Source organism: Buteo buteo, chromosome 17 (assembly GCF_964188355.1).
Source record: "Buteo buteo chromosome 17, bButBut1.hap1.1, whole genome shotgun sequence".
NCBI lineage: Eukaryota > Metazoa > Chordata > Aves > Accipitriformes > Accipitridae > Buteo > Buteo buteo.
In genome coordinates this window covers 18,676,100-18,748,188 of record NC_134187.1, presented here as the reverse complement: position 1 = coordinate 18,748,188, position 72,089 = coordinate 18,676,100, and the positions used below count along the sequence as shown (strand labels likewise).

Genomic DNA, 72,089 nt, shown 5'->3' with positions numbered 1-72,089 from the left:
TGAGGTAATTTCTACTTCTATGCTGGGCCAAAACCCCAGGCAAGCACCTAAGTTATCTCTTCCTTTCCCCATCATCCACAGAGGAAAACCCATCATGGGATGAAGCAGGTGAAGGAGTCCTGCTGCCCTTCTACCACATCTTCAGTCTGGATAAGCTGCAGAGCAGGATCTTAGCACACTCTGCTGCACTGGTCAGCTTACATTTTGGCTAAGACACTTTGCATTATCTGATTTAGGTAGGATAGATTATTTTCTCAGAAAAAAAAAGTTTGAGAAAAACCAAGATTTTTTTCCAGTGTGCCAGTTCTCTTGACCCTTTGCATTAGTGCATTTGAGGTGGGACTGAAATTTTACTTTCCTGTGTACCTAGTGATTTTTCTAACTGCCAAGTTACAGCATCAAACTTGTTCTGACTCTAGTTCAGTCAAAGATTCTACATTCTGTATAAATGAGTATTAATTAAGAATTGAGATACTAATCTGAATTCTCAGTCTTCTTCCTGGTTGAGCTGCTATTTTGAGTTAAATTGTTGCTTGAAAGTATTCAGCATGACCCTTTGTAGGAAAAGATCTATCCTAAGGGGCCTATCTCAGCAAGAGGGATCATAGCTGAAAATCCCAAGTGAAAACATACATCTAATTACTTTTGGAGATCTGGCCCAAGTCTTACTCTGCTCCTTAGCATGTCCTGCTGTATAGCTCTAGGAGTTCTTTGATCACTCTCTTTTCTAACACTCCTTTTGCTTTGAAGAGAGAGCCTTACTGTTTTCCACTTGGTGATAGAGCACATGTAATTAAGGGTTGCAACACTTAAGTCCTTTTGGCTACATCCGCCTTAGCAAATACAATGGGCCAGTGACTGTTCTGCAGCCCCGAGGCCAGCTGCCATGTCATCACTCACATCCACACGGTTAAATTATCTTGTCTGTTCCCTACCACCACCTTCATCCAAAACAGGGAGACTGTGTTCACATTGCCCATTGAAAGCAGCCCCTGGCTTGCGCTAACCCCTGAACTGTGCCCAGGCACTGGCTGGGACTTCTAGCTGGCCATTGCCAAAACTGTATCAGGGACGATGCTAAAAGGTAAACGGTACAGATGGCTAGGTGCCAGGGCATGGACCCATATCCTTGTTCATTTTAGTTCAGTAATGTAGGCATGGTCTTTGTGGATATACCCTTCACAAACAGTCTCAATATGTTAGATTCAGCTTCCGTGTTTTTAGGCTCTCAAGTTAAAAGTATAACTATGCTAGGCTCCCCATGCAGTCAGTGGAAAGACATTTCCAGAGAAGAATTCAGACCTCCTTATACACACAACATACCCATTCATTCACACCAAGACAAACAAACAAACAAAACCCAGCTAAACAAAAAATGTGTGATGTAATGATGGGAAGAGGCAGTAAAAATATTAAGAGACATAAAGAATCTACCACATAAATACAGCGTTTCTGCTTGAAAAAGATGACGGATACTCATGATCCGCTTGGTTTTTGTAGGTCTGAAATGCCTTCAGTGGGTAAGCATTTCTGACTCTGTTCTGGGCAGATCACCACATCATAGTTGCCAGGTGGCTCTAACCTAGAGGAAAGATTACAGCCTTGTTGTCTTCATAAATCACTAGGTATAACATTCCAATGCATTCACCTCATCAGCTGGTACAAGCTGACTATAAAGCTGTCCAAAGAATTTTGGTGCAGGTCATTGGCAAACTCCTCCTAGATACTCGTATGAGTTGACTGGAGGGAACTTGTAAACACTGAAAATAATTCTTGTCCATCAGCAAAATGGCTAATGTCCAGAAAGCCTCTCTTAGAGCCATTTGTGCCTGTGCCTGGTTTGCCAGTGACTGTCTTTGGTTTCACAAATCCATGGCTACTGTCAAACTGGAGTGATTTACAGAGCGAGAACCCTACTGTACGCCTGCTGGCAGGGCTGCAGGGAAGTGCTCTCACCAGAAGCCTCTAAGTTGGTATTTTGCTAGGTTCAGCATAACAAGAAGTATGCTAGAGGGGAAACTGCTTTGGCCAACAATGATACAGTAGCTTATTTCATAATAGAAATCATGTCTCAAATCAAAACGTTTGGGAAATTTTAATTTCCAGCTTAACAAAGAATGAGATTGCTTTGCCTTTTAGTTTTTTCTTCCAAGAGAAGAAGTAACAAGCAAGGAACAAAACCTAAAAAAAAAAAATAGTCTGTGAGCAAAACACATATTTGCTGCTTTTGTTCTTCTTTTTTTTTTCTTACCCAAATTGTAAGTATAATTTTCTACATAGTACTAGTTTAGGCATTTTCTCAGTAACACACTAAAATCAGTTCCATTCATTATTTTGCTATTGCAACTTCAAAATCAAAACCTTGCCTTGAAACCTGACATTTACTATTTTAAAATATAGCTTTTCTGAATGAATCTCAGATTCACTTCTGTTTTTCTCTTTCTTGAATCACCATCTGTATATTGTTTGCACATCAAGCTTGCATCAAATATTGGTACTGTGTATTCTGTTAAAAATGGTAATGATTTTCCCACATAACTCCCAAAATGAAGAAAGCAGTAGTTGGTTTCACTAACCTAGCTGACAATGAAAAGTTAAAACTGTTAAATTTATTACCACTTTTACAACAAAAGCCTGGCCAACTGGAACTATTATCATGTTTATATATGTATAAGTTTGTATACATATTTTATATATATAACTCATTTATAAGTACAAGTAAAATTGATGTATTTTTTCAAAACTGATTAAGCATTAAACAAAAATGACAAATTATTTCAAATAAAGAGGAAACTAAGAAGTCAGGCATAACTGTTTTACGTAAAGGATAATAAACATATGGAATAAGTTAACAGGAAGTGTGACTGCAGCAAAGCACAGAAATTAGTTGAAGAGACAACTCTGCAGACTTTTTCCTCTCTTTTCTCCTTTTTTTCTTTTATTTTCATAGAGGAGAAAGGGATTAAGAAGCTTATTGAAAAAGCAGGGAAGTAGGCTTAAGATATACTAAAAAAAATGCATGCGTGTGAGGCCAGATGGCTTTTTCCTGTTCCTTAAAACATCTTATGTTTTTGACATGGGCCTCCTTTTAAAACTGAACTACAGGCCAGCAAAAACAATTTTTACTAGGGAAATCATCCACATCCTACTTGTAGACACGGTGCCTTGTTCAGCTGAATCCCTGTCTTCAGGTAAGGCAGCCCTGGCCGGCAGCCTGACTCACGCTCGACTTTGCCTTCCCCAGCACCTCCGCTGGGCTCCTGGCACCATTCACAACCTACACCTGAAACACGGAGCTCTGTTGCATAGCAAAGTGCCTCAAAATGCTCCTTGCGCGGGTGCTGTGCTGATTCCCTGAACTCCCACACATCACTGCTCATTTATATCTCCTCTCTGTGTTGGGATTTATCAGCTTGTTCACAGATCCTCCCTGAGATGTCCCTGCTTGTGGCATCTCCCTCCCCAACAGAGTTGATGTGGGGGACTTTCCCATTTTGGTGCTTCATGTAGTAGACTTATTTATTGGATTCAGCGCCGTGTGGAGCTGAAGGTTTCTGAAATGCGTGAACAGACCATCTCCTTTCTCACAGGACTCTTCGCACTTATATTAGTTCAAAATCTTGTGGCAAATCTCAAAACCATGTAGCCAAAGCAGGTTTGCATTGCTCAGAGGGACAGGTTTCGTTGACTAAGCTGAGGTACCTGTTATTGTTTAACACAGTCATTTGTACTTGCTTACACGGGTATTCCTTTAGGGATATATAAATGAAACTGTGTCACAAACTGGTCTGCTGCTATTTTACTAGCTAACATGCTACGCATGTTACAGCTGTCGACCACGGGATCAGCAATCTCCATGGCAAGAGATGTTCCCCATACGCATTGGATTCCCAGCTATGAACAAGTATGTTTGGCTAAATCATATAAAGGAGTTGCAGTCTGAGTCACATTTTTTAAATAGCTGAAAGATTTTATCTTTACCACAGGAGAATTTTCACTTCTGGTAAGTTATGAATAATGATATTAAAATACACATTGGTGTAATCCTTATCCCAGATGAGAAGATCTTGCCCATCACATGGCTGCTTCATTCAAGTCAATCTTCATTCCTCAGGAAATCTTAATATAGACAATGCTGAAAATCTTTTAAAAATATCAAAGTGATTACAGACATCTCCAAACAGATTTGAACAATAACACCAAAAAATTGAAGGGTCCAAATTTTCCGCTGGGGTAAGCTAAGGTATTTTATGTTAAATACAGCAATTGAAAAGTATATTTTAGGGACTACATATGCTCCAAAAAGGGTGGGACACACCAAACAGACCTTTCTGTAAAATAGTTTCTATCCCAAATGACCTTTGAGATTCTCATTTAGAGAGGCGTACTCAGAGTACGAGTCACAAAGTAACAGATGAAATGTCCTTTTTATCTGTGCTAGGTAAGGTAAAGATTTACAACTATAAAATTTGTAAGTATAATCAACAATGATGGCAATGCTGTTTTTCTTTCATTGAGAAATTATAAGTAATTTTATATGGAATGATGTTCTGAATGAAATGTCTCCTTATTTCAGAAAGGTAGTGGTAGCACCTCAATCCTTGCAATAACAAATAAAAAAAGGTTGACCCCACAGCCACACATCTAACTCCCAGCATCACTTAGCCAGTGGCTATGAGAAAATTGAAAATGAAAACTACAGTAGTGCCAAGCAATTGTAAACCCAGTCTGAAGTATTAAATTAGCATTTATTCTGCTGAATACAAAGCAGAGATAAAAAAATAAACCCTGATCTCCAATTCTCTCCAACTTTTACTAGTCTATCCCTCCTTTCGCTCATGCCTGTCACCCTTTTTGTCTTAAAAAGTTTAATTAAAAAAAATTCATAAGCAGATTAACAAACAGCAGTTCCTAACCTGCACTTGAAGTTTGACAAATCCTTTTCAGATCTAAAGAAGAGGTTCTGTTTGTCTGGTATTCCAACCACACACCAGACTAAAAATGATAGATTACTACCTCCCTGCCTCAGGTGAACTTGTTTAATCCAGAGTCCAATATGATTCCTGCTGAAGTGAATAGAAAACTTGCCATTGCCTTCATTATAGCAGGACCTGGCCATTAAATTGCAAAGACAGCTCTTCCTAGTGAACAAGATTATTGATTACTCAGCAGCTTCATTTCTGAGTTGGGAAATAGGAAGTTGATAGAAAAATTTAAATGAAAAAATATTTGTGCATTCAAACCAGTTTACCCTAATTTTAAGGTTAATGGTGACTCCAAGAGCAAACATGCAGCCCTAGAAAGTAAACAGTTGACCACAGAGAAGCAAAATGAGCTAAAATATTATTTACATTATGATACAATTGCTCATTGGAATTTTGGCGGATGAAATCATCCCATAAAGAGGGGAAGGGGAAGGTTTCCCTCCCTTCTCCCAGGACAGAAGACAGGAACCAGGCCTTGCATTTTTATATGACATGATGTGTTTTCATACAGGGACTAAAGACAAAGAAACAGTAAAAAAACAAACAAAAAACCAAACAGAAATAAACCCCCCAAACGAGGCAAGGCTACCTGTAGCCCTCCAGAGCATTCACTAGGTCAGCAGAGTGCTTCTTGAAGCTTTATTTGTCTCCTGGGCCTCATAACTATAGCTGTGGGGTAGGATGAGTAGGTGTTACACATCCACTAGCTGCCATATTTCCAAAGGCCTTATGATGTTTTCTCCATCCCATGAGGTGAATGCTGCAGGATGGAAGTGCCCAAATTGCTCTGCCAAATCAGTCTCATACCAACTGCTTCTCACACCCATGCAAGGAGAAGTTATCTTGTTTGATATCTCGTTCTGGAAAACTGTGAAGTTACACCAGTGCTTAATCTATCAGAAGCATCATTTCACTCATCTTACACACTGCAGTCCCATTTACACATTAGGTGTTAGCCGTTGCGGTTTTGGTCTGTTTTCTTCTGTTCTTTTCACAACTGTAGGACATTGGTAGTCCCTATCTTGTATTTGTGTAGTTGAGTACCTGACTTTGGTAAAGTATTTTGCACTTAGTCTTCAGTGACTTTTACTCACATTTTCCCAGTCTCACTTTCTAGTTTATAGGGATCAGTTTGAATTCTGACACCATCCTGTTCCATGCATGGAGCTATTTCTATTACAGTCACCCTGACAATATAGTACCAGCCTCTAATTTCCATCATCCCCATTACTAATGAAGGTACTAAACAGGACAGATCTTTACTGACGTCCTCTTGATACATCCTTTCAGTTTAATGACAAGCAATAGAAAACTACTATTAAAGGACAGCTTTTCAAGCAGTCATGCACCCACTTCAGAGTAGTTTTAGTCAAGAGTCAGTGGGGTCTAGGGCATAATTTGTAACATCCTTAAGTCAGTGTCTAAAACAGGCCAAATGAATCTCACCATCAAGGTGCCAATTTCTTTCCACTGACTATTCAGATATAGATATCCACTCTGTAGATGTCTAAAACCAGATAAGGTGAATTTCAGCTGTTTGCTCCTTTTCAGTTTTTCATAACCTTATCTGTGTTGTATAAAATGGTCTCAAGCAGCCCCCTATGATTTCATTAGGCCCAAACAACCAACTTATCTAGATACTCTCTCACTTATTTTTCTTTATTGTGGCTTGAATTCTTACCATTTGAGTGCAAATGAGGATCATGTTACCCAGCTGAAACAAAACAGCGTTAAATATTTTTGCATCTTTGCAACTGTCAATCTTGTCCCCTTGAATAGTGGGCCCATTGTTTTCTTCATTTTCCACTTGCTGCTAATGTGCTTATGAAATGTTTCATTGTTACACATTGTATTGCTTGTTAGTTTAACTCCATTCTGTGTCTGGCTTTTTTTTTTTCTGATCTTTTCTAATATTTCAGGAACTAACAATTGCTGCAGTGATTGGTCCTTGCAAAAAGGCTCTAGAGGCCAACCTAGTACACATCAGAAGCTAGACTTTGAAAAGCCTGTAGGATATAAAGGTGACAGTTAGCTGCTACAGATTGGATGGAAAAAAATGATTTAAATAACAGAACATAATTTATTGTAGTTACAAACTGATGACACGTCACGGTCCCAAGCACTGAGAACCTCCAGCTCCTGTGGAGCACCATGGAGGACAGCATCATGAGAACTAATTCCAGAGGTTGCAGTGAGATTGCCATTTGGCAATGGAGATTTTCTTGCAAGAAGTCAAGAGCAAAGACTATTTCAGCTGCTGATATAAGCATTTTCTTAAGCTCCCGGGGCAAGCTGAAGTCTAAGCAACAGTACAGCATAAGTAGCTAATGCCACTGATACCTCTCTCTAAGTGTAAAGTCTTCAGGAACGAGTGTTGTTTTGGCAAGTAGAGACAAATACCAACCTGCATTGGATTGCTGAGAAGTAGAAAGGCAACTATCTAGATAATGATTCTCAAAATAGTAATGGACAAATAATAATGACCTAACACATCTTTTGCTTATAATAAAATCTATAAAAGCTTTTGTATTTGTAAGAATCTTAGCTATAACCAACAAAGAGCAAAATATCAGTTGCTTCAGTTTGAGATTATCTACAACTGTCAAGGTTCTCTCCTGGATAATGTACCAGTGCTCCTCCTAATTAATAACTGCAATTACTCTAAATCTGTCATAAAACTGTAGAGTTTAACTAGACTATAAGGGGACATGTTATAACATTTAAAATATATTTTACGAGATATTTCATGATAAATTGTAACTGTGGGTTTCTCATCATTTCTGCTGTGTTTGCAATCACAGTAAGATCAATATTGCATTTAATTATACACCTGAAAATGCAAATAAACTGGAAGCAGACAAAGGGACTTTGATTCAGGTCAAATCAGAAGTACACTAAGGTCTAGAAGTCAAAACAATAAAGAGAAAGTAATAACAAGCAAAGGGAACAATTAAAAGCACTCATCTTCATCCTTTTGTTAATTGTAGGTTACAAGTGCCCTTCTTCTGGACAGTATTCAGTGACCTTTTCAAGTCACAAAGCCCATCTTCCTCCAGTCAGATTTACCCTAAATATAAAATTCAATCACTTTTTTTTTTACAAGTTTAGATCAGTAAACAAGTGCATTTGTTTCTATTCACAGACTTCCATTAAGCAAAGAGGTTTTCTAAAATAAAAATATTCTCTTGATTTGGGAACCCTCTGAATGCATCATTAGGTGCTAGAAAACACTGTTCCAGCTCTGGGACTATTTACCAATGCAGACCACTTACAGTGACAATAACAGTTGCTGTACATTATACAAGAAACTACCTAAAACAAATGGCATGATCCATTGACTTCAAACTTGATACATGTTAGAAAACCACCACAAAAAATCTTATGCTTCCTATCACAAAAGATAAGGCCAGACTTGAACTGGCATAGGTATAGAAGAAGACTTGTCTTTTTTTAAAAGAAATCCATGCAGTTAAGCACCCTTGGGCAGAGCCATATAAAAAGATCTTGAGCTGCTCACAGCTAGTCCATTCTCTGCTGTTAAATAAAGGGTTCAGTCTGTGAGACAAATAAGCAGTTTCATTAATGTTTAGCTCTCCTGAATGCAAATAAAATAAAAATAAATCAAAAGATAAGTTTAATATTCAATTTGCTTCTCCTGCCTTTCTTGGTAGGTTTCCTTATACTCTTTTTGTTCTGTATGTGCTTACCATGCTCCTGCGCAAGTGCCTTTTACTGGCAGCAGGTACCATTTACTGGTATTTATAACATAACTTGGCTTTCTAACAGTGAAAAATGGACAACTGCCTAAGGAAGCTACCATATCTGATCATCTGCTACTTGATGCCTACCACATGTATCCTATTGATACACACTGAGGAGGTGAATGCACAGTGATTCACAGAGGTCTGACAACAGACATGGGAACAAATCCCAGTCCTGAAGTGATTCAAGGGAATGCTTCAAGAGTTGTGACTGAAGGAGGACTCAGAGATTGCTGGCTGAGGTGTGTCCTGAAGCAAGCAGTATAGTATTCTAGGTGTTATGTTTTTGCATTGAAAACATGCAGGAAAGAGGTGCACAGGTGGGAACCATAGCTGTAGTCCTAGTAATGGGGTGAGTTCTGAAATGACCTTCCTGGGAGTCAGCCTGGCTGTAAAAAAGTCAGCTCCTTCACATGTGAGTGCTACCTCTTGCAGGAAAGGATCACAATATTCTTCTTCATGCATACCTCCAGGAGGCACTCGGAGGCTCTGCAACATTCATTTCAGTGTTCTGTGACAGTGGGGATGCTCACTCACAGTCTATCTCTTCTAGCAAATGAAGGCATGCAAAGCTAGCACAGCCTGGCCACATCCACACTCTTAAACCCTACAGCCTTCCAAATCAGGGTGGCCGTATGCAAGCTTTCTTGCATGTGCAGGGTCTGCTGCCACAGGCTGAAAGGCTGCCAGAGACTCTTCTATCGATTTAGCAGTACAGGCAGTTGCTTTCCAGAGCCAGTACCAATGCACTGGTGCCAGTACAGACATTGCTATACTATCTATCCAACACCAAGTTCCCGATGAAGCCAACAGGGAAAGGTGATTAACATCCTTTAGTGTAAGAGCCTTCTTCTCATGTATTATGTAAATGATGTCAAAAGAGAACAGGTAAGAATTGAGGCCTTCTTTTTACTCTTTTCTAGGAAGAGTCATATACAGTAGATGCAAATTTTCATTAAATACTAAAAATTACTTTTGGTGAGCACAAAATACATAAATCAGATCATGGTCAATTTTGATGAAATGGCAGCAGAGCCCATGCATCTCACAAGGTGATGCCTAATAGAGATGTGTGCTGTCTCCAGTTTGTAGAGAAATCACCAAGGTTATGTTACAAAAAAGCAACATAAAGGGAAGTGATCAGAGGGCAAGAAAATAGTCAGGCAAAAGCAAAAGAAAAAAAGGAAATGTAGTATCCTGTAAAAATCAAAACAAAACAAAAAAAACCTTTCCAAGGAAAGAAAAGAAAGCACAAGGGGAAAGCACAAGAATAAACAAAAAGGAGGGAAGACAGTATGGATTAACAGAAAATGATCAGGAAGGAGAAAACAAATGAGACTACACTTTAAGGAAAGGAAAGAAAAAAAAAATCATAAAAAAGTCTGTATTTAGACTCATGGAAATGATTTTACTTGCACACCTAACAGCTAAATATACAGTATTTCTCTGAAAAACTTTCATGAGTCAGTGTAGAATGAGAACAGAGTGGAAGATGATAACTTAAAATAATGAATGCTGATGTCATTTGAGAAAAATCTTTGCTTTTTCCTCTGCACAAAATTCAGCCACTGGGCTGTTGTGGTTAAATTAAAAATACTTTCCACTAGACTTTTTTTATAGTGAATTATAAACTTTACAAGAAGAATAACCAAAGCCAGTGTCTTTTATGCAAGACTGGATGATGTGTGTTGCTCTGCAACTGCTGTTGTGTTTTTAATTTGCTTGAATTGATTTGTCTTTACTTGTTCATTTCCCCATGTATACAATCTTTCAAAAATCTACTGACATCAGCCACGGGCTAACCAAGAACAGAGCCACTGTTATCAGTAAGGAAAATAGATTGTATAAAAAAGAGCCTTTTACAAACACAGAAAATATCATTGCAAAATATATGACCCAAAAGAGCTTACAGCTGTCTTACAAAGGAGTAGGTGGATGGCCTAAATCAACCATATCCAAATCCATATTGTGGCAGAATTAAGAGATGATCTTTATGAAGTGAGGACTGACAGGGGATCATGGGATTTAGCAAATAATCCAACTTCTGGACCACAGGAGATACTCACAGATTTGAAGAACTCATAGAGGAAAAAAATCTCAAGAAGGGTGATAGAAGGTTTCAGCTCCTGCCTGCTTTTTGTGAACACTTGAACAGTGTCAAGGGCACTGTTCCCAACACAGTGAAACCTGCCATATGTTAGCACCCCCTAAATGTGTAAAGATATTCACCTCTGGCATGAAACATCTTGGGACAATGGGAAGTGTTATAATATCAACTCGTCTTGAGTAAAGAGGATTTTCATGTTACCATCTGCATTTGAAATGCAGTAGTGCTTGAGATTTGCAAAGACGATGAAATAGTAATGGCATGTATGGACCAGAAACAGCACAGGGCCCACGGTGCCAGCTGCGTCCTTGTACCATTGCAGTCTAGAACCAGTACTAATGGTCGAAATCCCAGCAAAATGAGCTTTGTGCTGTAGAGTGAGAGCATAATCCTTGAGTGTCTGGATGCAATGGGAAGGATGTATGCATATTTAAGGACCAAGATTAATTCCAGGCTGTAGTTCACAATATCTGGAAATAAGTCTGATACAAGAGTCACTACCCTCAGTGTTTAATGCCAGAGGTTACCAAGTCCCTAGGAGAGACTACATAGGGCATGGCATGTCCACTCTTGAAAAATTCCCTAATAAATCAGAAAACACTGGCAATGGGGCAAATGTACAGATCTTCACCTCCTGAATCTGTCTGCATGTTAGTCAGTGTCCTCCGAGTCGGGGTTAGCAAGGGCTAGCTTCTAAGAGCGAGCTGTATCTCGCACACCAACCTGAGCAAGGCCCTCTCAGAGCCTGGCTTTGACTTCTTATCCAGCACTGGAAGACCTCTGCAGCTTGCCTGAATGAAGGCTGACTTGGGACATCCAGTAAAACCCTTCCGAAGTATTTCACGTTAAGGGACAGATTGGCTGTTTCAAGGAAAGGCACAGCAGCCTGGGAGTGTTCCAAGAGCAAAGTTCCATCAGCCCACCTGAGCCCAGCTCACGACCTCCCCCACTTAGCTCCGCAGTTTGACCCAGCGCACTGTCAGCCCAAACACTTTCTGTTGAACTCACCCTTCCTTTTCCTGCTTCTCTGTGGTGACGTTCTTGCAACATCTGGATCTGTTCTTAGTTAAGGACAGGAAAAGAGTGGAGGGAAGCTGCTGTTATTAGCCTTACATATCAGTGCCACGGAAGATCAGAGAGAGTTTGCCTATATTTTTACGTTGTCAGTCTGCATTTTCACTGTTTTCTGTCTCTTCCAGTTCCTGCAGATCCCCCAGCTGCAAATAGGTTCACAATAAATTGAGCTTTTCCATCAGCCACAGAACTTTGAAACTTATAAAACTTCTCAGACTCTCCATTTCCATATAAGCTACAATAATTCTTGCTAACTTTGTATTTAAAATAACTGTACTGTGTATGTATATTTCCCTGCATTATGTAATAGGAAGAGAGATCTGGTATCTAACACAGGGCTGAGTGGGGTTTTTTTTCAGTGAGCTACAATAACTCCATATGTGAAAACATTAAAATAGCTCCAGTTTTTTGTAAGTGGGAATAAGGCATATGCGACTTTCTCCATATGAATTTTTAACCTGCTATCTCCCAAGTTCCTTATAAGCAATGTGAGGATGTAAAACTTACTTTTGTTCAAACAGAAATTAATCTTAAGATGTTCTCATGAATATTTACCAGAAATAGATGTTTAACTGGTAACATGTATCATACCACCTTACTATCATATTTTTAATAACAAGATACCTGAACAAATCTTGATATGGGAAAATGTTAAAAATGGGCTGGTTGATTTAGGTAACTGACAACACAATGATGTGTTTTGCCATACCATTTTTCATAATGAAAGCAAATTAGCATACTCCTAGCTAGTATGTTTGGTTATTAGATTTTCCCCCTTAACCTTGTGCTAAAATACTCCACATGGAAAATGCTGCAACTCTTTAGCCAGCAATTCTTAGTTTAGTATACTTGAGGAAGCGTGCCTGCTTACAGTTACAATTACTACAGTTGTTTTGGCAATAAAACACAATGGAAAGCCTGCTTACAATTTAGTAAGCATATTCCTCACCCACACCATCCCAGACTTCAAATCCCTTCTCTGACTTTCTGTGGTCCTGCCTACTGAATTCAAAGTTCTTGGTTTTCCATTCAAGATTTTGTCCAGTTCATTCGCCGGACAAATTTTGCTTCTCACCTCACCCACATACATTCACTTAGTATGTGAAGCCAGCCAGGAAGCATAAGGATGACCAAACATGTTATTAAGAAGCAGCTATGGGGCTAAGACTTGGAAGAAGGGCCAAGACAGAGATTTATAGACCCTAAGCAAGATCAGAGGGAGGAGGTGGAGGATAAAAAGGAGCAGCAACCTGCTGAGAAAAGTGCAGGCAAACATTTCCCAGAGGAGAGGAAGCCAAATTTTCTGAAATGCTTTTAGCAGTGGGGTTTACTGCCCTAGATGCACCTCTCTGTTAGCGTCCGCATAGTTTACTCCTCCTGCATACATGCCTTCTCCAAGCTGCCCTCCCACACCCCATTCCCCAAGTGGCCACTTTCACCTAATTTTCAGCAAAAAGTCAGTTAGTTCAAAACAGCAAATGACAAAAATAAAAAAAAAAATTTATAGAATATCACAGTGTATCAGTAAAATATCCCCAGTCCAAAGCTGAGTCACCATGGCGAGATGCAGCCAGACTGGCTTCCACCTCAGCTCCTGGGCTTAATTTCCCATTGGCCAAGTGCCTTTGCAGCTCTGAGTCAGTTAACAAGAAAATACGGGGAGAAGAGACGCACACGGACAGAAGCCCAGTCGGATTTGGACAAGATGTAGTTTTATTACGCTGTCTTCCTACTTCTCCACTCTTCTTGGCTTTTCCTTGCCATTTGGCTAGCTTTTTGTTGTGTCACCTCTGCGTACTCTTTGGCTCCTCTCCGCTGGCATGAAATGCTTTGCTGCCATAGCTGAAAATGCTGAGCCAGCCTCTGGGGTCTTGTGAAGAATGTTACTCCATTGCTCCATACAATTTAGCTCAGTGTTATTGCTTGTAAAATAATCCTCTTTTAAATACAACCCCTTACAACCACTTTACAGCCTCCTGTGGCAATGAATTCCACATGCTCCTTAAGGACCCCATACTTCATTTCATTTACCACTCATCATATTCTTTGGATAGTTGTGCTGGAACAGCCAAACTGGAAGAGATACACACACATTTATTTTAGCATTTTACTGTATCTTCCACATTCTTAACCCCTTCAGTCAGCCACCTTTTACCAAAGATAAGGAGAATTGCTATTCCTATTACTATTTTAAAATTAACAAAGTCTTACAATCATTTAATTAACATAAATGTTTTCCACAGCCTCCTTTATAGTGTTCATACGATATGTTATGTATCTTATGTGCATGCAGTTGCGATAACTGCATTCACTGATTAAATCAAGATTCTGCATTTCGCTTTACTGGCAGATTTAAATTACTGGCTTATTTTAAATAATCCAAATTTTTCTTTCGAGAAATACACATTTGAATTAGCAGGGTGTGAAACTAATAGATGGCTCACCAATCTCTAATAAATGTGCTATAGTCCCTTCCCCATTGTATTTCAGTTGTCTAATGTGAATATGAAACCACTGTAATTAATTTTCTGGGGGATTTGTTCCACTAAGAATTTCAGAACAGTTTTTTCTACCAGAAAATCCACCTTGACCTACCTTGCCAAGACCCCTGTTGAGTCAATTTGAATAAATTACTTTAACAGCTTGAGTTTTCATAAAAAAAAAGAGAATTGAAATAACTTCTAATTTGACAGTATGTATTTACACTTATTTATTTAGACGTACTCTCATCATGTCCAAGCTCTTCTTCATCTCCCTCACTTTAACACAACTCATTTTGAGCAGAAAAAAAAGAGCACAGGAGAGCCACTAAGTATGAAATCTGCCAAAATGGAAAGTTCCAGTATTTTGGCTCTTCCCTTTAAGCAACCAGAGCTGTGACCCTCTGGTGAACGTGTGTCAGAAGTCTCTGACTTGGCCAGTGGGCAGACACCAGACCACGCAGCCCTGCTCACCAACAAGATGGTCTGAGCATTGGAAGCAGAAGGTGACAGTTTAAGGCAGAGTCCTGTGGCAACAAGGATGTATGTGCACTGGATGGCACCAAGAGGAGGTCATGATCCTCCTAGACACGTCACTAAAAGTGTTAGAGAAGTGCTTTGCCAGGGCTCAATTTAGGAACAGATTGTATGTGAAAAAATAGGACCACAAAAAAAGGGATCAAAATTATCATGTATGAAAAGCAGACCGTGATTTCTCTCTTTAAATATACCCATATGCTGCACCAAAAATGTCAGACTCCTGACCATTGGCTTTATAATCTCCTACTCTTTCGATAGAGAAGTCTTCATGTTTCTTCTACTTGAATTCTAAATGCTGTTTGGTGTTGATCTTCCTTTTAAGATTGATTACCTTAAACTCAATAAAAAAACATAGTTCCTTCAGAGGAAGAAAAGCGTACATCTCTGTACCATACTGTGCAACTTCAATTATAGCAACAACAACAAAAAGGAATAGACAGCTCACAGTCATCTAGAGTACATTTTTTTCCTATTAAAAAGACATTAAAAGTATTAATTCCCCATATTCTCAGTTTGGTTTCCAATGAAATATACAGTTGATTGAAATGTTAATGAGGGAAAAAGGAGAAGAGCAAGGAAGATATACTATGAATCTACAAAGATGGTTTTGCAAAGACATGGAAAAAGCTAATTATTAGAATGTCTGTCATCAGACATTATCATGTCTGTCATCTGGTGGTACCAGAAATGCTGTGTGGTGACCTCCTGGTGTATACTAGAAATTGTTCACTTGCCTGTACAGGAACTCATCTTAATTTCATAAAGATGAGTAAACTGCTGTAAGCATTTTTTTTTTTAATTTACTCTTTTCTTCTTGAATTCTTCCATAGTAAAAAAATAGGGTTTAACATATTTGTTTATTTAACATCATCACTATTTTTAGGCTGTGAGGACTCTCTGTTACTGTAAAATGTAAACACAAGCCATACAGTCACCCTGACCTTCTTATAATTTGAATTTTATACCCGGCTAGAGTCTTTTTGGTAGTAACATGGATTCAGCAGGGTTTCTCTTTGTGGCTGTATTTGCAGGGCTGGGACCCTGATAATGTTACAGCTGATTGTCCTAATGACAACCTACTTCAGCAGCAAACCCTGCCGTTTCCTCTTAGCTCATCTCCTCCTTCTCCAGATACCTGGAGATGTGTAAAACAGTGTTCATGTTTACTGGCAATGCAGCCATACAAAGAGCCAGCCTTTTCTGAGATTTCAGTGGGAAATACAGGAACAGAGACCTTAACTCTGTAAGGGTAATGTTCTATAGGCTAGCAGTATAATTTAGCAGAAGGCAAAGTTAAATGTTGTAAGCATGCAATTACTGAATCGCAGCTTTATTCAAATTCTTCAGAAGGACAGTTGGAAGTGTTATTATTTGAAAACAAAATGAAAGACTAAGTGCCTACCATTTGCCTTTGCTAAGATGGAATAAAAAGTTTGAATAGAAGTACAAGCAAATCAAATTGATCTAACATGACTCTGGAAAAAAAAATATCTTTAATTCGACAAGTATGATATAATTTTGAAAAAAAAATCCACCCCCACTAATAAATCTTAGATACGAAATATTTCCTGTGTTGCTGCAAAGAATTAACATTTTCCTGGAAAGCTTAATCTTGCAAAGATATGTTTTTGTATGCCTCATGAGTTTTTGATTTAGACAGCAAACTTCCATAAGAAGGAGAAAATCTTCATTCAAGGACAAATCAGCCAATAAACTCTTGTTGACTTCAAAAATGTTGGATCAAAACCAACAGTGGTTGCATATGCCCATTTGAGAGAATTGCATTCCAGTTTACATTAAGTAGTATGATTCATCTATCAAATATAATAATGAGCAATGGCCACTTTGGCAACCTCCTGGGATGCTATAGTATTGATTAAGGTAGCAGGGAGTTGTGAACCTAATAATAATAGAGGCTTCAAGTCTTAACTCCACACTGGGCATGGACATACAGCTTCCCTATAAAGGGTTCATGCTGTTAACAACCACCTCTGGGACAGAGCGTAACTGTAACCCCTACCATCAGCCAGGGCCACCACACGATGGTGGAAGACAAAGAGTGACATGTTTTTTCCCCACTGTGTGCAGCTTCAGAAAAGCTTTAAACAGCTTAGAGGTAATAAACCATGATACTTTGAAAAACATGTAAGTTAACCTAAAAATAAGAAAATGTGCAAATGTGAGAAAAGGGCGAATGAAAGCTGATTTGCACGTGGCCGGTGCTAAGTAATACTGATGCTAAGCCCAGTTTGAGGGACTTAATGTGTTTGTTTGCTTGCATTATATCTTTCACGTCAGCTAATCACATCCTTATGCTTGCAGAGGCGGAATTTCTCATAATTGGTGGAAAATATAACAGCTTTATATAAAACAGGCTTGCAATAAAAAGCGTTTTGACACTTCTACACAGGTTACAATCCTGATAACTTTACATGGAAACAATCCAAGCCTGGCAAAGAAAAAAAAATCCCACAAAAAAACTGTTAGATTTTTTTTTCTTGGTATTTAGATGCTTTTCTATGGCTTTTCATGAGACGTGATTTTATAGCCTTCTTCCAGCTGATTCTCCATACACTTTAAGTATTGGCAAATGCTGAACATATGTAGGTCAAAGTCACTCTTTTCAATCATGTTTCATTTTTATATGCAATGGCTTAATATTAAAATAACAGAAAAGAAGTAGCTTAGGCCCATAGAAACAAGGCTGCTCTTGGCCCCACAGAACAATCCTGTGTCCACCGGCCTTACAGGAGAGAGCTATACCCTAATACAGACTGTGAACAACTTGTCTGGGGAGAGGCTTTTATTAAACACCCAGAGGTGTGGGTTTTAGACCTGTATTCTTGTACTCTTACAGGGCCTCAGTTTCCTATCTGCAAGTGAGAAATATTGCAACTATTGCAAAACTTACAAACATCATTTAAATGTTAATTAACATCAGCTCTGAGAGAGTGTTGCAATGGTTGTGTAACTATCCATGCAGAGAGACCTGTAAATTAAAAGTATTCAATGCCTTATAAGAAGCGTTCATCACTTTCCAAGATCAGGGCTTTGATACCATTTTCTTTCCCTGCTTTTACCTTGCACAAATAGCCTCTGAAAGCTGCCAGCCACTCCCTCCCTTTTCCCTTCGGGCTGTTCAAATCCATCTAGGAGCAGTGCTCATGCATCTGGCTAAAAGTGGAAAATTATTTCCTCTGGCGGAAGCCTATCTAAATGTGGGGAGGACATGCCTTGTCATCACATGGGCAGGACAGCAACTACAATCCCATTTGTACAGCAGAGATCAGGAATCGATGACTTACCACAGCCCCTGCCCCGAGCGGCATTGATGCAGAATTCACTCAAAATTACTAAGGTGGAGTACGTCTTACTCCGTAACTCCAGACACTTTGCATCAGCACAGTTATTGCTAATGGTCTGCTAGGGAGACAGAGTTTGACATGGTCTTCTAGCCATGCGATGTTAGAGTTGATCGACAATTTACATACATATCTTTTCTCTTTCCTTTAGAAATGGCCTTTCAAAAGAAAATTAGCCACTAGAGTTTCTACAACTCTTTTCTGCAGCATTTGTTTTCAAACTAATTACAAAAAAATAGGTTTAGCACAAAGAATGTTTAGGACAAGCAACAAAATTTACAGAGTAGTTACAGAAAAATTTCAACTTAAAAAGTCAAAAGCAAGACACACCCATCCCCCTCCCCCCCCCAACATGCCAGACCAGTAGGAAACCCTGTGCTTAAAAAAAAAATCCACCCTTTACAATGTGGAATGATTTTCATCTGGTAGATAAATGTACTTGGCTTTTTTGTAACAAGGCCATTTCTCCTTCCCTCAGTGAAAATAGGACTAATTATATTTTCTTGCTTTTCACAGTAACTAAACTCTATGAATAGGTGTATGAAAATAGACAACTATAACAGACAAATGTAGAAGTCACATTCTAAACCCCATTCACTTCACTAATTGCAGATGATTATTATAAAAATGTGTTGGTGCTTACTATGACCTGCAAAGGGGAAAATAGGGAATCAATCAAGATTGCAATTATGCTCTGAATGCCCTTAATAGCCAGACTAAGATGGGCATTCAGCAGATAATTAACTTAAAACATGCAAGTTTGTGGGTGTTTTTAAACAGACCCCACAGCAGTTTTCCATCGGGTAGTTCATCACCCTTGTGTGAGCTTCCCCCAAGCATTTCTCCAGTAATGCAATACCACCCCAGAGAAGTATGAAGCCAGTGAAGAGAACGGATTTTTCCAGACACCTCCCCAAAGCAAAGAAGTTAGTAGTGGTTTGCTTGTTTGAGCATGTTCTCTTCAAAAAAGCCAGACAAGAAGTAACAACCTGTGAAGACACTCATCCTCTGCAAAAGGGAACAGGCAGCTGTGCAAAATGGCCAGCAATGACCTTGAAAATGCCCGGAAGCTTCATCCTCCTAATAATCCTTGTGAAGGCCCTAAAGCTAAATTTAAACCTGGCCTCATCAGTGAAACACTGAACTGCGTGGTGTTTTGCCCCAGTCAGCAAAACTGCACTTGCATCAACATAATGGTCTCTTCTGCAAAAGAATGCTGAATAACTGACCTCTGTGGATCTGTTCTTTCCTGATGAATTTGCTCCTTTTCACAAGTTGATTTCAAGTTAGAAGCAGTTTAAATTGTCATACACATTTCCCCTTTTGTTTTCTCCTTTTCATTTAGTACTCTTAGGTTGCCGTCGAGGAACTGTATTTCACCACGTTCTTATTAAGTTGTGGCTAGGTTCTCCCACCTCATTTCTCATTTTTATTTCCTTTAACCACTCTCAGCTGTTCACAAGCTTCCTTTGCTTACAAAAAGTTATGGAGAAAGAAAACAAAACAAAACAAAACACTGTAAATTGGCCAATCTACCTTTCCAAAAGCTAATGGAATTCTGAACAGTTAGAGATTTTCAGTTACTGCTTTGTTTCTTTCTTCACTTCACACCCCCCTGAATGTTTAGAAAATTTTGAATAGATATTCAATAGTACAAAGAGAACAGAAAAAATGGAAGAAAACCCAAACATATAAAGGCCCCTCTCAAAAAATGACAGGCATGATTCATATGAATAGATTCAATAAAAAAAAGGAAAAAAACCCCAACTTTAAAAACATTGTCTGAAAAATTTTTTAAAAAATTAGCGTGTTATGAATTGGGCTTTTTTTACATGTCAGTGTTCATTGTTAAAATCATTGAAATCGGACAATTGTGAATTGTTGACATTTTGTGTCACTGGAAACAGAATTACAAATGACCTAGCAGTCTTGAGGCAAACATAGTGATTTTATTATGGCTAAATAGGTAAATAGAAGATGCAAAAACATAGCTATGCACATGTAAATGATCTATTTTGTTTATTTTGCTTTTTGTTTATACACATACATGAAGATGAGCTAAGTTCTTAAAAATACCTTCACTTTTGGGACAGCGTACAGAAAAAATAATCCCGAAACTCATCCATGCATAGGTTGAACAAATCAGCAGCTCTGTTCTTTCTGCAGTATGCAGCAGCTAAGAGCTCTGGTAGGTTTCCCAGCTAACACAATGGGGCCACATCTGTCCTTATTCAAGTGGGAAAAATTCCTGCAATGTCTGAATTCCAGTTGTGCCTGTCTCTTTTTCAGGTAACAGAGAATGGGTAGACTTTCCCACCTTCCATACCTACAAAGTTGGTGGACACAACAGGTGAGATCGTCTTACTTTACTATTTACAGTGAATTTTACTTTTTGCTGAACTTTAGTGATGATGCCCTCCTGTTACCGAAAGCTTGCCACATAAACTTAATGCAATACTCAAGAGAGAGAGACACTTGACACAAATCATCCAAAGTATTTTAGATATTTACTTTAACACAAAAACTTTAGGGTTTGACGAATAATCTCCCAGAAGCATCTACTTCTTTCAACTGACTATTAAAAAACCCTCAGTAAATATTCAGTTGGAGACATTTATACTGTGAATCTCTAAAATAATTGAAAGATATTCTCAGAAGTCAAGCACTTTCTACTGAAACATTATTTTCTTGCTTCAACTAATTCATCCCTTTCCAATGGACTATTCTTGATAGTATACTCCTAGATGCTTTGTGATGCTTAATTATAAATGAGAGGATAGACATTTAATCAATTCCATTAAGAAGCTATTTCACACTCAGATTGGTATCATGTTAAGATTTGCCTTGTAAGATCTGAGCTAAATATTCACGGCTTGTTTTCCCCCCTGCTGTGAGCATTTTCTTTGTGTAGTTTGCGCAGTTCCCTTCTTGAAGCTGCTGAGGGCTTTCAGGTCTTTATAGACCAAGAGGCCTAGAGAACTAAAAGGAAAGTAGTCAGTCTGCTTTTCTATTTCTTTGTAATTCAATACTGCACTAAAATGACTATTTCAAACTTCTTCAGAATGTGAGAATGATGGGTCAAGACTTCAGGAAAAAAGTTTTTGAGTCAATTTGGAGGACCGTAGCAAGGGTCAATGTACTGCTAGAGCTATCACCTTCATGAGACATAAAACTGAGGTCCTGGTTTCCTGTGACTATTGAAGACTCCAGGGCCTTTTTTCCAAAAGTCAAAAAGCTAACAGCAGTTTTCTATAATGCCCAAGTAAAGCAATAGCATTTTGTTACAGCACACATCTAAAGTGACAATCAGGGTAAGCAAAATAAGGGGTCGTGATTCTGTATTAAAAATAGGATAGCAGAGAATTTGTGTCTTAACAGCAGCAGGAAGAAGATTAAAGTACGGTGCATGTAGCTAAGTGATTTCTTTGAATGCTGACAGTTACATGTACATCTATCATTCTGCAGTCAATGCATGCTCAGTGCTCACATATGCTTCTGCCACCTCCACTCTTGCGTGTAGGACAGTCTGAGCTGCAAACAAGGGGTGGCTTTTGTCAGTGTAGAGGCATGATTTTGCAGTAGGTTTTTAAGGTAGGTATGTATCTAAAACTGCACCAGGTGAGAGGTTCCATAGAAAAAAATTCACTTAAGATTGATTTCAATTAGTTACCTTGGAGTTACATTTTTAGAAAGTAAGATCTTTGGCTGAGACACGAAAAAATTGTACCTAAATAGTGGAGTTAAGATATTTATGAACGTCACTTCTTTTTATTTACTTGAGTCATCACTAACTTTTTGAGGAAAAGGTTTGCAGACTAAGAATTATTGCTCTTATGATGAACCATTATTCTGGATTACGGCATACTCTGAAGGACTGTCAAGCACATGACAATTTCCATGGTGAGTTAAATCCTTCTGTATTTAACCCTTTAGTAGTAATTTGCTGTAGCTGTAATGGTGTAAGACCAGTGGGTTGTATATAGACGTACTATCTTGCATTAGACCAGATAATACTAAAACAGGCTTTCTGGCACACAGCCTCTGAGAACTGAATATCATGTGAACATTTAGTTAAATCCTGAGAGTCAATATAATTTACACAGCTACACTGGCTGAAGCGTCTGCATTGCCTGTTCTACAGCATATTTTGGGGACTTCTTTCCAACAATGGCACTGGCCAGAATAACTGTTGTGCAATACTTTATGCTACAATATCTATTTGGAATAGTTTGTTGCAATGTCATCTATGGACAATCTATATTGGATTACAGGCTCTTTTTTTTTTTCTTTATCCTCATCACTTAGTGAATGTTGTAAATGTCACAATTATTCTAGAATAAAATAATTTGTATTTTAAAATACATTGCCCCTGAAAGGAGGTATTCCAATGTAACTACTGCAGACTAATTTATTCCACTAGAGCTATCCCAGTCCATTTCCTTGCAGAGACAAATTCAGAGACATCAGGAACAAGTTCAAAATATTGTACCCAAATGTGTTAAATATATTTTACAGCTTTAATGAAAGTCTCTTTTCTGTCTTTATATTTTTACATATTTTTTTAAATGAAACATAAGATCAGGTATTTGTCCTGGGATCGCTTCCCTTGGGCTAGCAACTTGTTATTAAATATTTCATGACATTTCACAAGAGTTGGTGTTAATGCCAATGTTTTGGCCAGATTCCAATTCATGTAATTATATTCTACTTTTGTAAATTCCTCCTGAAGTTTCAATTTTATGTCATCCATTTTTCTTCATTACTTTAAAATACTGAGCTTTGTTTCTATGTACCATTATACAGCTAAAGTTACCTGTCCTGGATTCTAGTAGTGGGTGAGGTGGTTTTAATAAATACAACCTGTCTCAAAAGAGCAATGTAGAGATTAATTATTAGACTTTCACTTTAAAGTCATCAGATGAAACATGCAATTGTAGTATAAAGTATAATCTGTTGCTATGTTGCTCTCCATCACACTTTTCTACTTAAGCAAAGCCAATAAAAGTTTACCTCTTTCTTGAGAAAATGCCTTTCTGCCTAAAACATTCACCAAAATGTTACAGCAATAAGATATAGACAGAAAAAGGCCAATATCAATCAGAATTTAACAGCTTTTCTTGCAGAAACATTTTTAATGTGGAACCAGAGCTGCTATAAGTCATGCTGATGATTGTAGGTTGTATTGTGGTTGACTCTTTGCTGTTTCCTAGGAATTTCTGGACTAATACCAACAGGAAAAGAGAATCTTCCCCATGAATACTAGAAATCATGTCAACTGAGAAGTTAGATTTCTTTCATTAGAAACTGAGATGTATTTACCTGAGAAAGAAGCAATGGACTTGCTTGAGCCTTTGCAAATCACACTGTTTTTCTGCAGAGTTGGACCAGTGTTTTGTAAATAGGTAATTTCAATTTAGTCTTCCAAATTTGTTTCATCATCTTTTCCATGACAAATTTTTGTATTGATCAACGTAGTAGCTGCAAAAGAAATTTGGACCTGGGTTTCTGGGTTTAAAACTACATCTGAAAAAAACTTGCAGTGGCACAATATGTCATCCCTGTTGGTTGCCTCAATGGAATATAAGAACCAAAGGTGAAATTTCTCCCTTGCAGAAGACTAGATATTTAAGTATCATTTAATTCTGGCTTTAGTGCATGGGCCCTCATTGCACAACAGTGAGTTTTACCTTAACCAAGGAGACTAAGTGGCTCCTTAGAGAGCCTTTGCAGAACACAGTTGATGCTGTAGCCAGAAAGGGAGGAAACATGCACTGTGGCGATCAGCACTGTATCTCTTCTGGAAAGATGTCAGTCACCAAACCTGTCCTCAAACACAAAATCCACTAATGAAAATAGGTTCCAACCAGCAAATAATGTCTTCTGTGGGTAAAGGAGTTAAGGGAATTACAATCATAACTTGTGTTTTCTCTTGTTTTTATCTCATATCTATGCCATCCAAGGGCGAGTAAACAGTCTCCTCGGAGAGTGATCAGCTGCTAGAGAGCCTTGCATTAGCAAGGTGGAACTGAGCAAATTACCTCTGCGGTGTTTTCCATTCCAACAACAGCAGGACAGAGGTCCTGAATTCATTCCCACTGTTTAGGCTTCCCTCGGTTACTATGTGGGCAAAGCAGTGATGAGGAGAAGATTTTCATTCAAGATTAGGAATTTCATGCATTAACATAATGGTTCTTCGATTTGCTGTTCAAAACACGAGTAAATGGAGAACTGAGGGAAAAACAGACCTTTAAATTAGGTCTCAAGAGGAAGAAAAATTTAATCCCTGCACATTGTAAATAAAGCAGTCTATTCCAGCCATTATATTTGCTAAACAAAGAAAATGATAACACACACTTCATACACAACCAACTGAGACATCATGACTGACTCTTCAGAGCAGATGCTTTGGTCTGTGCACAGACATTTGATGAGTGATAAGGTTTTCTCCTTAGCTGTGGTACTGTTGAGTTTCATGAACTTGAATGAACTTGGCAATAGTATCCCTGAGGTTTGTTTAGGACTGGAGGCAATTACATTCCCCGCTCCCCCCCCCCCCCAAAGAATTTTGTATTGACTGTGCAGTTAGCAACCAGGATGTCTGCACTGTTCTGGTTCATTTTCTAATTACAGCTCAAGATGAGAGAATTTAAGAGAATTTGAACTGCACTTCAGAGAGGAGTCATATGAAAGCTGCTGATTTTACTCTGTAAATTTTCTCCGAGCAAAAGAATGAGAAAATTACAACAAATCCAAGCAGTTTATTTGGTGTGGCTCGAATTACAATATCCATGAATATCTACATTATAATCCTTTTCGGGTTTCTTGTTGTTTGTGGCTTCCTGTTCATCTTTTTTCCCCTCAAATTTTCGTCATTGCTTGTAATTTCCTGGCTTCATCACGACTCTTTCTGACAAACCTTCTGGTGCTACAAGGTACACAAACATGCATATGCAAGGACTGAGCAACGAAGAGGCAAGTGGTTGTCAGAAGTATGCTAATTGCTCTTCTCTAATGTATGCATTATCTGCTTCCACATTAAAAGCATAGTGCCAGTCATTTAAATTCAGGTAATCAGTAGGATTGTGAGGAAAAAAATAAACACCTGGCAAGGTAGTCCATCAATTTTTTATTTTTTTTTTTAAATTGTTTTCCAAAACAAGAAGATGAAAGAGGGGAATCCCTTCAAGGTCACCTGCTTAGGAAAAGCTTATAAAATTTGATGACAAAATCAACAAGAAGAAAAGATTAAACACTTAAATACACTAATTTTGTTCCAGGCTCGCAACCTTTTCCTTTCTTGGCTGTTGGTCTCACTCAGCTAAAACAACTGTGTCAAACACATATCTCAGTGCTGGCAATTTGGAGGCTGGGTTTGCCTCCCACGACTAAGTGAGTGAACGAATGGAAGTGAGTCTGTGACCCTTCCCCAGTGGGAAAAAAAGAGACGCTGGCTTACCACATTGTGAATCAATGGTGAATCGCTTACTGCAGCTCTGTTAGTTATTCTGAACACATTTATGGACTTCATGAATAAGAAAAGAATATAATTTTCTTGACAATTCTGAATGGGATCAGTTACTGATGCTCACTCTCCCTCTTTCTTTCTCTCTCTCTCTGTATGTGTATATGTATGCATGTTTATATAATTGCATGCCCTGAAGAGGGCTTCTTAAATACACAGTTAAAACCCTGAAAGACAGAAATGAAAATAAGTGAAAACTTTTTCACAGTAATTTTACCTTTGATAGGAAGCTTGACAGCTACTTTCAAAAAGTGAATTTTTAAAAAGAATTATTTAAGCAAAAAGGTATCTTCCTTTTAGGGAAGGCAGCATAGTTAAGTATTTCCTTTAAGGTTCTGTTCTTGCACATTTTAATTATAACCTATTTCAATTTATGTCTACTGAAAAATTTCTCAAATTCTGAGAAATACTCTTTCTTCTATGCAGATTTAATATACTAATGTATAGTAGGGTTACATTTCTCTGGAACTGGAAGGGGGTAGGAGGAAGGGAGAGGGGAATTTGGGGAGGAAGAAATACTAAAATGAGATCTTTAAAATCAAATACTAAACATGACTGTATCTTGATACAGACTCGCTATCCTTAAATTTCATATACTTCCATCCTTCCAAGATAATCACACAGTAAGATAATTTCTTTTCGTCCACATTGTAGAACAACTGACATAACAAACCATAGCGGGAAATGCTAAAAATAGATACTGACCAAAAATGTAACTTAGTGCTTTTTTTTTTCTTCTCTCATCTTGCACGCACATGCCCTTTTCAATTGCTTGATTATTTTTGCTTGTTGCTTTTTGCTTGTTTATTTTTGCATTGTTGTTTTTAAACAGCACTGATATCAAAATGTTTCTGTGGCCTTCCTTTACATATACACATGTACAAACATACACATATGTATACCATGCAAATAAATCACTGCTAGTATCTCATTATCCTCATCACAGCCCTACAATAACATGTATTCATTCAGAAGGAGAATAATGCACTGACAAAAACAAACCAAGAAGAATCTCTAGTATTCAATCTGAAGGGATCAGTTGCTTATTATAAAGAAAGGCAAGATTGAAAAAAATATTACCATTGTGATAACCTCTTTATATCTGCAAATGCCAGCACTGGGCTTGGTCTCCAAAGGGTATTTCAGGATCTTGCAGGTTTTGCATAAAACTGATGCGGAAGAGGGGTGTGCAATGGCATTTAACAGAAAGAGCATCCTAAATATGCAGCTGCCTACAGAATCAGGGTGGGACTTGACTGTCAGTATGTACGAGAAAAATGTCATACATGGGCAAAGCCATTACGGGTTTTGGCCATAGAATGCAAATGAGTGGGATTTTATACTGTGGCGAAGAAAAATCTGATACCTTCTCTCAGCCCTGTGGAGTAAGAGTTGCCCACTCCATCTCAATCATATGAGAGTTTCAGAAGCAGACCAAATACAACTTATCTGGCAAGGGTGTAAAGATCTAGAGAGTTTATTTTCATCATAGATCAAATTTATGTCATTACAGAGCCATGATTCTGGAACAGCTGATAGGACACCACCATCCATAATGAATTTGTTGTTTTCATATCCTATATAGAAGCACAGTCTGACCTACCTGCCACAGAAATGACTCCGAAAAAACACAGGTTTGAACCCAGACCGGCTCCGAGGCCTTGGCCACCTCCGAGGGACCATGGCATTTACCCCTGCACCTCCTGGTTCCGGGCACAGCCCGTGCTGCCCCCAGCAGCAGCGGGGTGTCCATCCCCCCTCCCCATACCCAGGGCAAGGAGCCAACCCTGCACTAACCTCCCAACAGTGGAGCAAAGCCCATTTCCAGACCAAACCAACACAGCTGGTAATTGGGAAGGTACATACACCAGTATGAGTGGCGAAAAGCATCCATTGGATTTTGGGACATGCTGAAGAGGCTTTCCTCTATGTGGCATGCATCTTTAGCTGCCCTTCCCCTGGCAGATGAGTACTTTTAAAACTAAACAAACACACAGTGTGTCCAAGTATGTCATCAAATGACCTCCTGCTACCATTATTGATGAGTTACACCTGTTTGCCAACAAATACTCTCCTTATCACTGTCATGTGAGTAATCAGGTAAATGCTTGAGTAAACAAGTCTGCCCAGCGTGAGGCCCTGGCAGCTATCTCAGCCTGATGCAGATGAAGACCCTCTACAGCTAACATGGAGGTAAGGCTCCCCAGAGACTTACAGTGGCAGAGAAGTTCATCCCTGGTGGTTTTACCACATTTCCAAAGGGCTACCGTAAGAACTAAACTAAATTTAGAAACTAGACTCAACAGATCACAGTTATCTGTAATTCAGATGCCGGCATGGCACAAAAGAAGAGACATTCCCTCCCTCCCCCACAATGATATTCATGGACACTCCAGCAACGTAGTCCCTACCTAGCTGGGTCAGGCTGTGAGCAGCCCAAACAGCAAGCAGGCTTCAGAGCAATCTGGGGTGCCCCCCAGCCTGCTCTGTGAGTACTCCGTGCCAGCATAGATGGTGTTAGGGCAATGATAAATTAGCCCTTCTGCCTCCACGGGAAAAAGGCTCTCGTCTGATAGTCACCCACCTGTGAGGGTACCTGAGACACAGGGGCTTTACGGTTGCCAGGGCATTCCCTGGAAACACACAGTGACCGGAGACTGCAGTATTTGCTAAAGGACTGGCTTAGGTAGTGCCAGAACTAGGGGGCTAAATACTGCTTGTATTCAGATGGTGTATGTTTGTCATGGATGCAGAGAATAAAGAAAGGACTTGAGAGCCCAACTGAGCAAAGAGAGGAGTCAGGGTTTGGCAGCTTCAAGGAAACACACTGAGAAAGAGGGTGGGCAAGAAAAAGGGAGCAGTGGGACTCCTTCCCCACCCATCCCAAAGCATGTCAAGAACACACAAAGGAGCAATCTCTGTCATCACAGGCACTCTGTGCAGTCTTTTTCCAAATGTTCCCAGAGGAAGTATGGCTCTGCCCTGCCCTTGCTTTAGCCCCTGTCTAAATAGCACCATTTAGCATAGTATAAGCAGAGTCAAGGCTGCTCTTTTTTTTTTTTCTTTCTTTCTCTCTCTCTGCAAATTATTGCTGAGTTCACTACTGAAAATGATAGAGTGAAGTGTTTGTTTTGCTTACCTGCTCAAAAAACAGGTAAAATATTATCTGAAGTTCATGCCACAAATATATTTTGTTCTTATCTTTAGTAAACATTTAGTAACAGTGAAGCTCTCATTATCAACAAAAGCTGTATACCTAAATCCCTTCCCTCCCACTCCTGATGTCTTTTACTCCAGAGCTGATAAAATGCTTTCAGTTACAGAGCAATACTCACAAGAAAAGACATAGACACATGAGAAACATGTGTGTCGATTGTGTGGCAGAGACACTGTACATTACATTGCATTAGAGGGCTCATAATAAAAATTGGTATGAATGATTGGAATACCAGAATGAGAACAGCTTAGAGGCTACTGTTCATTATTGCAGCATCTGCTAGTGCTGCTATAAATAAAGCTTTCTAAACAATTCCATATTATGAATGCCTAATTTCAGGAATTTATAACCTGGATGTAAAAAAATCCTTCTCAGCTAACATTTAGAAAAATACTAAATGTGGATATAAATGCCTTTACTGAGTACATACTTAGATATATGTACAAAATCTTTATTTGTAAATCCATAGTTTTCTATCTATCTATCAAAAATATAGGTCATACTGGCTTCAGAAAGTCTCTTTAAAATCAGAGAGAAGACATTTGAATTGTTAACTGATGTTTTTAATAGGAAAATTCAGTACTGGAGATTTGTTTTGTTTACATATTAAGTCATGGTGTCATATTTTAAAAACCAAAACATTTTCTCACGCCTGAAAACCTGGAACACCTTGGTAGGTTACAGGTGAAAATGAGCCTGTCCACTCTGTTTCTATGTTAATGTTGGAAAAGAGCTGCACAGCATGTAACTGGGTCTTCTCCTCCTTGCAAGAGAGGCCCAGGAGTGCAGTCGTTCTCTACACTTAGAGATTTGGTGCTACAGAAAAGGTACAAAAATTCAAACAAAACCACTGTTTTTAAAGGGAAGGGCCATACTTAAATCTCTGGACTTGTGTATCTTTATCTGTTCTAAATTAGTCAGAGTATCTACCGTAAGGGACATGGTCGTGTTCTCTCTCCACTGACCACACAGAAAGCCGAGGTCTGGCAGCCCAGAGAGCGGCCAGGACGTGCCCTTCACCACAGCCTCTGGCACAGGAGTGACAGCCCCTATGGCAGGTGGTGGAGGAATAGGGCATTCAACATCTGCTCAGATTTCAGACCAAGAAGCCCTTAGTCATTGTGTGGATTGCAGGAAGATCTCCTGAGAGCAGCACACATCTGCGGAGATCTCTGGAGATGGTAGCTACCACGCTCATGTTTTCTCCTGTTCCTGCTCGAGCTCCTGTTTGTGTAACTGAATCTTTGCCACTGATTTCACAGGGACTAGTATTTTGTCCCTTCTTACTATTGCCCTCTCAGCCTACTATGTGCACCCTGCTCACTAAATTCAAGTTAAATAAAATGGGAAAAAAGGACATATTAAAAGGTCATTTAATGGCATTTTCATTTGTTAGGTGCGACAAAGGATGCAATGGATTATATTATAAAATGGTGCAAAAGGCAAACGGGTCTCTACAATGTTCACTTCCCAAATGTAATGAGATTTTTCTCTGTTTATGACTTGTCTTGACACTGGAATCCAAAAACTGCAGGGAACAAGTGTTTGTGGTCTGAATAACCTGACCCTCAGGAAGACAATATCAGCAAATGTAGCCAGGTATGAGAGCCATTTCTGAAATCAACAGAGGAATTCAGACAAGTTACATCAAAATTGCATTGTTTCAGACAAATGATATGACATTTCTTTGCTTGGAATTCTGTGAGTATTTTGGGTGACATGTTTTTAACATATCAATTATTCAGAACTATTATTTAGTGTAAAGTATATTTGGCTTCATGCAACCTTTTAAATAACAGTAAGCAAAACAGGAAAACATTTGCAGTAAAAACTAAGAAAATAGGATAGGCTTAATAATTCTCTTTAGACTGTCAAATGGCAACAAATCAATGGGGGAAGAAAAAAAAGAGTAGACTAATTTGAAAAAAAAAAAAAAAGCTATATCAATACAACTTCGTTGTTGAAATCCACCAGGAAAAAATGTTGTTCAGCTACTAGAATTAGAAGTACCCTTCAGATTCCATGTGGAAGGAAATACCTGTGACCCATCAGGATGTGGAGGGTCAGGCACTCTGATTGCAGGTAAGGCTGAGCGAGCCAGCGCAGGGTGCATAAGGTCAAAAGAAAGACACATACTTAGCTCTGCACGCTGGTTTGAAGAGCTGCTTGGAGAGGTGTTGATACAAATAGTCCCTTGCTTTTCACACACTGTCTCCACATCCTGCACCAATGCTGGGAGTAGCAGAATGAATGATTTCGTGGAAGGGGAAAAAATGGGAATTGAAGCACTTTCTATTAAAGTCTATTAAACAATGCAAAGCTGCTTCAGAAGTAAAAAAAAAAAAAAAAATCTGTGTATTTTACACAGAGATGTCCAACTGCAGCTTTAGTCACACAGTCAAGCAGTGTAAAAAATGATCAGCTGACCATCCCAGAGAGTCTGAACAGCATGCAATTCAGTCAGGAATGCCATATAAACAAAAAAAGTTAGCAAACACTAAAAAATTGCAGATAAGTGGAATGTTTCCTGGCCAAATCACAATTTCCTCAAATGCTAACATTTATGCAATTTTTGGATCAGAAAATAATATTGCTTGACCAACTCTATGATGCTTAGCTTTCAGAGTTTTAGAACACTTTTCAAAAGACAGTTACTTTCCTATACCTCTAGCAGGGCCTATTCCTATTTTGAGCATATGCTTTCCTAGATAACACAGAAAAAAACCCTCAAAACACTCAAAGCATTGTGTTTTCCTGAAAAACTGTTAAAATTAGGAATTGTTCCACAGAAATTAATACAGCTACACAGATAGAGCCACAGCTCACGTCTTTGTATTCAGACTACATTACTTACTACGTTAAACAGTTCTGCCTTTTTCCTCTTCCTACTAGGGGAAGGCTCAAACTGGACATATATCTACAAATTTTATGCAATAAAGATGGAAAATTTAGGGGAGCAGATACTAAACTGCAGTGTTTTTTCAGTGGGGGTTATGATAGCGTCTCAATTTCATAAGCAAAGAGGTACAGAGCCTATCAAGTATTAATTCCTGCTCCTTGTAAGTGCTGTTCATCTTCTAAGAAAACAATTTGTAGAAGAGTGTATTTGGTTCAATGATCATGAATTTTGTATCAAAGTTATCAGTTCATAGCTTTAATGCTCAAACAGTTGTTCTTAGTGTTCTCAGATAATTGGAGAAATATTTTCCATTTAATTTAGAAAACTTGTGATTTCTGTGACAGTCTCAGAAATATTCTTTTGAGAAACAGGGCTCTTTTCCCAGCATCAGAGGTAAGGGAAACCCTATGGCCCAGCAGCTACAGAAACAATTTTGGGCTGGATAACATTCCCACTAGTTGGCAACTTTCTGTGTGCTTTGCAACAGGGAATTCCTAAAAAAAACCCCAAAAGTGGTGTATGTTCATATGTACTCAACATGCAAATAGGAAATAAATTGGTCAAAAGAAAAAAAAAGATAGGGGAATTCAGAGAAAGGGCTGAAACTCCCTCTCCATCAAGTAAGGTTACTACAACCCCAGGTGAGCATTATTGCAAAAGAGGTAATGAAAGTGTCCCTGTCTCTGACACCTCTCTTTACCGCAGCATCCCTGTAGCTGTGCTGGATGGGGCTCTGTGACTGCTCCACACATACATGCTCCAGCCTACACAAATACGTCCGAGCATCCAATGGTACCATCCTGTACCATCTTCGTGACTCAAGCTGAACAGACGTGAATTACTAAGGCGCTTGGCTTGAGGCTGTGGTGATGGGAAGCTCAGTCTGAACCAGTCGCACCATCCTCCCGCTTTGCTGGGGTCATTAGTTGCTCGTTCTGGGTATGCTGGGGGACCCCAGGCCTGAGCGGGAGCCGGAGCTCAGCAAGCAATTTGGCAGTCTGCGCATACCCTGCGAGAGTTTGAATTTGGTGTCTGGTCGTTTGGCTAGCGGAGTTAATGTTATTGCAAAATAGTGCAGCATGAAAAAAGGGCTGTGAAAATATATGACTATTGATTTGGTAAAGGAAAGTGAGCGGATTCGTTAAATACATACTCTGGTATGCATACTTTTGTGATAACAATCATTACTTATCCCTTAGACATTTATGGCTTCTTTAGAAATTTTATTGTTGTATAAATTCATACTTGGGCACCTTATAAAAGTAGAGTTTTGACAGCGTAATAGTCCATAAAGAAAACACGGTTTCAAGAACTGGACTACAGATTTTGTGGTTTGCCATCATAATGCAGTGCCACTCAAAAAAACCCCAAAACCAGGTTTTGAGACCTTGAATGGCATTTCATGATATGAAACCAGGCCTTCTTCCTTCCTAAAAGCACTCTTTGAAAGTGGATCATTAATTTGATATCAGGTTAATCCAGCTGCTTCCTCTCCATATATACATTCGGTGAATTTGAAAGCCTTTCTAAAACACTACCAACAGAAAATACACTGTGAAATTCAGCAGGTTTCCAGTACACAGAATTTCAGCTCTGCAATTTTTCCCCTCAAAGTGCCACAAGAGATACTGTATTAATCATTTGCCAAATTCCTATTTTCAAATCCAAGCTGTTTATTTTTTTTAGTTATTTAGTTGCATGAGGACAGAAAATGTCTTTTATCACTTTCTAATATATTTCATACATGTTCAAGATAAAAAGCAGATCAGGCCAAATGTTCAGCAAATTAGAAGAAAAACATTCACTTTCATGTTGTTTACAAGGTGAAGTTCAAACCTGCAAAAATACTTTAAGGTAAAAATACTGTCATTCACTTATATCTAAATAGTCCAGGCAGACTACTGTAACAAGATGGTTGCATATCATTTTGAATAACATATTAATAAAGCTAGTTGTAAATTGTGACGGTGGCTGTGCAGGATAACAATGAATCTTAGGCACTAATACAGTAATTAGTATTAAAAGGAGCTGTGGCTCAGAAGGTTTACTACTGTACTTCTAATTTGCAGGTAGAGTCTATAACAAAATAATAATAACTTGAACTGAAAATCCACAACAGTCTTCATACTTAATCAAATAATGCTGCACTAATTATGTTTGTCACAAAAAGTTAATGCCTTGGAAAAGCTGTTTAATGTTTATAAAAAAGCCTTAGGAAGACAACTTCTTAATCTTATAGCATTTTAGTCACCACTAATTGTTGAGTTTTGCGTGAAACAAATATTGGATATTTATGGGAATTTCTTATGCCTTTTCCACAGTGCTCCAAAGTGAAATTGCTGCTGGTAAGATCCTATTAAGCTTATCTGAAATACAGTGGCGCCAGCAAAAAAAAATGTGTTTGTGAGTTTTTAGGTACGTGTAGTTGTTGTGTTAGGATCCTTCAAAGAAATTTTTTTCTTTTTTTTGCTTATGCTCCATTTACAAAGGGGCAAATGATTGAATTTGCTTCACTGAATTGAACTTATACAGCTTCCTGCTGGGTTCTGGGGAGCATTTATGGAACACCACCTGGAGGGCAGCTGCTCTTTTCTCCTAGCCCTGAATATCATTAAATTTCAGCAGCAACATGACACACTGTAGAAAATTTTGTTTTAAGGCTGCACTCTTCTGTGCTGTTGTTGTCAAGAGTAGAGAGAAGTGTGTGTGGGGGGGCATTTCTGGAAAGAGAGAGTGATAGATTTCATTCCTTGTCAGCAAGTGCCCACAACCAGGAAAAGGAGGACTGGAAGTATAAAAAGGACTCTTTTTTTTTCTTTCTTTTTTTGAGGGGTGGGGAAGCCACTAGAAAGTCATGTATTTCAAAACAGTACATTGTCTTTGTGTAAATATAAGTACTTATGCCCTGTGCTAAAGCTTTCACAATTTAACTTCATATTTGAGCTGTAGAATGTCTTCACTTAAAAAAGGGGAGCAATTGCTAACCTTATCTTGCACATGGAGGTGACATTGGAGCTGCCCTAAGAACTCATTTTCTTGTAACTATTTGCTTAAGCATTTCACTACCAGATTAAGCCTGAAGACAACATTGCAGTGAAATGCTGTGAGACACTGCTTTATGCCTGTGCCTTCCAAAGGGGCAAGTAACTGTGGCTCAGACCCTTTGTGGGGTTTACACATTTTGAACAGGGGTTTTTTTTTCATTACAGTTAAGAAACCTTTTGTATTAAGAGCAGAGGTAAGATGGGACCAGCTTATGGCAGTTCACTGTGCTTCAGGATTTTTTCCCTCCTCTAGTTTCCAGCCTTTAAGTGCCAAACCCAATATGAAGAGCGGACTGCATTCCCCTGGGAATTGCAGCATATGGCCCAGCTATCTGTGTGCTTCTCGTATTCCCTGAAGTCTACATCAGTCATCTTGCTGATGCTAACAGGAAGCTTGGCACAATGATCAGAAACAACAAACTATATACAGTAAATGTTATCAGTGTGATTTATATCTGCTCAGTGCTGTGTTATAAAAAATCAGTGTTTTTCAGTGGAATATGACAATTAACTCCTATTTCTGCACATTTCAACCTCTGCATTTCCCTCCCTCTTTCCATGTTGCACCTTTTCTCCTCACCCTCTTCACCATGTGCATCAGCTCCTGATTCCCCTCTCTTTCCTCCTTAGCTTACCATTAAAATGCGTATTAGCAACACTAATGTGGTCTCCAAAATGAGCTGGAGTGTTGTACAACTGGGCACCAATTAATATTGTTGGGTAATACAAATGATTGACATTTTCTTCTCAAAGCAAAATCCAGAAATATGCAACTTTGTCAAAATCATAAAGTTACGGGAAAAACATCACTTTCAACAGCAGTGAGAAATTAATGTTACAAATGAGAAAATCTCAATAAAGAGAATATGAATAAACTTAAAATTCACATTTCTTGTTGATTTAATTTAAAGGTCTGTTTCAAATAGAATAGTTGACAGAAAGTTGTATCACTTACTTTCAAATTGAAATATCTGTGCTCTCTTTCCTACAGCAAGACAATTTTATTTTTGAAATAACTTTAACTCTTGAGTATTACTTGAAGGACCTGATGAGGATCAATGCTGACAAAGCAGCTCTCATCACTGAGATTACACTGAGTAGGAGCTGGAGGACCAGCACTTTCAGCTGATTCAGAATCCTAGTTTTAAATACAGAATTATTTTGTTTTCTCAGGGGAGCCAATATTAGCTGATCTGAAAGCCAGGAGGGTCCTAGGTAGGAGAGAGGCAGATTCTGAGTGGAAAGTGAGCATGCTAAACTGCTCCCTGAAAGCAAACAATATTTTCCAGAATCAGCCTCACATTTTCCAAGCTCAGTGCTCGTGGAAACTAGAAAGGCTTTTTTCTATATTACAAGAAAACTCATACTTAGTGAAGCCATTGAGTTTGTCTATATTTCTTCTGCCACAGCAATCTTGCTGGAAATGAAAACCTGTATGCGATGAACACCAAATAATGGATTTTCAAACTAGCACTGAAATGAAAAAGATCTTTCTGGGTAAGACTGTTGTCTAGATAAAATGTAAATTCAATCTCTCTGCGAAGCAATTCTGAATAATCAGAAATGCATACAGTCACTAAAATAAATTACCAGAATAACACAGAAATGGAACAACATGACAATCTTTTTTTTTTCTTCTGATTGAGAATAGAAGTAGATGGTTCTCCCAAATAATTACCTGTTTCAAGAGAAAACTGTTCACATGCACAAAAAAAACCATGCTTCCATTTCATATATCTTGCTCCTTGAGTTGGCTCCAATTCTTATCTTTACCATGGCCCCAAATGGGAGCAATTGTATTGTAGAAGCTGTCTTTTCAGACGTGATTTCTCAGCGTACTTTCTCATTTAGTCTCAAGACTGTGTGGTGAAGAGTCCATAGGACTGTAATGGGGAGGATTTCAGGGTATTCCTGTTCTGCCAGGCTCATTGTGTAGCCATAGATAAATTATCTTAGCACTGGCTCAGATCTTCCTTTCCTGCTTTGGTTTGTTTATGCCTAGATTGCCAAACGAAGAGCTTGGAGAGCACTCTGAACGTGTGTGCAGCTGGTCAGCTGCCCCCTTTCTTCTCTTGCAGTTTGGGAAGCGAAGAAGAAAGGAGATGCAAAGGTATGCAGAAGGGGTTGAGCAGACCTCTGTAAATTTTATTCACGAGAGATATGATTCTTTATAGTGAATTTACCCTGCAAGGTGAGGAATATACTGGACTAAGTTTGTACCTGAATGATGGTTTTGGGCATGCACTCAGGATTTGGGGCAGGTCTGTGCTTAAAAAATGGTTCCCTCCATACACTGCTTAACTGGCAGCACAGATATTCCTCTGGGTTGCACAGCCAGCCAGATAAATTAGGTCCTCCCAGGTAAAGCAGAAAACAGAAATAGGGAAGAGGTTTCTAGCTCCCTGTACCATCCTTTTCTGACTAGTACTGATGGTGCAGGGAGAACCCCAAAACTGCAACTCCCTTCTATAAAAGGCTGATAAAAATTCCTTACCTCAGACTTCGCCTTGTTGTGAGATATCAACTGCTGTGCAAATTGCAAGTACAATTAATTATTAATTTCTGGTTTATTATTGATTGACCATTTTGTCAAACAAACTATATGATAAGCTGTAATAAACTCTTTCTATTTGCTGCTCTGACATACAATTCCTACTGCAGCAAAACTGAAAAAATAGGATCAAGTCTCAGCTGACTTACAAAGATCATTAGTAACCATGTCTTGTATGCAAGAACTGGATTCGGGCCATGCTGACACAAGACAATCAGTTTTCTATACTTGCAGGATGCTGTAATGAAATGCCTGATTTGATGAAGTTAGTGGCATTATGATATTTTCATCATTGTGTAATAAAGCATCAGGAAACCTTCAAGCCTCTAATGTTATTGAATATCTTGGTGGTGGCAATACTAACAGTGTACAGTTTGCAACGTAAGGGAAGGCTAAGGGAAAGAGGAGGGAGAAAGACGGACAGTTTGGGCTTTTGGTTTAAGGTGAAGAATCTTTTCCAAATGAATGTGTTCTCCACCATCATTAAATGACTGGTAAAGTCAGGGTTTTGTATACACCTGGAACCTCCTAGCATAATCATAAATAAGAAATAGTGGATGGAATAAGTAAATGTTTCCCATTTTTACTACAAAGCAAGGGTTATTAGAGGGAATGGTATGCTGTTTTTTTGCAGTTACCTATTTTTGGTGAATATTTAGTAATATTGCTGGATATTCTTTTAGAAACTGAAAGAACACAAGGTGATTTTCATAGGAATTAGTAATGTACTTTTATATGCATATACATTTGTAGTTCCGTAGTGGCTTTTATTTTAAAGTTATTATCCAAATTTACAACGAATTAATAAAAATGGAAAATTAAAACCAGTATTAACTGAAGTGTTGCTTTCCCAGAGTCCCAGTCACACTCAGCATATTTAATTCATTCCTGTGAATTCAGCAGGGCTTTGTGTAGAAATAAAACAAACAGCATTTCTATGTGCCTTCATTGTTTAGCTACTGTACAATTTCTTGTGACTGCTGATATTATTTATAACTAGGAGGTTTGTTTGTTTGTTTTTCATTTGGAAAAAAAAATAGGCAATGAAACATTTGTTAAATTTATTTCTTTTTGAAACAATGGTAATAGAAAGATTTACATGGACATAACAAAACAAGGACATAAAGAGCTTTGTAAAGATGTCCATATAACCTTTTTTCTCTAAGTATATACAACCAATAGCAATATTATGTGGTTTGCTGCTTTGTTCAGTAATGAAGCTCTAATTTCCATTTCCACTGTACAGCTGTTGCACTTGTCTCACTCGGATTTTGCCAGCGCAAGCGCAAGCTCAGGACTGCCAGTGAGAGAAGCCTGCCTGGAGGGAGAAGCCAGGGCAGCCCAAGAAGCCCGCATCCCCAGCTTTTCCAAGCTGAGCTCCACCAAAAGCGGGCAGAGGTAGCTCGAATGCGAACACAGCCAGGGCACCTGGCAGATGTGCTGACTCGATGCTCCAAGTAGTTCCTGCCCACACTATAAAGCTCCACAGCTATCTAAGAAGGAGATTACCTTGCACAAAGGCAGCACGCACACCGCTGAGCTCATCAGCCTGGGCTTCGCACATCACACGCAACGCTTTCACAGCTTGCAAACGAGGAAGCCTGGCTAACCCACACCTCTGAGTTGTTCCCTGGTGGGTGACTCATGGGTGATCTCATGATGGCCATGCCCTTGGGTATCTTCAACTTTGGGATTAGGAAAAGACATGGGACTAGGTGGCATCTAGGGCAAGGCCCTTCTTAGCAAAAATTCTGCAGAATTTTGCAGAATCCTGCTCACTACGCGAGTCCTCTAAGTTAAAAATCTTTCAGACATATGCTGCGGAGCAGCTTTTCCCTTGCTCTCTAACAGTATGTACAAAGGGCAGCTGGTCAGCAGATCCCAATCAGGCGAGCAGGTGGGATACGCGACTTGGTAAGTGTCTTTCCTGCAGGTCGTGTTGCTGCCTCCTTCAAGGCTGCAGAGCCAACGAACACACCCCATGTCCATTTTATAGGTTCAAATGTTATTTGGTTGTAAGTGAGGGTGAGGCCAGCTGCAGCCCTCCACTGTTCTTTAGGAGGAAGGAAAAGGTAGATGATAAATCTGTGTGTCTGCATCTATTCAACTGTGAATGTGCTTTATATCTCTAATGGGCATATTGGTATGATGTCTGATGCATACATTCTGTTATGCATTTTTGTCATGTCCTTGCTAAATTTTCACATTCTGTAAGAAGCCTGCTGGACTAAATAGACTTCCCCCCTCCAAAAAAAAAAAAAAAAAAAAAGCAAATCCAATGCAATAACTATGATTATCATTCTAGACTTGGTAAAGAGAAGCTTTAAGCATATTGCATAAATTAAGTACATAATGTAACAAATCCTAAATGAGTCGTAAATAGTCTCCACCTAAGCAGGTTAACTGGCACACATGTGAGTGTGAAATATTATACAGTGAAACCTGTGTGCCCTAAGAGACTACCCTAGGGTACGGACAAATACTTTACAACATCAAATTACCCATATTAAGCGAACTGGCTCTGCAATTTAACCAGAGATGGTCTATAATTGGTTCAAGATACAATACTTTTTCCTGAGACCTGCTAAAACGCTATGGATTTCAATGTCTATAGGCCAACAATATAAGTGTATAGTATTATGAATAAACTGTCACTTTGAATTGTTTTGAATTTTGTGGAAGATTTCATATTAATCAACATAAAACCTGTTAAAAATAATTGTTTTCTTTTTAATTTCATGTAACTGGCTACTGAATATTTAATTAAAATTAAGCTAAAATTAAATTCTTGTGTTAAATTCACACATTGAATTTACATATTTCAAGTTTTCAGTACAAACAAGTAAACATTCCATTTAAACAAGCTTAGAAACGGCCATTTCTGATATCAAATAAATGCAATATAATCTCTTATGGGATTCCCTTCACTTTTTTTCAACTATAATTTTCAGACACTTTTAATAAGAGACACATATCTTCTAAATTGTTCTCCTACCCTAAAAAGTGATTTGGTAAAAATGGCACTGGGGGCTCTGGATTCATTATCACACTGATTTTCCTACCCAGTGAGCTCAGTTTGCAAGTAAATTTCTAACTGCCAGCTGCACAAACTCAGCCTGAGTCCTGGATCCCTTCCATCTCATGCATCACCACCAGTAATAAATATCCTGTATGCCAGAATATGCCCTCCATGGCATCTGTGCAATCCCAGTGCCATCCGTGAATTTGCACAGGTGTTGCTGGGGGCAGACGTTCAAATCAATAGGTTTACACACAAGTGGCTGAGGAAATTATCTGCCAAACAGGACTACTAGTACTACAATGATCTGTGGGATGGAAGGGACCCCGCCTGACTTGCAGAGACGGGTTTTAGTCTCACAACCAGGAAGAAAAAAAGCATTTTGTCTTGCAAACAAAAATTCTTGGAGGTTTGCAATGTACGTGGAACATCCCAACACTACTTTTTATGCTGCTTCTTAGAGCATAAAATGGTTTTGCAGTATACATGATGCCCAAAGAACACATCTGGAATTTTTTTTGGTAAGTTGTACTTTCCAATCAGGATGATATTATGAAAAATAGTGATACAACTTTGTGTCTTAAAACATCTCCTTGTGCAAGATCAGTGTGTTGGGGCTGAGAGGAAATGGCCCATCCATATCGGGCCAGTGAGACAGCGCTGTTGTCCAACAATACCTTAGGGGAGGACGGTGGAGCAATAACACACTCCCGGATGCCAGACTTGGACATAGAACATAGCTGCAAGAATAAGGTTACTTTCTGCTCAGTTTTTAACTCCTGGATTGTTTCAATCAACGTACACAATCTCTTTGTCTCAAGATGTCTTTGCTGATCATGTTTTTACAAACAGTGGTCAAACATCATTTCTGGAGCTACCTACAAGCAGTTCAAAGGCAGCTCTTTTGTCAGGTTTCTGTTAACGTGACCGGGAGTTGTACCTCGGCTGACGAATAAGTTGAATACTCAGCTCTGGCAGGAGGTGGGCTAGGAGGAGCTGCTCCTGCTCCCACTGACAGCTTCTCTGAGCTCCAGCTGGACCCCTCCAGCAGCAGCGTGCTGCACCGCCCAGAAAGGTGCTACACTCCGTGCTGGCCAGCCAGCAAACCACCCCCCGCGCTGCCCTCACCACCGCTGTATCTGACGCACGTACTTTTGGCGAAAAAAAGATTTCAGCACACAAAATCAAGGTTAAGTACGTCTGTATACCTTTGTCTACATATAGATTCAAATAGGATGTAAATTGAGTTTTTCTGAATTTTTACTAAACTAGTTTATCCTCTCAAGTGATTACTCTGTTTCGGTTAAATGACTGCACTTCACCTCTCAATCCAAAATTCAGTTGTTACATGTGTCAGCTGCGGGCGCTTACGTACTTTCATTTTCAAAACAAAGGCTTTGTGGAAGCCAGTCTTATGCACTCTTGACAACAAGGGCGCGTGGTAGCTAGCATACGGTAGCTGAAAAGACAGGAGAGGATGCTATTTTCCTAGTGATGACAAGGAAGTTGAATTTTTCATGTGAATTAGCAGCTTAAGATAAAAACTCTAGGGAAGGGTAGATTCACCAAATCTTAAAAAGCACAGCCGGTGTGCCTTTTCACTATTTTACCCTATGTTAGCTAACACGAGGTAAGACCACAGCTTATTTTTGCCTTGTGAATGTGAGACTCAAGGAATTCATGTTTATTGCAGAAAAGATCCCTAGGAAATGTGTCTGTGATCTAACCTCAGGTGTGACCCCTCTGTTCAGAATTCATCACGTTTCCCATTAAGACAAAACTCTCTTGACACTGTAATTCTTTCTTCCTCCATTTTGAATCTACAGCTTGAGATTGAAACCACTTCCCACACCTTGCAGAAGGTGCGTAACTCCAGTTTTCCCACACGTTCCCCATGCAAAGTCATTTTGGGCTCTCCAGACAAAAATCTGCAGCACAATTCAGAACAGGCATGAAATAAATAACTGAAAGAACACTGCACTCATAGTACTATTTGTCGTCAGAGTTAGCACAGTAAAAATCTTGGCTTTCAGTTTACTTAAATCTAACACAGAGAGCAGGCACTGTAAGGAGCGGGAATATCCTCCGCTTTTTCTAAAACAGTTTCTTCAACAACAACTTTTTTTGCCCATATTTAACTCTTGTTTGGTAGTCAAAATCTTGAAAGAACAGCATGAGGTCAATCTCTTAAAAAAGATGGATCACTTCACCTTTTCAAGCACTGATGGGGACAGACGTAAGTACATAGGACCACATTCAGAGGGCCCGCGTTCCTGCATGAAGCATTTTCTGCTGGCTAGCTCGAGGCCTTTGGAGGCATCTCGCCAGCTTCTTGATTCAGAGACTTCAGTGGTTTCACTGGCCTTATATATTCACGCTAAACGGCACTCAGGATAACACATCCCATTCCCCTCCACCCCCCGCCAAACTGGAGCACTAGGAAGGAAGCCCAGTGTAGACGCAGACCCGCAAAACCAGCCTCCATCCGAGGGGGTATACTTTAAGCTTTCTAGTGAATCCCATTTCACCTGTTTTCTCCCACTTTCTGGGGTAGCCTAGCCTTCTATTGACCTAGATAATGGAAAGATGATTATTCATTTGAATTCCAAAAGAACGAGTAGTGGGCTGTTAGCTCTAACTGCTGCGCTGTAATAGGAATATACACGCACGCACACATACAATTATTGAACTGCTTTTAGAATGGTAAATTATTTCATTTTAACAGTAATATCTACTTATTCATGCATATGTCTTAATCAGATTTCTAAAATCCTCAGGATAATTTTTTCTTGAGTGTGGCTATTATTTAGCAGTCTGTTTTCAGCTTCATTATCTTCCTAGCACTACCCTTCAAAATAAAACAAAAAACAATCAGAACATAACATTAACAAGCATGAGAAAACAGTAATGCTGTTTATATTTAAAATATCACTTTGAGGAAAAATTGAAATGCTGCCAAGACACTTCAGAAAATGAGATATACCAGAAAAAAATAGAAAAAATGGGATTTACAGAAGTTATGTGACGCCCGTAGTATTAATACGCTTCTTCACAGGGACACACATGAAGGAGAAGGAACATCCCAGACAAAGTCTGCTGTAATGACAGCAGCTTCAATCTACATCAAAGCTTTATTAAAAATGATCTCTCCTGATCCTAATGTGTTAAATGTTAGATTCTGTCACCCTGGTGGATGGAGTCCTAGTCATCAGAATGTCTTATCAATATTGATTATATGGCTTCCATTGCAATTGACTGAAAATTTTCCAAAGTAGTTCATGGCTGTTGGAAAATGATGATTCAACAAAATAACAGTATTTTATGAAAATTCATTGTTTTGTTTCATTTCACGGGAAATTGAGGAAACATTCAATTTTCATTTCATCACATTGAATTTTATGCAATTATATGATATAATGAAATCTCCCATAAAAGCTGAAACACCAATGACAAATTAAAACATTTTGACGTGTTTAATTTTGCAACACTGCACCATACTTCTATCTGGATTCAAAATGCATGTAAAAAACTCAGAATTTCTCACAGGCAATTTTTTTTTTTTTTTGTAATCTGAATACTGCTATTTACAGAAAAATACTAAGAAACAGGATTAACTGAGACGCTTGGTATCCTGGTATCGTTTTAGTAGGAGTCCCAGCAGCAGTAAAGCTGCCTTTCCTGGAGGCAGCCAGCCAGCTACATATCTCCAGGGAGTCCTGTCCACACCATCACTGTGAGAAATACACTCTCAGCCTTCCTGAAACCCTTGCGACACAGGTGGCCCTACAGCATGCCCAATCTGAGCGAGTCCTCACCCAGACGGAGCAGAAAGTGCCAAACTCGCAGCCCTCTCGGAAGGAATGCCCTGCCCTGCCAACAGCCGTCCTCAGAGAGACCACAGCTGACCACAGCTGTGGCATGAACTCGGGCACTCCCAAAGGTACTGCACCCTTTCCTCATGTGGTTTCTCTAAATTGTAACATCTCATGACAGGTTGAGAGCCCTGCCAGGCAAATTTTCCATTTTACCTCCTATCTTCCAAAGGATAAACATTATTATGGGGCTAGATTGTACCACCAGGTGCAATCACAAGGAGGGAGAGAGGTGGCAGCAAGCCTCAGAGGAAAAATTCCTCCTGGGGGCACTCATGGAGAGGCAGAGCAGTATTTCTGAAAATCTACCTTTACAATGAAGTCACTGAACCTTCTGAAGCTATGCCCTTTCCTTTCCCTCTACTCTGTACACCCAGCTGGGGTCAGGCAGGGGAAGCCACACGATACTACGTATCTGCCTCTCGTCTACTTCAAACTCCTCCTGACTCCTGACAAGCCAGCTGAGACCTGGTATCCCTGATGTATCCATAAAGCTAGAAGAGGTGAGTGACTTTTTTTTTTTGTTCCTGTAATAGTGCTAGTCACTCTGCAGCCCTATGATATCATAGTCACATCATCCAAACACAGCAATTTTGCTGTGGTCCGAGGAAAATGAACCACTGTGCTAATTAGAGGATGATGTACCACGGGACCTGCTACCCCATTAGCACCAGTTCATAGGATGCGCTCTGACAGAGGAGAGGCTGTGCCAGGGCTCATCCCTCTCCCTGTCATCACGTCTGCATCCAGCCAGCAACCATCACAAAACTTATTAAACTTTTGTCTTGTTAATAACTGTAAACGGTAGCTAGAAAAACACAAAGGGACCCACAGAACAGTATGCGAATTCATTTTCAGCACACGTTTTGCAAAGCAAAATGACCACAGATGAGTAGACCGTCGGCTTTGGATTTCATAAATTCTGCAATGAAAACAAACATGGGATTATCCGGAATAGCTGGATCCGCTACCGGCGTTTTCCAATAATCACAACACTGTTGAATAACTGGGTGCTTTCTGGAAAACAAACAAAAAATCAGCACTGTTAGACGCTCTCTGTAAGTTTTCACCCCTTGCTTAGGAGAAACCGCCTTTATCCTCTGCCTGCACCACGCGGGAAACGCCTCCAGGTGGGTGCGATGACCTCCCTTTTTTCGGCACACCTCCTGCGGGCAGCCCGCGCCTTCCCGGGGAACGGGGGGTGGCGGCAGGGGGGCCTCACCCCGCCCCGGGCAGGCCGCCCGCCCTGGCCCGGCCCAGATGAGCAGCGGGCAGCGCCGCTCGGCAGGCGGGGGCCGCCGCCGCACCGTCCGCAGCCGCGGGCAACCGGATCCCCCCCGCCCGCCCCAGGAGCGTGCCAGGCCCTGCCCTGCGGCCCCGCAGCCCCGTCCGCTACCGACGAGCCACAGAGACGAGCCCGGGGGAGCGGGGGCAGGGAACCGAGGCGCCTGGCGCCTTCCTCCGGGGGTTCACGGCCCCGGCCCGGCCCCGGCGGGGCAGAGGGCCGCGGGCGGCCCCGCGCCGCCGACCACCGCGGCCGCGCGGCGGGAGGCGCTCTCCCCCGGCGAGGGCCGCCCAGCGCACCCGCGGCGGAGGCGCAGGCGGCGGAGCCCGGCGCGGCGGGAAGGCGGCGCGGACGGCACCGGCCGCCCGGCCCCGCGCCCGCCGGAGCGGCCGCCGCTGCGGCGGCCGCGGAGCGCCAGCGCCCCCTGCCGCCCCGAGCCGCCGCCTGAGGGGAGCGGGCCACGGCGGGGCGGGGGGGTGCGCCGCCGACCCTCTCCCCTCGCCGCCTCGTACCGCTCCGCGCCCGGCGGCAGACCAGCGGGCGAGGCCAGCGGGCGAAGCCCCCCGTGGCGCCGCTGCCTGCCTGCCTGCCGGGCGGGCGGAGGGACGAGCCGGCGAGAGGCTGCCGCCCCCCCTCCTCCTTCTCCTCGGCCGGCCGCCCCCCGCGCAGGGGGTGTGTGAGCGCGGGGCGGGGGAGGAGGGGGCGGGGGCCAAGCTGATAAAAGCGGTGGGCGTGCCGGTGGGCGCGGCCCCGCGCCGCCATTGGCCGGCGGCGGGAGTGATGTCACCCATATGAAACGCTGATAACTAGTTGGGCGAGGAGCCGGGAGTTTTGCAGAAGGGGGAGCGCGCGCGGCGCGGCGGGGCAGGGCGGGCGGCGGCGGCGCGAGGCCGGGGCACGGGCAGAGCGCGGCGCCGAGCGCACCAGCCCAGCCGCGCCCCAGCCCGGCCCGGCCGCAGCGGGGCCGCCGGGGCTGCGGGCGGCAGCGAGCGCCCGCCCGCCGGTCGGTCGGTCGCCCCGCGGGGGGCTGCGCCTCGCAGCGCGGCGGAGAGAGCTCGGCTCGGCTCGCAGCAGGGGCAAGGTGCGGCGGCGGCGGCGGTGGGAGGGGGCGGCGGCGGAGCGGCTTTGTTGGCTCGGAGGGCAGCGGCGCGGCGGGAAGAGCGGCGCTTCGGCGAGAGCCCACCATGGTGCAGCAAGCGGAAAGTACGGAGGCGGAGAGCAACCTGCCCCGGGAAGCGATGGACACCGAAGAGGGCGAGTTCATGGCTTGCAGCCCGGTCGCGTTGGACGAGAGCGATCCGGACTGGTGCAAAACGGCGTCGGGGCACATAAAGAGGCCGATGAACGCGTTCATGGTGTGGTCTAAGATCGAGAGGAGAAAAATCATGGAGCAGTCGCCGGACATGCACAACGCGGAGATCTCCAAGCGCCTGGGCAAGCGGTGGAAAATGCTGAAGGACAGCGAGAAGATCCCTTTCATCCGGGAGGCGGAGAGGCTGCGGCTCAAGCACATGGCCGACTACCCCGACTACAAATACCGGCCCAGGAAAAAGCCCAAAATGGACCCGTCGGCCAAGCCCAACGCCAGCCAAAGTCCCGAGAAAAACGCACCCGCCGGCAGCGGCGGCAGCAAGAGCGCCAAGAGCTCCAGCAAGAAGTGCAGCAAGCTGAAAGCCTCCTCCGCCTCCTCGCCCCCCAAGCCGGGAGCCAAAGCCGCCCACCACGGGGACTACGCGGGGGACGAGTACGTCTTCGGCACCCTGAAAGTGAGCAGCAAGACGGTCAAGTGCGTCTTCATGGACGAGGAGGAGGAGGACGACGACGACGACGACGAGCTGCAGCTGCGGATCAAGCAGGAGGCGGAGGAGGAGGAGGAGGACGAGGAGCCGGGGCCGCAGCAGCTGCGGCGGTACAACGTGGCCAAAGTGCCGGCCAGCCCCACCTTGAGCTCCTCGGCGGAGTCCACCGAGGGGGCGAGCCTCTACGAGGAGGTGCGGGGCGGCTCCGCGGCGGCGGGCGGCGGCAGCAGACTCTACTACAGCTTCAAGAACATCACCAAGCAGGGCCCGCCGCCGCCGCAGCAGCAGCCGCCCGGCCTCTCGCCGGCCTCCTCCCGCTCCATCTCCACCTCGTCGGCCGGCAGCGAGGAGGCGGACGACCTGCTCTTCGACCTCAGCCTCAACTTCTCCCAGCACGGCCACGCCGCCGCCGAGCTGGGGGCGGGCGCCGCCGCCGGCAACCTCTCCCTCTCGCTGGTGGACAAGGACCTGGACTCCTTCAGCGAGGGCAGCCTCGGCTCCCACTTCGAGTTCCCCGACTACTGCACCCCGGAGCTGAGCGAGATGATCGCGGGCGACTGGCTGGAGGCGAACTTCTCCGACCTGGTCTTCACGTACTGAGCGGGGGCGGCGGCGAGGGCGGGCGGCGAGGCAGCGGCGGAGCTGGAGCTGGAGCGGCGCGACGCCGGTGATGCTGATGATGATGATGCTGATGATGATGCTGATGATGATTAAAAAAAAAGTCTTGTTTTCTTTTAAAAAAAAAAAAAATCTCGCAGTTAGTTCCGAGCCCGGGAGTTGTGATTTTATTTTATTTTTTAAATTTTTGTGTTGTTTTTTTTTTTTTTTTAATTTTTATTGCATTTGGTGATCACAACAACAACAGCAAAGGCAAATGGGACTGGGGGAAAAAAAATGATACAGAAGGCGCTGTTTGAAGCTTGTCGGTCTCCGATTGAAGTCTGGAAGATGGTCTGCAAAGAAGTCTTTTGGCAGCACAACTGTTACTCAAGGGGGTTTGTGGATTTTTTTTTTCTTTTCCCGTGAGAGATCTTAAAGAACTGTTCTGATTATTATTATTTTTTATTTTTTTTCCGAAAGGGACCATTGCAACTTTTTTTGGAGGGAGAAAACTGATGTCTTCTATGCATCCGATTCTTAACAAAGCTGCAGGGAGCTTGAAAAAATGCAGACTGTACAAACGCTTACAAATAACTGAACTGACTTAAGATCAGAGTTTACTTTTCAGATCAAATTGTTTATGGTTTTACAAATGTGATTTCTACTTGCCAACTTTTTTTTTTGTAACTTGTTCCCTTATACCTCCTTGATTGAATACCAGACAGCCTAGACCTCAGTACAAAAAGGTATTGAAACATTTTTGATACATAACAGACCTCAGTCTTTTTTAAAAATTAATATATTTTCAGGCGTATTTTTGTACAGTGAAAAGGGAACATTCTTGCTGTGTTTTTTCAGTAAGACTTTTCAGGCACTTCTTCCCTTTTATTTTCTTTTTTTTTCTCTGTTTTTAGCATGCAAGTTTGTTGGTACGTTACGTCCTGGTTTTAAAAGGATTAAAATTTTAAAAAAATAATCCTTGCATCTAAAGGCCTTGTGGTTTTAAAAAAAAAAAACAAACACTTTTTTTGTACAGCTATAGTTCAGATTTGTTCAATATTTGTAGGTAAAGATTTATTGAAAATGGTGATATAGACCTCAGAGCTGTTATCTTAGTTTAAAAGATTGTATATGTACTGTACTATAGTAGGACTTTATGTATCTCATACGCTGTGATATGTGGATGGGGCCCCAGATGGAAGGTATGAAACTGGATTCTCGATTTTAGCAAAAAAAAAAAAAAAAAAAAAAGAAAAAAGGCACATAGTTAAAAAAGTTTCTCATGTTGTGCAATATAATCTAAAGTACAGACCATCTGCATATTTTGTAGCAAATGATGGCAAAAGCAGACTTGTGCACTGTCAACATCATAGCCTGTTTTTTTTTTTTTTTTTTAAATGCTGAAAGTCTGTATCTTGACAATTTTAATAAATCAGCTGGAACTGATAGAAACTCGTATCGCTATTAGTGTCTGTAGAAGTAACGCTGGAGATGCCATGTTGTCACCCCTCGCCTGCGGAGGAGCGGTAGCTGTAGGCTGTTGTGCGTGCCCGTAGCTAGGGGGGAAGGAGAGTGAGGGCTGCTGCTTTGCTTTTCCTGGCTTTTTTTTCCCACCTCCCGTCGCCCTTTTCCCCCACAGATTTACCTCCGCGGGGCGGCGGGGGTCGCCGTCAGCGGGGCCGGGAGGCAGCAGGTCGGCTCGCCCCGGGGATTTTCGGCTCTCCCGCCTTTCCACCCTCCCCGCCCCGCTCTAGCCGGCGGCGACCGAGCCCAGGTCCCCGGGGGCGGCCCCGCCGGCCCTCCCCATCCCACTGCGCGGGAGGCGGGCGGGGGGCGCGGCGGGGCCGGGTGCCCGCTCCCACCGCCGCCGCGGGGGCCGGGGCTCTCCCCCGCCTCCGCTTGCCCCCCGCTCCTCTCTCCGCTGCTCTTTTTTTCTTTTTTTTTTTTTTTCTTTCTTTTTCCCTCCCCCTCTCCCTGTTTTTGATGGCTAGCCTGGGCGAGACTCGAGGCGGAGATGCTGGGAGCAGCGGTGCTGCATCTCCTCCGCCCCAGAGCAGCGCTCGGCCCGGCCCGGCCCGGCGGGAGAGCCGCCCCGGGCGGGGGAGTGGGAAGGAAGGGGGGGTACGAGCTTCTGCTGGAGGTGAGCAGACTTTGTCAGTGTGCTTTTTTTTTTTTTTTTTTTTTTTTTTTTTTTAACTGTAGGAGCCATCAGATTTCAGTTGCGCGCTTTGAAAGAACTGCTGATGGCAATAAACAGACTCACAAGGTAGAAGTTTGTTTCTCGAAAAGTTTACTTTTTATCTGATAGGCATTGGTATTTTTTTTTTTTTCTCCACTAAGTAATGATCCAGCTGTTTACAGGGACAATTCACTGTGCTGGTATTTTGGTGGCAACCACTGCTACAGGCTTTCAGACTTGCTGAAATGAAAATCCTGCATACACATTTGTAAGGCATAATAAAACATAACATTAAAACCTGCATGCATGTTATGTTTAATCAAAGACAACTCTTAGGCATTTAAGTGGTGAGATATCTTACTTTAGGTTAGTTAAACTGGTAGTAAAATGATTAATATAATCTGATCTCTTTCTAATAATAATAATAATAATAATAATAAAACACTCATGATTCTAAATAAAAGTTGTTTGGCCTAAATCTTTGCTATCAGAAAAGAGATATAGCATATCTGGGAACTCAAATTTATGTCTTGCATTGTGATAATTCTTTATGAGAAACTGTGTTTTAAAACAAACTTAATTACAATATACAAGATATCCTTGGCAATGGATAGTCCTCAATAAAACAGAGTTTCTTGAATTTTCAGTTTTTGGTCTCAAATGATTAGTGTGTTCTCCATGTAATAACTTAGAAATCAGATTGCAAACAAATGACATTTATCTCTTCTAAGGCAAAAGAGTGAAAGAAAGTAGATACACTGAAGTGCTCTAGCCTAGCTATTCACTATCCTGCTATCGAAAATCCGTTCTTGGGCTAGGGTGATGGAGTAAGTTGATCAGGTTCTAAGTCTTGAAACTGAGCCAAAATTCTCTTAGTAATTCTTCAAGCTATCATGAGAGTATGGGGACTTGTACTTTCAGTCCCTTCCTTCTGATATGCATCCTTGTTTATTAAAGTGATAATAGGCAGTGTCATTAAACATTTGTGCTTTACAGATGTTCGATGAGTTATGAACGATTATGGTCAAATATAGGCTGCATTTAGTTTGCATTGTAATAAGGTCTGTGTCTCAGCCTACAAAAGTTTCGACTTGCGTATATTTTTGGAAGCTGTTTTTAAAATTACCATTTAAAATATTAGTCGAGTATAACTGATTGAAAGGATCCGAGTATAGAGCAGTCAGGCATATTTTAAAAGAGCAACAGGTCTACTTTAGTCAAAGAATATAATACCCACTCAGAAATATACCTTTTCTTTCTTCTAGATGGGAATTATACAATACTATATCAGAGGAATATTTTGAGTGAGGGTATATAGTGCAGGGAAACAACTTTTTGTCCAGACAGTTGAGTTTCTTTTATTTCAGAGTTTATTGTTGCATATTGCTCAAGGGAAAATTAGGTAGTGTTCTATTTAAGCCACTACATTGTTAGGGCTGAAGTTTGATGCTGTTGAATGCCTAAGCTCCTGCTGATCTCAGAGTAAAAAAACAATCTTCTAATCATGAAAAATAGCATCTGCTAAGCTACTCTTGTATTTTTTTGCTTTGGTCATAACTACTAATATTCATACCTTCCGTTTCTCTTTCCTTTTGTGTTTTTTTAGTGTACATAGGAATCCTTGTTGACCTGCTAGAGCAGTCCTTTTGCAGGCTTAGTATCTCCCGTGGCCTTTTTTTCCACACTCTTTGCATTTATCTCCGTACAATACTACTCTAAGTGTAATGGGACTCAGTGACAGAGGGGAGAAAAATGAGGTTTTTTTATGTGGAAAGACAATTTACTTGCTAACACTGAGGATGTCAACTCAATGTAAAACCTAATCAAACATGCTGATTCTTTTCAATTTTAAAGTGAACATTTTTGTAAACTTACCATTTTTACCCTTATGTTGTTTTTATTATGTTTTTCCTCTCTTCCTTTTAAAAGAACCACAACTAAAATATTTTCTTCCTTTAAGTGCAGTCTTTCACAAATGTGGTAGAAAGACTCATTCCAAGCATCCTATAAGTGCTACATGCTCTTTAGCATTCACTGTCATTCAGATGAAACTTCTTCAAGTCTACTGAATGTGATTTGCATGTGTGCAGTCTGATCCTTCTTCGCTCATGCCTGTTTGAGGAAAGAGCAACTCTGTTGTTACACCAAGGTAAAACTGGTGTGGGGTCAAAGTCAGGGCCATATAATTTTTAGGTGTTTGATATTCAACACAGTTCATTAAGTTCCAGTTCCTTTTTACATCTTCACAATTGTTACCTAGAAAGGCCTTAAACCTGCACTGGTTAAAAAAAAACCAAAATTCTCATTGAGCTTAATGGGAGTTTTCGCCTCAAGGGCTGCTGGCAGGATAGGTGTCTTAGTTCCTCCTAACCTTCATTTGTAAGCATGGCCAGGAAAAAAACAACCAACAAAAACTTAATACAATGAGTTGCCTTACATTTCCCCTACTATACGGTTGTATTTCTTTGATTTATTTCCTTTCCCCTCACCCACATCGAAGGCTGTGATTGTTTTTGTTTTGTCTTAATTTTTTTGCACACTACCTATACCAATTAACTGCCTAATTAGTTTTATCTTCTCTACATGGATGCAGTGAATTTGTAAGAGAATTTCACAAGCAAGTAGTTTTTTAGTGAGTTTAAAGTAAATAGAGTTTTAAAGACCTATTTTTATATTCAATATAAAGCACAAATGTGCAGAAAGTGTAGAATGACTTACAAAAAGGGAAACAAAAGTTCGTAATATTTCATGTATAAAAGTAATACCTTCTTTGGGTTGAGATTCTCTTAGAAAACCCAATACTTATGCCAGTGCAAAGATAGGAATATTTTAAAAACTCTTAGAAAATTGTGATTGACAGCAATTTCAAAGGAATGACTTCTGTAGATACAAGGAAACCCCTAAAGCAATATGGATAAGAAGGGGTGAATGGTTTTCAATGATGAACAACAACCTGGAAGTGTGAGAATGGAGGTTTCAATCCTTATTAATTAATCAAATTTCTTCTTTTGTGGTTAGCTACAACATCTGGATTTTCTGTGAAGTGCAATCTTGCAGGATGAAAAAGCGCAAGCGCGCCAAAATTCTAAGACTTGCGAATGCTCAGAAGCAGGTTTGATTTAGAATTATATGTTATTAATTAGGGCTTTAGGTTTTGGTAATTCCCACCTCCCAGAAAATCAAGACATCGATTCACCCTTTGAAGAAATTTGATCAAATAATAATGATTAATCCAGGAACTCCCATTGTCACAATTTGTTTTTGTTTCCATCGTCCTGCTTATCTCCAAAACCAACTTGCCTCAACTCCTGGTGAAGCCAGGGAGAAGAGTTATATGCCATTGTTAGTTCATTTACAATTTCTATCTGGTTTTGCTCTTGTACATATGTTGGCGTTTTGGAGTCTTTACATAAATGCTGTGATACTTTTTTTCTTCTTTCCTTTTTTTTTTTTTTTTTTTTTTTTTTTTTTTTGGTGGGCTGTTTTAAAATGGAGGCCTGTTTTCCAGTGTGGGACTTTTGATGGTTACAACATTTCGATGATGTTGCATGATGGCCACAGGTGGGGGAAATTGAATGTTTTAGAGCAGTTTTTCAAGCATGACACTTTTAAAATATGTAATTTCAAAGACTTTTCAAGGCCACATGAAATTAGTTTTCATAGCCACTCCAGGTCTTGGGGGGAAAAGCTGAAAAGTACTTTTGTTTAGAAGTCTGAGTGATGGTGGGGGGGAAACCTTTTCTTGAGGTTTTTGCATGCCAGTGCACGGCCTATTGCTGTGAGAGAAGGAAGATGGTAAGGCTGCTTGAGGCAATGCACTGGAGGACAAAGTGTTTTCTAGCACTAGGAAAAGAAAATGCATGGCAAAGTTTTGTCTTCTAGTAGACTATATAGCATGCAGAGTTTAGTATGTGTCAAAACAGTGTATGACATTGCTGTATCAAAGTTGTAAAATTAAGCATTATTTATTGAAAACTATGTATTTTTTTTGTAAAAACCTGATCACCTAGAGGATTAATATCAGTGACTTGTGCTAGTGCTACAAACTTAACCAGCTTCTTTACTACAGTACTTGATATGCAGTGTTAATGCTCAGGGTTGAAACCAGTCCACTCCAATGTCTTTTTTTGCAAGAGTTTTTAAGTAAAGGAACAACATAATGCAATTGTTCAAAGGACTCTAATAAAATTGTGTGATCAATCTTCCTATGTGTTTTTATGTGGATTTTTTTTTTTCCCCCCAGTGTTGCATTTGGTAAATGCAGTTCAGCTATTATAGTGAATCCACACTTCATTCTGTGGGCACCCAAAGCTTATAGTCAAAGGGAATGTTAATGTCTTTCAAAAAAAAACCCTCACAGGTAGTTATGGTCAAGGTAGGATGTACAGAGGGTAAGTGCTGTTCTGGGCACGCCTGAGAGACTCTGGAACAGAGAATAAGCCAATTAACTTCCCTTTTTTTTTTTTTTTCTGGTTAAGACTCTGGATAAAACAATAAAGTATTTTATGATAAACATTTTAGATATTGCTTTAAAGTTGACCATGAAAGAATGAAATAAGATGGATTACATGCCAGCAAACCCCATTTCTCTCTGTATCTTTTTCTACAGACAATTTACCATCTAAATGTATTTTGGCATAGAAAAAAAATCATTCTGTATTAAGATTCTAGTTATGAAAATGTTTTTATGAGAACCCTGTAATCAATTCTTGGAACTATAAAAAGGTGTTTTTAATGTGTTTATGTGGTGAAAGTTTGTTGTATATTAAATATTGTTTTATAGAAATGATGGAGTATATTGTTACAAATTCGAAATTTGTAATTAACACAAGCCATCTATTGCTGAAATTAACCTTCTAGAGCTCCTGCCAGTAGGCATATTCCCATATTCCAAAAAGTGTACAAGGCACATCTCTCTCTTGCTTGTATTTAATGTCTCTACTTTTGCAAGTTCACATAGGCATGAAAATATCAACTGATAACACCCTCCTTCCCACCGGGGGATTGTTGGTTACTCCTAATATCCAGGAAATAATAGAAAAATTCTAATCAACTTCTGCTGTAGCCGACACAAGCCTTTAGACACGAGCAAGAGTCAATTCACCAAATAAAAGGTTCCAGGTAATTTTGTATGACTCTTCAGCACAGCTCTTCCCATTGTTCCTGTTCTTTCCTTTTCCCAACAGAGTTAGCTGAATAGCTCCTTTCTCCAAAAAACACTTCTTGGATGATAAATAATGATTTCTGTTTAACTTATCAAACCTACTGAGGACACTGAAAGCAATCTCTATAATTTCAAAAATCTGTTGTAGTAGTATTTTTTGTGTGAATGGAGATGTGTAACTGATGTGAAGTAAGGGTTTGAATGTGACATGTCATAGTAAAAATAGGAAGTTTAAGCTGGTCATTGTAAATCAGTGAAATAAAATCTTTATATACAGCCACCATACCACTATCCTTTCTGTACATATCAAAAAAGTTTCAGAAAACATTTTTAAGGTACTTTAGAAGGTTTTGAAACAATGTGCTGAGAATATTCCATGGTGATTTGTTGTTTTGTTTGTTGTTTTTTTTTTTAATTCCCATAGACTTTGTTTATTCAAGTCCCATTGTATATAACCAAAGACAAACTAGAAATCTTGTAGAACAGACTAAGGTCATCTCCATACTATCTCAAATGACTCTAGCTGAAGTCTTCTGTTTAGTTCTTCCTGAGTGAGAATTGTCATTACCACCTTGGAAAGTTGAGTTTCAGTTCTGCTACATCAGATCTTACTATTGCCAGAGGGAAATTCTGCATGACACATTGAGAATATTTCCTATCCAGTATTTGGAAGTGGTTTTGGATTGGTAAACAACAAGTTATCACATCTTAAAACTACCATTGTGAAGGTACTGTGTGGCCTGGGTGTTGGCTCATTTTCATATGAAAGAAAGGGTAGAAGCACTGCGTTTCAAGGAAAGAAGAAAAACATTAGCATTTCAGTTTTCATTAGTATGTTCCCAAGTTTGAATGTTAGGTCTAACCCTAGAAGAAATGCATGAAAACATAGAGCGTAGGTAACATAGATCCACACAGATATCCAAACACAGTTGCGTCATTACGGAGTTAACACAAGCACATATGTATACAGTTGTGTTTCCATTAAAATGCTTGCTGGACAGACCACTCTAAATGGCTGGAATGTAGTGTCCATTAAAATCTATAGTTTAAGGTCCTGAGAACTTCAGAAGATTTTCATCCGTTGGACTTAAAGTTTTAAGATGATCTTTTCAGAGCCTATTAAAATTTTGGTAGAATAGTAAAAAAAACCCCAAAACCAAAAACCCACAAACCCAAAAAGCCACACAAATATCCCCAGCTCTAGAAATGACAATTCCCACCATAGTCAGAGCAAAAGGATCTTGGCTGTTTCCCTTGAAATCTGATGTTTACATTTATTGGCCTTACTCTGACATCTACATAAGCTAAAGTGTCTATGATAGATCACTTTTTCTACAACTCTGTAAATTCAATTAAAAGATTATGATTATCTTCAACCAAAATTGACTCATTTATATACTTGAAAATACAAGTCTTGATTTCTCAAATTATAATGTTAACAAATACTGAATGGTACATAGGGAATGAGGCAGGATTCATCTGCACGCAAGCACAAGGCAGTCCAAGAAATGCAGAGCAAAAAAGAAAATCTAGATCTCAGTTATAATTGTTCCATTAAGTTTCATATTAACGTGGCATTTTGGCATTTCATATGCATAACTAGGTTTTTTTTTTTTCTCTAAGACACCAAATATGCATCAAGTTAAAACTCTGCAATAAATTTATGTGTGTTCAAATTGCTTTTTCAAGTCAGTACTATTAACTAAGAACTTCTATTTTATGTCTGATTGTTTGTAAAGTAGCTTACACTTACACCTAGCCTTTACTTGATGAGACTTCATTTGTCTGCATAATCTTATTGTAATAACATTCCCTAAATCTCTGCGAAGCCTGCCTTTCATTCACCTAATTTCATTCACCTTGTTCATTGAGTTTCAGCACTCATACTCTTTAGAGAACAGAACCAAACTGCTCCCCTGACAGTAGCACTGCTGTGCATTCCCTTTCATTCTCTTTTCAAGGGTAGAAAAAGGGTAGAACACTACTAAGAACTGCCCACCTTCCACCCATTTATGTCCTTGGAAACATCTACTACTATCTCTTTTCTAGGCTATGGCTGTCCATAGCCCCAGACCGGCTTTGCTTTCCTCGGCTACGTGTGGTCATTCATCAGCTGTGGGATATCAAAGCCAATAGTTCTGCAGGCAGAAAGATTCATCTGAAGTCAGCTATATTTATGAAAACCACCTACTTAAACTTTTAAAACTATCCATCCTGATGTTGCCTGAAGTTGATGTGAACTGCTCCACAAACAGAACAATGGGGTATTAGTGTCTATAAAAGGGGAAATAACAACAGCAAAAATACCCCCCCCAGATAACTGCCTGTTTGAAATGTGAATCCTGATGTAACCCTGATGACCTGAGACTTCTCCAGCCCCCCAAAAGAGCTTTTGTGACTAGACATTTTTGCGTATTTTCACTATATTAGTAATTCAAATGTAAAATATTGCATTTTTCCACAAACGTATTTTGCATTTGGAAGACAAGCAAAGATATATATGTGAAGTAACATACAAATGGAAAGTATTTACAATAATACTAAGGACATTTGAGAAGACTATGGCAATAGATTTTCAAAAATACTTATCTTTGCTTTCCCTATGTCAATCTCTTGCACACGTTCTCCCTCCAGCCTTTTCCTGAGCATGTATTTTATATGTAAATGGACAGATATAAATACTGATGTATATCACAGTCTTTCATGCACAAATACAATTAAACAAACATTAAGGAACAAACATAAGGAACATTGTAGGAAAAACTACATTTGCAACTTTATTCAAATCCTTTTCAATAAATATGCTGACATGAGAACATGTGTACCAAGTGATAGAGTATCTAGAAGTTAGGTACCTGGTATCAGCTGGCCATCCACGATAGATTTCTGAACTCAGCCTTCATGCTGGGTGAGGAGCTGCCTACAGCTTGACTGTAAAAATGGGATGTGTTTGGTGTCTCCGACACCTGGCTCAGGATTTCACATTAGACATCTCTGTCCACTCAAGACCTCAAGTGAGTTCATAGTTTTATTCTGATGACAGATAACAAACTCTTTACACTGATATGGTATCCTGTAGGTAGAGCATGTGCACAGGAAACAGAAAGCACAGGGAAGAGATAGAAAGCACATCTAGGCTAAGAAATTAAAAGACAGTCAGCACATAGTCCAGGCACTGGAACTCAGCTGTCTGTATTGTTAAATTGTCAGAAAAAAACCCTGACACAGTTTTGGCTGGTGAATGCTAGCACTCTTCCAAAAAATCACTGGAACAATTTGGAAATTAGCATGGGCCAAAGATCATTCCCAATAGGCAGTTTGGATTCAGCCACTCTGTTTTGGAAAGTAAGAGAGTTTAATAGCGTAGATGTGGCCAGAGCATGCCAGCTGGCCTCAGGTCCAGGGAACAGACCCTGGTTTAATTTACTAGCATAGATGTAGCTACAGGTTATAAACCCTACTTCTGCAGGACTTTGACCATAAAGCCCCCATAATTTTGGAGGATACCTTAGCCTTAATCTGTGGAATAGTCTCAGAGAGAAGCTGTCACCCCTGTCTATGACTGGAATGCAAAAGTCATGAGGCCAAAGGCAAAGCAAAAAGCAATCTGTCCTAAAACCTTTTCTGCTGTATTACTGATCCATACTGCCTCTCGTTGCATACAGTGTCAGTTCTACAACTGTTGCATTCCTGTTAGCATGGGGGCTCTTCTTTATCAGGGGGACCACAGAAGGAGACTGTGGATACAATTTTTTTAAAAACGGGAAATTTCTTACAGAATTTGGGTTGAGGGGAGTGCTCCAGCTCATAAAGATGATAACAATTTACACTGCAGTGCCTTTACTCCCAAGAATCCAAAAGCACTTTACAAATACTGTTGGCCAATTTTGTTCTCCCCTTGTAGTCAAAACACCTACTGAAATCAATTGTAGAATCACTTCTGTTGAATCTCCTCCAACTGCAGAGCTGAGTGAGAATTTTATATGTTGAACAGCTGTAGAACTGGAGCCTTGAAATTGCTATTTAAATTATACATAAGAATCATAGAGTGTATGTTCTTCTAGCACTCTCACAGTTAGTTTAGACAATATTTTCATAAACTGCACTCTTAGGAAAAGAAATCAATCCATCTGGACTAGATAAGAGGGAATCATTAAGTATTTTTCCTGCTTAAATATTAACATAATTTAGTAAAATTGGTTCAGTGTCCTGAGAAGGGAATGCTCCCTTGATCAGCACATCTGTGTTATGGTCTAACCTCAGTGATTACTGAATCATAGAAAGTCCCTTCTTCAAACATGAATGATTTTTCTCTTTTTTCCTTTTTAAATGCTAAGGATAAGAGGTGAAGCTAAAGCTTGAAAAGCATAAAGGAAGGACACAAGTTGCATACTCATTTGGGTTATACTAGTAATGAAACAAAATGGTGCAGTGCAACAGTTCTTGTGCTTTTTCTGATGTTCAATGGTTTCTCACTCCATGCATGTTCCACTGGTGTTAATGGTGTTATTCACAGAATAAATGCCATCTAAGTTTGAACTTAGACACAGGCACTCCTGTGGATAGCAGGAAAAACAGAGTAGAGTAGGCTTGACTTGGGAAAAAGGGAAGAAAACCAACAAAGTTAAAAGAGAAAGGCAAGACAGAAAGCTTGCCTACAAAGAGTTGCCACTGAGCTCTATACTTGCTAGGTTTTAGCAGATATATGAAAAGGCTGCCTCAACAGGATAATATCCAAAGTGCCCTGAACACTGAGGAGCTGCCTCCGCTGCTGGGTGCATCAGGATCAGTCCTAGTTAAATGATGTTTTGAAGAACTGAATGTGCCCAGGGCACCAGCCAGCAAGATGTGCTGTGGCTGCCTGGTGTCATCCCTGGCTTCATATGGGGCAACTCCAGTCTCCACCAGTCTCCCATGGTGAGAGACTTGACCCCAAAGGGAGGCATGAAGTGGAAGTTAAAACCTGGATTTACAAAGGATGAGGGTGGGGTTATGCAATCCTACATCCATGCTGGCATTCACAGACAACTCCTCTCCTAAACTACTGGAGGTGCTCGGAGGGCTGTGTGTCCACACTGCACTCACAGAGAATGCGATCTTGAGCTGAGGGATATTCCTCCCTCCTGAGACCAGCCTTTTCCTTATTTGCCATTTCAAGAGAAAACTTAGTTATGAAAACTGATTAAAAATAAGTATGACATGGTTTTTTGGATGCATCTCGATACAGCTCTGATTCCCTGTGATCAGTTAACCAGCAAAAAGTTAGAGCAGCAGCAGATTTCTCCCATTGTATCCTAGAGTAAAGAATTCAATTAATGTGAAAATACCTTTCTCCAGTCACGCCCAGAAAGTCACTTTGTGTGATATTGGAGACAGTATTTCTTCAATAATGACCTGATATTGAATGAAGATTCCCACTAGTGTAGGATTAGTAGGCTTAACCATTAGCAAGTTTCACAAAATGCTAATAAAATATTTATTTGGCTATTACTTTTCTTGACCTATTAGTTGAGTTCACTAATGGATTCAGGCTTCCCAGACAGAAACGTATACATTTATCTGAAGCTTAGCTAGCTATTTTCCTCAGTGATGATACATGCATTTTCCTGTCACATATATTGTTACTTTATAAAATTAGAAGTGTATATGTTAATATATATATAATGTTATGAATTTTTAAGAAGTAAAACACTAATCAATTTTAACTCAAATATTTTCAGGTATAGGTGATTTAAAAGAGATATTCACCAGTTGGTCCAACAATGATTTATTTAGGATATTGTATTAAAATCAGAAACTACTTACTGTATACTTTATATTAGGATACTGTCTAGTCAAATCCGTATCACTGAATAATTCTGTGATTTTTGTTCTCTGTTTTAAATTCTCCTCTAAGAACCTTTTAATGCATCTTGAGTCTGAGAGTCTCCTCTCTGTGAAAATCACTCTTATTCATATTAATGTCATTTTTGCATGTAAGAGAACTGGCATGTTGGAGGTGATATATATCAAAACGTATTTTTGAGAAAAGATTCCCAGAATTCAAAATTCTTGTCCTTTGTGGGAAACATAAAGAAGATACTTGAGGTGCCAGATATAAATATATTATTATAAAAGTTATTTTCAATTTAATTTATATGAACTGTGGCTTAAAGCAGGCACTTACTTGCAGCTATACATAATGCCTTGTATATTACAGCTGCAAAAAAAATAAAAGCTTGAGTCCATTGTAAGTTTTGACAAGCCTTGAAACAGAGGGAGTATCTGGTAAGGACTGGCAGGTTGGCAATGAAATAAGAAATATTTTCTCCAAGAGAAGCCATACTTTATCTGCTAAGGGCCAGGCACCAATTCCCAGCTCACAAAAGTTAGCAAGGACTGGAAATTCTCCTTGCCTCCCGAGAGGTGCTTGTAATCTGCTCAGCTGGGAGGTTAATGCGTGGGATGGATTTCCCAGTGCACCATGGAGAAATAGATTGCCCCCAAAATACAGAGAGGTATTTTAATTGCTTTTTGTCTTCCTCCTTTCTCGTAACTTCGCAATGTGATTCAAAGATTTACATGTTTCACATATGTCATAAATAAAAACAAAAGTAAATAAAGTGACCTTAAAGATGTGACCATTGTCCTCTTACTGAGAAAACCAGACAGATATTTAACAACCCTCCTTTCTCCTTCTTTCTCTTTTCCTTTGGGACAGTGGCAGCAGGAGAAGCTATCTTTTTTTTTGTGATTGTCTTCTCCGGTCTTTTTGCTACTAGCTTTATTTCATGCTGTCACCATTTATCCTTGGATTGATTAACCTCTCCAAAGCTAAGTGTTAGCCATCAGACATGTAAAGTACTATGGGAATATGTTGCAAACAAGGCTTAAGTGAATGACACAAACAGAACAGTTTGTCTGCTATCTGAAATGTCAATAATAGAGAAAACAAACTTGAACAGGCATCTAATTTTCTTCTCTTTTTCTGTAAATGTATATTTTTTTAATAGATGCCTCAGTGACAGCTGAAACAAATACGTGTATAAACTATATGCACTATCTAGGAGGAATGAGAAATAGTAGAAGGTGAGACATCTTGCTGCCTTTTACCCTGGGGTGCAGCATGTGTAATACATGAGAAAGATGACATCATCCACAGAAGGGACTGGATTCACAGACATGCTATAAATAAATCATTCAACAAAATGAAGAACCAGCAAAAGGGACAGCCACAGTCATATTCTTAAACATGCATTATTTACCCAATAATCTGAATCATCTCCTACAGTCTTTCCAGTTTCACAGGTAAATGTAATAAACATTGTCATCTGAAAAACAAAAAAAAAACCTTATTTGTATTTCTTCCTTTAGATTTACAGCTAATGTGTACAGAATGAACTTAAATAAATCCAAATCTATAAAGTCGCTTTCATATATCATTTTTATAGAACCGTACATGACTATGGTTTGGGGTTTTTTTTCAAATACGAGATGGAAATACTCCCCTGGTCCCAGCAGGCATGGAATAACTTGTGGGCTGTAAGAACTCCGTGCACAGAGGCTGAGTGTGGCCAGGCTCCAGCACTCCGAGAGGGAGGTTTCTGTATGAGACCACCACCTGCAACCCCCCAGGACACAGAGCGAGTCTTGGGAAACCAGCCTTCCCGCCCCATGAACACTATCCTGAGGCTGGTCTTAAAAATAATTTTGGGATTTAGATGCCTGCAACTCTCGGACTTTCCAGCTTTAGGGTGGGATTCAGACTATCTATACCCACCTAGGTCCCTGCTGAGGAGGTTAAGTGCTTTTGGTGTCAGGCAACTCAGCCCTGCCTAATCTCTGCAGGTGATTAAAATCCTGTGCTGGGGCAGGAGGTTCCCCCAACACCCATGCAGGGGCCATACAACGTGCTCAGCTTTGGTCAAGGGACTGCCGTGGAAAGCAGGTGTCTGGGTTTTCTGGTAATTCAGAGAGGTTAAAAAGGAGGGGCTCAGTCAGCTTACATCAACTGGGTCACTATGTTTAGCACAAAGTTACATCATATATATAGTTCTCTCCCGGTAAGATTGCTTTTCTATGAGAGATCTTTCTCAGGCTGCAGCTCTCAAGTGAAGCCTCTGGAGATGCTCTGTGCTGGCGGCTGCAGCAGATCCGTCTCCCTGCTGCCGGAGCTGGACCATCAGCACTGGGCACAAGGTTCATGGGGGCAGACAAAGCAAAAAATATGTGCAGCAATGTTTACTATGCTACAGTTATTTGTATAAATCATGGCAGCATCAAAGAAATGTGTCTCCCTCTTGGGGCAGAAGGGGATGAGATTCCTGTTTAAATTTAGTGCCTGGGGAAGTGCGTTCACAGCCGAGGCCTCTGAGAATGCTCTGTCTCCTTCGCAAACGAGCTTCACTGCTATTTACAGCCTCCGACCAAGTGCCAATGACTGCAAGCTGGTAAATGTAAAGATAAATTTGGATATGCACTTTTCTGAATTGGGACCCTGTAGACTGCTTTCGAGTTGGTTCCCAGGTCCTGGTCATAGTGGAGACTGAAGTTAGAGAAAATATGTGAATAATGAAAGAAGAGGAAATTTTGTTGTTGTTGTGGGGTTTTTTTTCCCACTTTATAGTGCACAAAGTGATGCAATTTTCTTTGAATAGCTTCAGATCTGACTTTTCATCCTTCCTTTGCCCTATCTTTTTGCCCCTCAGCTTTCCCTTACTACAAGACATGCACTAAAAATGGTGACCTCTGTTCTCCCTGTTCCTTACTTTTTTGTTTTGCTTTTTTTCACCTCTGTAAATTTTAAAACCTCTTTAGCTCTGGAAAAGTGTAAAGCAGCAGAAAACTGAAATTCTATAACTCTGTCTCTCTGTTACATTTTAGAAATGTTTTTCACCTTTTTGAAAAGTTATAGAGTGACAAAGTTATTGAGTTTAATTTTACTTATTTTCTCTTTACTTTTTCCAAAGTTGAGGAAGTTTTGAAAAGTTACAGTGTGTCAGAAGGAAAAGGGAAAAAGTGAGAAAAAACTCAACCCCCTTTCATTCATTCATTCACCCAGGAGAAAAATGAAGTAAATAAAGCAAAATTAAATAAAAGACGGAAAATAGGAAAAAAAATAATTTAAAGTATCTTGACAAATAAGGGCATAATAACAGTACAAGAGTTTTATTTTAAGAACAAGTAGTTTTTTTCACCGTAAAATATTTAAATGAAAATATTTGTCAAGCTTTAACTGGTCTCTGTGGTGCTAGGCAATGCTCATAAGGAAATACAGATTTGACCTCTCCTGTAAAGAAATACTATCCTTTGGATTTTAAAGATATTAATATCTTTATCAATGATTTGGATGAGTGGATCAAGGGCACCCTTTGTAAGTTTGCAGATGACACCAAGTTGATCAGGAGTGTTGACCTGCTGGAGGGTAGGGAGGCTCTACAGAGGGATCTGGACAGGCTGGATCGATGGGCCAAGGCCAGTTGTATGAGGTTCAACAAGGCCAAGTGTCAGGTCCTGCACTTGGGTCACAACAACCCCATGCAACGCTACAGGCTTGGGGAAGAGTGGCTGGAAAGCTGCCCGGCAGAAAAAGACCTGGGGGTGCTGGTCGACAGCCAGCTGAATATGAGCCAGCAGTGTGCCCAGGTAGCCAAGAAGGCCAACGGCATCCTGGCCTTTATCAGAAATAGAGTGGCCAGCAGGACTAGGGCAGTGATCGTCACTGGTGAGGCCGCACCTCGAGTCCTGTGTTCAGTTTTGGGCCCCTCACTACAAGAAAGACTTTGAGTTGCTGGAGCGTGTCCAGAGAAGGGCAACCAAGCTGGTGAGGGGCCTGGAGCACAAGTCTTATGAGGAGCGGCTGAGGGAACTGGGGCTGTTTAGCCTGGAGAAAAAGAGACTGAGGGGAGACCTTATCGCTCTCTACAACTACCTGAAGGGGAGTTGTAGCGAGATGGATGTCAGTCTCTTCTCCCAGGTAACAAGCGAGCGATAGGGCAAGAGGAAATGGCCTCAAGTTGTGCCAGGGGAGGTTTAGATTGGATATTAGGAAAAATTTCTTTACTGAAAGGGTTGTCAGGCATTTGAACAGGCTGCCCAGGGAAGTGGTTGAGTCACCACCCCTGGAGGTATTTAAAAGATGTGTAGACGTGCTGCTCAGGGACATGGTTTAGTGGCAGACTTGGCAGTGTTAGGTTTACGGTTGAACTTGATGACCTTAAAGGTCTTTTCCAACCTAAACGATTCTATGATTCTATGACACTATGATTTGATTCCTCTCATCCAGCCCTTTCTAAGTGCCCCTAATTCCACTTATAATGTACTAGTCTTTTTTATTTATTTTTTTTAAGCATGGCTAGAAAAACTAAGCAGAAGGATATGCATGAGGCAGACTTGCATGTAAACTTAAAATTAATGAGAAGAAACATGAACCTGACATACAAAATGACTGGGAGGTAAAGAATTAAATTTTAAAAAAAAATGAAAAAAATCAGGAGAATAACAACATTTTTTTAAAGACAAGATGAAATACATGTATAACAACAAAAGCAAGACTGCAAGATTCAGCATGAGAAGAACAAAGCCACGGGCAAGGACTGTGGGAAGAGAGAAGAATAGGGTCTCAGAGCTGATGCACGCTCAAGAATCAGGACATTTGGAGAGAGTCTGGCAGCAGAAGAAGGATGAAGGTAAGGAGTTTGTGTGCTTGCCTTATATGTGATCTCCCTGGAGAAATCCTGGTTATAGGAATTCGTGTATAGCTATGATAGCTCTATGAAGGGACAGGAGCTCAACTGTAAGGCAAAGAATCCTTCCTTTAGAAGATCTCTGCTAATTTTCAGAGAAAATTAAAACAAATCAGGTTTTGATAGATTTCAAGGCTCACGTGAATCATAAGTACAGAAAAATGAAAGGGAATGCACGTTACCATTCACTTAGGCAGGACTCAAAGAATCATTACACAGGCAAAAATTTAACATATTTAATACAGCCTGTTCTCTAAGGGATATCCCCTGCAGATTTTTTTCTGTGTACTGAGAAACAGCTAGGATGAGGCATTCTGAGACTTGATGCCCTTCCCGTATGTCACACATGCTTTTATCCTGTTGTCCCTTCTCTGAGTTGGACAGAGCAAAGACCAAAGTAAGTGGTTCCTACACTGTCAGTATTGTGGCCTACAGTGGAAAGGAAATGTCTAAGGAAAAGGGTTAGAAGGGAATGGATGCAGGCACATGAGACGTAGAAGACTGATGTGACTCTCATGCTCTTTCCATGCTCAGGAGGATGTTCCAAGTAATGCAGCCACCAGGAAGGAGCTGGACCAGACTGTGAGCTGCCCTGACTCAGGAGGGGCTTTGGTGGGGCACAGAGAACCATGAGAAGCACTCCCTGTTCATGGAAGTGCTCCTTTGAGTTTTGGAAGGCATGGTATCTATCTGTCAGATCTATGATTCCTAAGCTCTTTTTTTTTGTTTTGTTTTGGGGTTTGGGGGTTTTTTTTTTTGGTTTTGGGTTTTGGGTTTTTTTTTTGGCACCCACCACCCTCCCCACTGCCTATCACATTTCCGTGGGGCTCATGAACCTACTAATCCTAATTGCTCACAGCTGTGACCTATAGTTCGGGAGTCACTGACTTGGACACACATAAACATTTTTCTTGTATCATACTCAGGAAAATGACCTTATCTACATATTCTGGGATAAATTATTGAACTAGGATAAAAATTAATTCTTTTCCATGATCATTTGTGTTATACAAGTCTCCCTCATGTATGTTACATGCAAAAAAACTCATTCTATTTGACATATGAATAATTTGTGGATCTTTTTTCTAGGTATGCCATTAATAAAAACTGTGTAAACCCTTGGGCAAACTTAATACTAGAATGATACTGATGAATTGTAAATAATTCAGAAAAATGTAAAGTAGAGGAAAAAGAAACTGGAAAAATTGCTTTACAAGGAAAGAGGTGAAGAAATTAAGATATATTTAGATTGACCAAATGAGACTTAAGATGGGTATGGTAACAGATCACAATTATTTGCAAAACGGAAATACCATGACTGAAAGGAATGGTTTATTTTGGCACAAAGATTATAAGTAAGCATGACAGGATGAAACTTAACACCAGACCTGTCAACCTGCTAGATGAAGAGAGCTCCACAACCACTTCTATTAAAAGCTGGGGTTTGACAGAGAACTATTCTAGGAGAACATTCTCTGCTGGCATGAACCTTGTCCAAATAGATCACTCTTTGCTTTAATTTCAGTAGTTCAAATTGAAAAAAATGTTAGCATATTTATGCAACACTATGTGTGTTAACATAGTACTGTATGGTAGCATGAATGAGACTGAATGGTCTGCTTAAGAATTTTATATGACTACTTTTATTCTGAGTTTTAGCAAACTGAAGAGGGGTAATGAACCTGTCAAAGTTATCAGAAAGACAGAGAAATATTTGCTACCAATTTTTTTTAGACCAGGGGAAGAGGTGCTGGGGGTCAGTAGGATTGCTAGTGGGATTCCCTGTGGTTTCCAGTGATCTCACAGTAATGTGTAAGCGGTATTTAAATCCTAAATGGAGTGCTGGTGGATGTAAGTGGGAATGGGAGGTTCTTGCTGCACTCAAGCTTCCTTAGTTCTTCACAGTGGGAGCTGATGAAACCACACTATTGCTGTCAAAGGCCAGGTTAACATTTAATAGCCCTGTAAAACTTTAAACTTACTTTCAGAAAGTCTTAAAACATTGTTATAGCCTGGATTAAAATTCAGTGGAACTATTAGGTTTAACCACCACCTTTCATTTAAGATAACTTTAAAAAGTCATTAACCTCTGTTATAGAAGAAGGAAGCTGAAGTAATAGAGATCTCCAAGAGCGAAACATTCGATACAAAACTCTATCCAAGCTGGAGGCAAATGCAAAGTGGCTCAGGAATCTGCTTTATCTGAAGAGATGTGGTTGGATTTTGAAAAGCAAGGAGAAGTCTCCAGGCAGAGGCAAGGAAGAGAGCTTGGCACAGCTTGAATGGTCACTGCTCTGTGGCCCTAGGGGCCATGCTTGCATTGATAGGATGTAGGATAAGGGGGTATAGTAGGAAGCTGGCTAAAAAACATAATGACTGTGAATGGTGAAATTTGTGTTCTGATTTGTCATGCTTGAGGAAACAGGATTAAGTACATTTTTTTGTAACTAATACTGTCTTCATTGCTAATTTCTTTTTCTACTTAAAACAAACTGTAAGATACCAAATTTCATCTAGTGAATAAGCCCACTAATAGCGATGACAATAAGATAATCCTTCCTTCCCTTTTAATCTCTCTGTCCTTCTGTTTTAGCTGAAAATTAATCTATTCCAAATTAGAGATACTGTACCCAGATAAAAATTCATTAAAATAATTTTAACAAATACCCATAAACCATATGTAATGCAGTAATTATAGGTATGCTTTAGACCTCAGGTTAACTGAATAAGTGGCAACACTTGTTTGTTCGTTCTTTCTTTCTTTCTTTCTTTCTTTCTTTCCTGGGACACAAAACTGCTCGTACAAAACTCCTGACACAATTGGTTGAGAGAAACAAATTTTAAATACTGACTTTCAGATTTTCACTAATATGAATCTGATGTATGAATTTCCTCATAAGTAGGAATGATTTCCCTAGCCATAAGAGCTAAATAGCTTTGTATAGGTGCTGAGTGTTCCACGGTGCTCTATGCAGAGCCACCACAACAGGGTCCTGCTCACACGACCTTTAATTCTTCTGTTTAAGGCTACTCAGGAAAATGGGTCCTGAATGCGCAGTATTTCCAGGACTTGCTGCTATGACAGCTGGAAATCTCCTCTTTGAATTCAAGGCAAGGACAAAGTGTCTTTATGGATCTGCTCGCAACTGTTAAAAAATTGACCTGGCTGCTGGTTAAAGTCCCTCACCTAAAGGTTGCCACTTCCACTGCAACAATATTGCCATAGATCATTTTAGTATTCCTTGCCTTATCCAGAAAAAAAAAAAACCACTTGAATTCATTCAATTTGTCACCAAAAGAGATTTCCTTCCAGCAGAGGGAATAGGCAGGTACATCACAGTGGTTGGTATTTTATAGAGCCTCTCAGCTTGCAGTATTGACCAACATGAAAATAATTTTATTACTTGTGAAGCATAGAAAACTGCTTTGGGAGCTATCAAAAGAAAACAAAAAAGTAATCCCAATATGCAGAGCATATTTATTTATGTATCTCATCCTAAAACATTATGAGTTCATGAGGCATCGTTTGCATTATTTTCACCCTCCCCAATTAAATTCCAAATCAAGTCCAGCATGAAGCTTTATGTCATCTACTAACACCCACTACAAGAGCTTATGCTTTTCTCTTATTTTGTCCCAGCAATGCAGTGTTCAGTATACTTTCTGTGTAGTTTTAATATCGTGACTGTATCTTCATTTACAAATGGAGGGTACATGAAAGCTATTAGGCTCAGGGAGGTCTCAGTCCTTACCACTGCTAATTCCACCATGCAGCCCAACTTCTACATTCATGACAAACTACTGTTGCCAAAAACTGATCAAAAATTTGATTCCAGGGTAATGTAATGGATTCAGCAGTCACATTTCTCTTCACATCTGATGCTGTTTTCAGGAAAAATGGGAACTGTGTGATGGCCTTCTACAAGTGGTCATTCAGTTGAGGAACTAACACATAGCACTGCATTGATGTCATACAGAGGCTCAGGGTGACCTACTGTCTCCAGTGAGGATGATAGTAAAACTCCCAATGGTTTGGAAGGTACCAGTATTTATTTCATCCTTATTCTTTAAACCACTCTAATGAGTTCTTTTTGTGGAGGTCACCTCATCTTCACCTTCAAAGGATGAAGGGGTTGTCCCTATGGGTAGCATTCATCTCACTTTAGCCATTTAAAAGTTAGGGGTCTATCAAAGTGCATCATTCAGGTTGCTTCATGTGAGAAAATGGTACCTAAAGCAGATAGCCTAAATTGTCCTCCAGAGAGTGATAATGAACTCTGAGGTGACACAAGTGGATGTCTAGATATTAGATCATTAAAGAAGGTGAGATGAATACTGTCTTACATATATCATGATTAGCTCATAATTAACATTAAACCCAAGAAAAATATAGTGAGCAATGAGATCTGTATTGTGAAATATCAAACCGAAGGCTGATAAATAACTAACAATGTATTAATCAAAGGAAGGGAAACTATTAGAGCTTACTTTGTCAATTCAAACTCACTGATTAATCTAATCAGAATTTTAATATGACTATACCCTTTATTCTGTGGAAAACTTATCATTACTCTGTACAATGACTTCTGTTTGTTGAAGACTGTCTGCCTCTGACACACACCTTGCCATTGCATGATAAGGCAGCTGTCAATTATGCTTAAGTGTCTTATTGCTGTTGGCATGTGTCTAAATAATATGCACAATGTGTTTCTAAAACAATCTAATGGCTCAGCTGAATTAAAGCAAGCTTGCAAAGTAACACATGGGAATCTGACAGGCTGTCTTAATTTGTTGGACACGATATATTGCAGTAAGGATATTTTACATTTACATATTTTCAAAACACAATGCCACACGGTGGATGAAAATCTGAAAATATCTGTGTGTGGTAGGTACAACTCATGAGTATTATAGTCATCAATAAACTTTTGGTAGCTACTACTTGAACTGGAAATGTGCCTTTTGCATTTCTACCTTTCAGTTATCTGTGAATGATTTGCATGATCTCTTCAAGTTTGTTTCTACAGAGCTTGGTTTATCTCTTCACCTCTAAATAATATTTGTGGTTGTCACTAAAAAGCTTTTCAGAGCTTCTCAGCTAGATAACATCACCTTAGAATCCACTACATGCCCAAGTCTTTTTATAACCCAAGTATAATTTCACATATATACCTTCTTTGACTTTTATGTTGGGGTTTTTTTTGATGTCTCTGGATTTGCCTTCCAAGGACAGCATGAATTTGGGATGTTATGGCAGCTCTGGTCTATGGGAACTTTTCAATCAAAAAGCTACAGAAAATGGCATAGAGGGATGAGAGAGAGAGTGTGGGAGGGAGGGAGAGATACATGCATATAGATAGATATAAATCAATGGGATATCCATACAAATTATGCTGTTTCCTGAACTTTCAGTAAGTTATAGGCTGATTTTTCCACCTCTTTTAAGGTAATTAATTTCCTTTATTGCTCTATGACATCTATGTGGCCTCATGAACCATACAGCTTTAGAAGTATGAAGTCTCATAATACATAGACTTTTTTCTTCCTGTTTCAGCTGGGGAAAATATACAGGGTAACTAATGGTATTGGAAAACTCATCTCACAATAGGGATGTAGAGGTAAACAACTACATTTGCAGTATATAATCTCCTCTGCAAGATTTCTAATTATTGTTATGCTTGTGTAGTCAGGAAATCATGGTCTATAAAGCAAGCCTAATTTCCTGTGGCTTGCACCTGAACACGATAAAAGCTCTTGATCTCCTTTCCTTCTCCAGAGGCAAATCACAAAACTGTGACATTGCTGTTTAATCCTACAGTGAGTACATACTTCCACCCATGTAATCCTGAAAGTGTTACCTTGATGAATGTTAGACCAGGGTCTCTCTGGACTTTCTGTTACTGCC

At 40.2% G+C, this 72,089-nt stretch overlaps 1 protein-coding gene across 1 annotated transcript; it reads left to right on the top strand.

Annotated features, from left to right (window-relative positions):
- The first annotated feature begins 46,552 nt into the window (after positions 1 to 46,552).
- SOX11 (SRY-box transcription factor 11) lies at positions 46,553 to 55,230 on the top strand. Its single transcript, XM_075049199.1, has one exon. The coding sequence runs from the start codon at positions 46,903 to 46,905 to the stop codon at positions 48,115 to 48,117; it is 1,215 nt and encodes a 404-aa protein (XP_074905300.1). The 5' UTR covers positions 46,553 to 46,902; the 3' UTR covers positions 48,118 to 55,230.
- Positions 55,231 to 72,089: the final 16,859 nt, after the last annotated feature.

Excerpts from the sequence above, each read along its gene's own strand:
- SOX11 (XM_075049199.1), top strand. The coding sequence starts at position 46,903 with ATGGTGCAGCAAGCGGAAAGTACGGAGGCGGAGAGCAACCTGCCCCGG.